Source organism: Mus caroli, unplaced genomic scaffold (assembly GCF_978045245.1).
Source record: "Mus caroli unplaced genomic scaffold, Mus_caroli_1 scaffold_13, whole genome shotgun sequence".
In the NCBI taxonomy this organism is placed as follows: Eukaryota; Metazoa; Chordata; class Mammalia; order Rodentia; family Muridae; genus Mus; species Mus caroli.
The window spans coordinates 13163094-13233530 of record NW_028227268.1 but is presented as its reverse complement, the minus strand read 5'-3'; the positions used below and the strand labels follow the sequence as shown (position 1 = coordinate 13233530).

Sequence of the window (70437 nt, the reverse complement as noted above, 5' to 3'; positions counted from 1 at the left end):
AGCCAAGGCCATGCATAATCTCTACTGAGCTCTGGCCATGCAACCACTACTCCGTGTCTCTCATTCGGATGTTAGCGCCTGCAGTGTGTGTCTGGGAGCTGCCTCCCACCCCCACCCCCACCCCAGGCTCTTTCTAGATGCTAAGGCTTTGCTCAGACTGTTCCACTTTCCAGAGGTTCCCTCAGGGTGGCCAAGGACTGTCCTTGACCCTTTGTCCCTTTATCCAGGGTGGACCTGGGTACCTTTCCATCCCCTGAGCCCATTGCTACATCAGCCTTCACTCCACTGCTACCAAGTTGTCTGTTTTCCTGGGCTCATCTCTTGCATGAGGAGGACTCCTGTAGGTCAAAGCCCACATCTGATCACTGCCCTCACCATCCATGAGCCCAGGTCAGTGCACCACATGAGGCAGACACCTACAGAGGGGAGTCAGGTGAAACATGGCATTATGGGTTGAATTCACATGGTGGCACCCAACCCTTCACATTTGGAGAGGAGGTCTTTCAGGAGTAGACGAGAACAGGGGGCCGGTGTGATGGGGCCAGTGCCCGAACAAGGAACAGTGTTAGAAGTAGCTCTCTCTATCCATCATGTCCACAGAGAGCCAGATTGGCCAACACCTTCATCTTAGACTTCCAGCTTCCAGACTATGAGAAATAAATTCCAGCTGTCTAACCCAGCTAGACTATGGCATTATGTTATAGTGCTGCAGGCTGAGTAATACACAGGGGCGCAGACAACCCAGATATGTCTCCTTATACAGCTGCTAAAATCCTTCATCTAGGATGTACCCAAGGCATTGCTGTTGTTTTGTGTGTTACCAATTTTATCTATATGTAATGACAATTCCACCATCCAACTGGTTTTTTCGGTGTTTTTGTTTTGTTTTGTTTTGTTTTGGTTAGGTTTGGTTTGGTTCGGTTTGGTTTTTCCAGACAGGGTTTCTCTGTGTAGCCCTGGCTATCCTGGAACTCACTTTGTAGATCAGGCTGACCTCGTACTCAGAAATCCACCTGCCTCTGCCTCCCGAGTGCTGAGATTAAAGGCGTGCGCCACCACTGTCTGGTCCAACTGTTTTAAGATAGCTCAGTCCAGGCTAGTCTAAACTCCCCTGGGCTAAGCAGCAACACAGACCTCTAAAACTGACCGGCTGAGCTTCAGCACCTCAGACCATGGACTTACTGAGAACTGCCCAAGGCCTCCAGGACCAGGTAGTAAGTGCCGCCCACACCAGATGCTCTCTCTCCACCAAGCCACACTATTCCTGTTTGGTGTCTGGATTTTATGCATCGTTTGCATGTGGTGTGTAGAGTCAGCAGGGAGGCAGAGTAGAGTGTGCTCAACAGAGATGAAAGCAGGAAGACTTTCCAGGCTGGCCATGCTAGCCTTACTTTTCTATGCCAGGGTCTCTGTTCTCCCTGTGTTTCCTTGCGGTCAGCTAGGGGGGCAGCAAGGAAACACGTGCACAGGCTCATACATACACACACACATGCACACACACACACACACACACACACACACACACACACACACACGCATGCACATCTACACCTTTTCTGTCCTGGGTAAAGAGCAGAAAAAGTGGGATGTCTTGGCCCCTAGCCTGCTCCATCTGCAGCTCCTGTAGCCAGCATCTCCTGGGGCCCACAGACTCCCTGGTGGCGCCACCCGCCCTCTCTAGCACCAGCACATTGGCCTTGCTTTTGTCACCCCTGCCAGCAGCTGGCACTGCCTTTGCCAGGAACTCTTAACTGTGGTCCCACAGCCAAGGCCTTGTAGCCTCTTCACAGAGAAGGGAGGCGGGGCTCTGCGACTTCTTCTGCAGAGAAGCCCAGGGGCTCTTCATTTCCCCCACCCCCCAGAACATTCATTGTCCCCTAAGGGACACAGGCTCAGGATCCTTGAAGGGAGCTCCCAGAGGCCCCCTTTCCCCTCCCCACCCCCAGGAAGGGCTAGAGGCAGAGACCTTGGTATGCATGCAGGAAGCTTCCTCCTGCTTCCACGCAGAAGATCTGGGGATGCCCAGGAGAAGAGCTAAGCTCTGGGCTGGGGCTGCAGTATTCAATTGCTGCATTTCCTGTTGATGACATTATTGCCTTCCTACAACCACTGACACATGTTGCTTTCATCTGTTTCACTTCAAGACATGAACACTCGCTGGAAACTATGCTTAATAGCTAAACTCAAAACATTTGGATTTCCTTCTGTGACTCTGGGCTGGTATGCCATATTCTCTAGTGAGGCTGTTGGATGGTGATGCATATTCCCCCTCCCACCCTGACCTCCAGAGCCACCATTTTCAACCAAGTTGAGAGAAGCCTGGGTGCCCTGGCTAACTGCTCCAGGCCTATCTGCTACAGTGGTACACGTCTCTTCCCTGGAGAAGGCTGATGGTCCACCAAGAAATGATGGCTGGGAAGTGCCTCCCAACTACCCTCTGCCCAGTTCCCTCCCCATCTCGCAGGGAAAGGATACCTGATCTGATGGGCAGGCCAGTTCTCCTGAAGGTTACTGGTTCACTGCACCCACACCTGTCCCTCTTCTCATGCCCAGTGGTGCTGGGCTCTTTTTATCCGTGGCTGAGCCTTCTGAATGGAGCCTCTGGGACAGAGAGACGACCTTTTCAGTCTAAGTCAAAGGGCCCTGGGCAGCAAACCAGCCTGGCTACTATGGAGAGGATGTGAGCCAAGTTGCTCTGGCCAGATTATGGATGCAAAGCCGGTTGATTACAGAGCTGGGCCCATCACCAGAACTTCCCCAGGGCCAGAACAGCACCACCGATTGGCATAGTCTACAAAATACACAGTAGGTCTGCTCACGGAGGGATCTGGAAGATGGCTACCTGCCCCACAGGACCATGGACCGTCTTCTCATAAAGAGGCCTTCCCATAAAGAGAGTTGAAGAGCTGCCACAGCTTAGTTCTACAGGATGAAAAGAAACACAGATTTACAAGATGTCTCCTGGACACTTACTGTACCCATCTTCTTAGTTCATCCTTTTTTATTTTTTTAAGCAGAGTAATTCATTCCCATTTAACATTTGGGAAAACTGAGGGTTCTGAAGGTTGAGGAAATTTGACAAAGCTCGTACAACAGTTTGGTGGCAACATTGGGACAAAAACTGGAGACTTGAGGTCTCTGATGCCAGTTTTCCCTGACTGTAGAAGAAAAGCCAGCCCTCTTCCCAGAAGCCAGGGCGGAGACCTGGGAGGAAGGACTAGGTGCACTAGGTCTGACTGACCTGCAGCTAGCACACACTCCCTCCCCCGCCTTCAGTCCCTTCCCTTATTTCCTTAGCTCTTGGCCTTTTCCACTCTGTGTGTGGGCAGCTAGGAAGAAAGCTCTCAGAAGCTAATGGGCCAGGACTGACAAGATGGTGCAGCAGGCAAAGACGTTCACCATCAACTGATCCCGTGACTCCCATCCCTAATAACTCATTTGGTGAACGGAGAAAGATGACGCCTGAAGGTTGATGACCTTTGACCTCTACTTCTAAACGCACACTGCACACAGATGCCACGGCAAAGGAATGCACACACACAAAAATGAATGAATAGTTTTAAAAATAGCTAACAGGCAGCCTGGTTCTATGTGCTCTGTCCAGGGCAGGAATGTTCAAGGCCATATTCTGTCTCTTTCAAATCCCTCAGTATGGCCAAGAATCTGAGATAGCAGGAAGTATGGAGAACACAGACGTCAAGGAAAGGCTGCCCAGGGGATAACAATTCTGAGATTCAGGATGCTTTTCACACTTATCTGTCCGGGCTGTGTCAGTCCTAGTTTAGCATGCGTGCATGCATGCATGCATGCATGTGTGCGTGTGTGTGTGTGTGTGCGTGTGTGAGCGCACGTGTGGAGTCTCAACTCTACCAGCTACAGTCTAAGAACACAGTCAGGGTGAGGCAAAGGACACCATTCTCCCTTTCAAAGACAATTCCAAAGCAAATGTGGGAGTGCACGCCTTTAATCCCAGCACTCAGAAAGCAGAGGCAGGTGGATCTTTGTGAGTTCGAAGCCTGCCTGGTCTATAAAGTGAGTTTCAGGACATCCAGAGCTGTTATACAGAAAAATCCTGTCTCCAAAAACCTAAAAGAGCAGAAAGAATGAGAGCAAGAGCGAACAATTCCAAGAGGGCCAGGGCCCTGTTGTGGAGAGGGCATTGACGGGAGTCTCTGATGCCACTCCCCTAAAGAGAGATTATGGGCTGCACAGTCTCTACGTGGGCCTTGAACTACTTCCTGAAGTCCTGGCTAAAAATACATAAACAAATAAAACGAGGTTGATTTTAAACGCAGACCACGCCAGATTCACAAGAGTGGATTTTCAGCTTTACCAAGGTATGAAAGTAAACCTGGGCTGCCAGCACTTTTCCCTGTGAGCACAGTGTTTAGTGGATCTTGTGAGGTACCCAGGACCTCACTACAGAGGCGCTTTGTGTCCCATGATGCTGAGCGAATCTAGGCAGATGGAATTTGTGAGCACACACAAGGGAGGTGAGCAAAGCTATGGTACAACCTGATATGTTGACACGTGCCTGTAATTCTACTCCCAGGGATGCTGAGGCAGGAGGATCCCAAGTTCACCCCCTGCCTGGGCTGTGTAACTGCAGTCATATGTATTGGATGCATTTTTTGATTTGGGATTTTTCAATTTAGGACAAGTGTGTAGTGCTGGAACTCCACTGAAAGTTAAGGAGCATTTGTATGAGGGTATAAGAAAACCTCCCAGAGCCTGGAGAGGGAGCTCAGTAGGTAAGAGTGCACACTGCTCTTCTAGAGGACTCAGGTTCGAGTCCCAGCATCCATATCAGGCAGCTCACAGTTGCCTATAACTCTGGTTCCAGTGAGGTCTAGCCTCTGGTCTCCATGGGCACCTTAGCTCACGTATATGACGCCTCCACACAAAAACACATAATTTTAAAAAGTATAGAAATAAATACATTTAATTTCTTTTTAATTCAAAAGGACATCCCCAAATGGTAGGGTCACCCAAAGGTTCTGTAGAGTCCCCTCTTTGGTGGTCTCTTATTAGAAATAATATAATGACATAGACATTTTGGAAAGTGTAAGGTGAAGAATATCCAGGACTCACTCTAGGTACAGCAAGGGAGGCTGAAGTGCGTTGTAAGAATAAGGACCCTTGATGGGAAATTGGAAACCCAGAAAGGCTGAGCCAGGCAGTCACCGAGGGGCATGGCTCTCCCTGCCCCCTCTCTGTTGACCTGTCTCTTCTTAGCTCCTGTTTCCTCCTAACCTCTCCAAGCTCCTCACTGGATGCATGCATCCCTCCATCCCCCTCACTCTGGTCCCCTTAGCAGCCTCACCCCCTTGGAGCAGAATGTCTTTCTTTGTTTTCAAATATTCACATTTCTGAACCCCAGAAAAAAAAAAAAAAGACCAACCCAGATCACCACCGTAGACTCAGCTGCTCAATGTAATAGTACTGGCCAGAGTTGGGTAGAGCGCTTGTGACTAACATGGCTAAATGCAGTCCAGTCAGTTGAGTCTGAACAGGGGTGGACCACAGACAAAGTGTAGCCGTTATCTCTCCAGAAGCATGCCAAGACGAATATAAAAACCAAGAAAAAACAAAGCACCACTGGTCCCTTATTTCTATCTATCTCACTTAGTTTGGTAGACAGCAGTTATAATCATTTGCATTCTGCAGGGTGGAGTACATCTCAGGGCATTTCCTCCATTACAACTCCACTATTTTTCTAATCCTTGTAACATCCCTCCACACTCCCGGGGAAGTTTGTGTGATTTGCTTGGGCAACCCCTTACAGACTATCCCTGAATTCCGACATAACCTGAACATTTGGAAACTTTTCAAGTACAAGATGATATCCTGGACTCACTGTTAACTCTGTGTTCTGAAAGCCGGATCCTTTTCATGGGTAGTAATTCGCTGGCTCCTTGGAATAGGTCATAGGGAGAGAGAAAGAGTGGGTGGTTAGCCCCTGCTTCTTAGTGTCAGAAAAAAATTTGCACCATACTTGGTTGTTTGGTTGAGGGTTTTTGTTTTTGTTTTTTTGATACAAGGTCTTACTTTGTAGCCCAGGTTAGCCTGGAACTCATGGCAATCCTACCTCAGCCTTCTTTTCTTTCAGAGCTGAGGACCGAACCCAGGGCCTTGTGCTTGCTAGGTGAGCGCTCTACCACTGAGCTAAATCCCCAACCCCCTACCCCAAGCCTTCTAAGTGCTTGTATTATAGGCACAAGCCTCCACTCATAAGCTCCAAAACTGCAAGCTAGTCCCGAGGCCACACAGACTAGCACCTCTCCCTTCCAGGGTCAGTCTCAGGAGACACCAAGGATAGTGCTGGCTACAAATACCATGCAGACATGGGCAGGTGCCTCCCATCCAGTGAGTCTGACCATCTTTGCTGAGGCCTACAAAGGAGGAGCAAGGGGAGACAGGAGCTGGTGAAATGACTGGCAAAGGCAAGCCCTTCTTCATGCTGAGGAAGACCTGGGCAGCCATAAGTGGCCTGAGTCACAAAGAAAGCAGGAGCCAAGACTGGAATACAGGCCTCTGAGCCCAACCTAGGTAGTCACCACGGTCTTCCTGATTATACACGCACATGAGTAGGAACACAGAGCCAACTGGAAAAACTAATAAAACACCTCCTTACTTTTGGGGCCCCGGTCCTTAAAAATAGCAGCTCAGGAGCTGGGTTTTGGAGCTCGTTTGGTGGAGGGATTGCCTGGCATGCACAAAGACCTGGGTTCTAGTCCAGGAATGATATAAACCGGGGAAGCAGGAAGATCAGAAGTTCAAGGTCATCCCGGGCTAGTTTGAGGACTATTCTGCAAGTTTCACAGACTTGCGTCTATGAAAACTCAGAGAAGAATGTATTTCATAGGTTTGTGTCTATGTCCCGTCACTCAGAGAAGACTGTAGGCTAAGGTTGCATCAGGGTCCTAATGAGTCTCTTGTCTATGAAAGAGGGTCCAAGATGGGCAGCCCTGAGCTCTAACCTTCAAGGCAGATAGTTCTGGATAGCAGAGCCCGTCCACCCATCCGGGAAGACATTTACGCAATGGGTCTTCCATCCTCGAATGCTTGCCCTGCCCAGGGCAGCCTCCGTTCTAATCCTCTGTCTTAGAGAGGCAGTTGGGGTACCTTGAACGGCTCACACTTCCTCTGATCCTTCACCTTTGGCCAGTGGCTGTTGTCCATCTTTTACAAGGACCGAGAGGAATTGAGAGACCAGCACAGGGTTCCTTGCTTTCCCTACCACTGTTTACACCCGTGGGACTCCACCCAGCACCTCAGCTCCCACAGTCAGAGCCTCCACATGGCATAGGATGGATGCGATCGCTTAAGGACCCCTTTGTGCTTCAGAGGGTCAATGCTGGGCCGAATACTCTGCAGCCTCCATCTTGGCATCCCTAATGTCCGCCAAGGCAGTCCACCCTGTACTCTCTGTACTACATAATGGACTGCGTCAGGCTGACTCTGTAGTATGGCCGAGGCTACAGCTCTAAGATGTTACTTGACAGTAATAGTGTCTACCCTGGGGAGTGGCTGAGAGGGGAAGGGAAAGAGGTGATTTGTTAGGCCAGCCCACAGGAAGTGGCTCCTCACCTTAGCTGTCCCTACTGGGCTATTACAGAAAACCTTCTGCAGCCTGTGTCTTGCCCTTGATCAGTGCACCCCTCTGCTGTCTCCCCCATCCCCCCTTGCTTCTCTTCCTTGATCCTCTTCCCCTGTGAACTCTGAAGCAAGGATTCAAATATCTTGTAGGGCAGGGCGGGGGAGGTGGGGGCTGACGGACCAGGCTGTCTGCAGGAAGCCCTTGAAGCTCTTATCAGAAAGGAACTGCTAATGACTCTGTCTCTGGTTTATGCAGGCTCTTCCCACTCCTTTATGGCCCTTTTACTGCTCCCTTGGCCCTGCAGGTTCAGACAGGGCTGCTGTTTGAGAGAGATGATGGCGCCAAGGGCAGAGCAAAGATGGCCTCAGGACCGAGGGGCTAGGCTGGTAGATGGGACTTATAAGACTCAGACACACCTCTCTGAGCAGACTGCAGAAAGGACAGCTTAGAAGACTTGGGCTATATTGGCTCTGCCCAGGACCGCCATGCCCAGGGCTCTTGGTAGCTTCCTAGCCAAGGGCTCTAGATAGCTTCCTAGATCGTCTTTAACATAGTCCATGGCTCCAGTCATTGTTTTCAGGGCCCCCGAAACTGAATGGCCCGATTCCTACTGTATTATCTCCATCCCCTGGTTTGCTTGGAGGCCAGAACTGGTGTGCAGGAAACATAAGAAGGCTAAAGAGGCTAAAGGTCATTTTATATAGGTAACCGTAGTCACAAATCGGTTATGGATCCTTATTGTTATTTTATGGGCTGAGAAAGGGATGCTTAAGAGGCCACACAAGAGGCTTGCGTTTAACTCAGTTGGTGTGTTGCTTGTTTGGCATGAGCACCAGAGAAAGTATGTGTGATTGGAAAGCAGGAGAATTAGAAGTTCAAGGGCATCCTCAGCTACATCATAAATCAAGACTATACTAGACTACGTGAGACCTATCTCAATAATAATAATAGTGATGGCAACAACATCAACAATAGTAAACAGACATACCACATACACAAAGGGCAGGCACGTGGTTGTAATGCTATGTTGTCTGTGGAGAAGGATAAAGACAAGAAATAACACCTTCACATTGAGCACAGACACAAACTTGTTTCCAACCTGGACTATTTCCCACCTGAGCCCAGTCGGCTCCATCTTGAATACAGATCCTAAGCACCCTGAAGACTGAAAGGTCTCCTCCAGGCTGACCTTTCATCATGGCTGCACACCGTGGGAATGGGAATGGTGCCACTCGAAGCCTGAGGCAGCTAAAGAGTCAGGTGGCTGCAGCAGCCTCCCTCTCCTAAGAAGACTGACACTATACCACAGAAAGACAAAATGGAAGCCAAGAGCTTCCCCACCTCCCTCAGGAAGCCATTCATTAGCAGGAAGCTGAAAATTGACTGCTTTCAACAAAAGAAAATCCCAGCCACGTATGGTGGCACATATGCCTTTGGTCCCAGTACTCGGGCAGATCTGAGTTCCAGGCCAGCCTGGTCTACTGAGCAGGTTCTAGGACAGCCAGGGATATGCAGAGTCCCTGTCTCATAAAGAGAGAGAGAGAGAGAGAGAGAGAGAGAGAGAGAGAGAGAGAGAGAGAGAGAGAGAGAGAGAGAGAGAGAGAGAGAGAGATCCCTGGGAACCTTACCCGTTTGGACACCACCCCCTCATCACTTCAAGCAGCCCTGATTTATTCTCACTTTAAAGTGAAGGGAAGGAGGTTTTAAGCAGCAACCCCCACCCCACCCCACCCCCACCCCCAAAACAAAACAAAAAACAGCCTGGAAGGGAGATCCCTAGCCGGGAAACAGGACCCAACCAGAGTGACACCCTTAGTTTTTGCTGGTTTCTTCCAAGATGCTAACCTAACCTAGCATGCCCAGAGCACCTGGCCTTGGCGCCTCACTCAGCCCTACGCTCCCGAGCGTTTTACATCCAGGGAAACTAAGGCATAGAGGAATGATGGCCTCTGCTCAGGGGCCAGGCTTTTCCTTCCAGAGCCTCCAAGCATAGACCTGAGCCCCACTCCTGGGCACAGAGTTAAATGTTAAGAAAGTACCTCCTGCCAGGTAAGGCGGTGCGATGTGGTAGCCTAGGCAGAGGATCCGTGAATTCCTTAATCTCAGCAGTGAAAGGGAGGGAAGGAAAGAGGGTGAGGAGGAGGGACCACCTCCTGGGCTCACATTCTCTAAACCAGCACCTTTCAGCTTCCTAATGGTGGGACCCTTCAAGTTCCTCAAGCTGTGGTGACACACCCCCTCCCCCAACCATAACATTATTTGGCTGCTTCTTCATAACTGTAATTCTGCTAGCATTACGACTCATAATTGAAATAGCTGATATTAAGGACATGTGATCACTTCGGGACCCACAGGTTGAGAACCTTCCTGGACTAGCCTTGCCCATTTCTATAGGGTTCTAGAAAAGGCAGCACTTCCTCTGATCTGAGCTTTCTGGCCTCTCCTCAGCTTCTAGGGGCCACATCTGGTGCCTTAGTCTGTCCCACCCCTTCTCTCTAACACATCACACACACACACACACACACACACACACACACACACAATTGGCCACGGGGTGATTGATGTTCTTCACACCCTCACTCGAGTGGCAGGCAGCAGAGGGCAAGGCTCTACCCTTCTGTACCACATGCAGGCCTGGCAACCATAGCATCAGACATCCACAGACTTCCTAGGAAATAGCCAGGCCTAAAAATGTGCAGGTCCCCCACCTGGAGTTTAAGGTGGGCATCTTTTCACCTTCGAATTCAGAGGACGCCCCTAGGGATGGTTTAGGGGAAGACAGGAATCCTGCTGTTGTTAGGATAGAGAAGCGCAGGACTCTAGGGTTAGGGAAGGTCGCGGCAGTGAAAGATGAGCCCCGTTTGGGTGAAACAGGTGCATGTCATGACCTTCACCAAGTGGGTGGCCGCCAGAGAAAGTGGAAATGGGCTAAGGACCTCCAAGGTCCTACCCAGCTCACACTCGCTCCCTGGGTGGTAGGGCTCTACTGTGGAGCATCTTCATCAGTCTTGACCTCGAAAGGCGATCCAGCAGTTGGGGGTGTCCCCGGGGTGCCCTCCAAGTATACAGCACCTGGTCGCCGCCCCTCCCCTCCCCAACCCCCTGGGCAGGGAGCCGTCTGACACCTGGGCCTCTCACCTCGGTGCCTCAGGAAAGTCCTGCAGACTCTGATCCCTCCCTGGAACGGGCACGCCCACAGGGAGGGAGCTTCCTCACCACACCTCCAGTGCCCCAGTGACTCTATTCTGGCTCCCAGATCCCTGACCGTCGTCTGTGTTGTGAACTAAGCGAAGGAGTCTTGGTTTTACCGAGGCAGGCAGAGCTAAGACACCAAACACATCGATTCCCAAGTCTGCAGAAAGAGGCCATCTATCCTGGGAAAGGGAGTCAGTCCCGCCGGCTAAGCTTCTCTCACCACCTCGCCAGTGAGGCTCCAGAATTCCTTTCCTGAAAAGCTGGGCGCATTTGTTTATGCCACTTAACCTCCCCCCACCCCAACATCCTTTTAACGCCGGGATGACTCGTTGAGCAGGGTTTTATAGTTTAAATAATTAGTCTACCTTTTTTTTAATGCTCTAAAGTTATCTGTGACATTATTATTATTATTTTGAGAAAGTACAAGAGACTGGGCTCAGCACACACATTTGATATTGTTTATGAAGCTAATGTTTTTGCTAAGAAAACCGTGAAGTTCACCCACTGGGGCCTTGGGACAATTTTTGATTTCTCCTTTCAGAGTACACAGTTTGAAGGAACTTTCTCTTCTAAAATCTAGTCAAATAACAAAGGCTTCCTCAAAGTCTTCCTGGGCCACGCCCCACCCCGTCGCCCGCATCTGGCTGGCACTCGGAAGTTGTTTTCCATAAGATCACCATTCCGAGCTGTAGCACTTCCACCTCTGTTTTTAACACTGCATTTAAATCAGAGATACCTCCTAAGCATCTTTTGTTCAGGTTCAGCATCCCTCCAACGAGATCACTTCTGGAGTAGCTGATTAACAATACCCACCTTCTAAAACAGTAAGTTCTACCCCTTCACGTAGCATGGTTCCAGTAGCCACTTAGACCGAGGTGGGGTTCGAATGTGATCCCGCCCGCTTTTGCAATCAGTACGATCTCAGAATGACTCGGTTTTCTTTTCATAATCTCCTTGGAGAGTTTTGCTGTACTTTATAAAGGTCGAGAAGAAGCCTTTGAAGAGCTTCAAACACACTCTAATTGTTGCCAGGTCACACTGCACCCCTCCCCTCCCCCACCCCCATCCCCAGTGTTCTCTTATCTAATACAGGAAGGTTCTCTTATCTAGTACAGGAAGGGTTCACGCCCCCAGCGTGCCTTGCAACCTGGTTCTTAGCTTTTCCAAGTTGAGCTGACAGGGCAAAAGTCTTATCTGAGAGATCTGAGCTTGCCGCGCCCCTCCCTAAGGGATGGGTCTCAATCTGTGGCTTCAGAGTCTGGGCGTGGCTTGCCTACTCCGGGTTTCCTGTGTGATTGCAGGTAAACCTGCAGGGCCTTCTTGAGCCTTGGCTGAGGACTGGCTTCCAGATCCCTCACTCAGCTGGTGTGAGGGTTGCCTCATAATCCCACTGAAAATATTATAGATAGAAATTACAGCTTTAAGCAAGACACAATGGTGGCGTGCCGTTAATCCCGGCACTCAAGAGTTAGGTAAAGTGAGATGAATCTCTGAGTTCAAGGCCCATTTTGTCTACACAACGATCTAGGCCAGCCAGGGCTGCACAGTGAGACTGTCTTTAAAACAAAAACAAAAACAAAGCCATCCACAATCTTTTAAAACCTAGAACATTCCATCATTCCTTCTACATTCTATTTATTAGAAAACAGCCAATAATTCCCATCTGTGGTCAAGGGATGGGAATTCCATAGGGGTTGGATGCTAAGAACTAGGGAGCATAGAAACAACCTGAGGAGCAGCCACTAAAGGCTCAGCTTTGGCACCCCCACGCCCCTCCAGTTCAGCACAGAGACCAGCATCAGTTCTCATCAGCCACTGCTGCACAGCATTCACTAGCGGCTCAATATTTCCCATAATGCTCTTGTCCACAATCTACTTCGTTCATGGCTTGAACCATATGCCAGGCACCCAACTAAGAATCCAAGCTCATTAAGCATGGTCCCTGATCTGAGACTGGCCCCGACTGAGGCGATAGGACAGAAGAGTAGGGGTCCAAGTGCCGCAGGAGTTATGAGGGTAGGCGTCACTCCACAACCAGCGGCACCCGTACAGGACAGAAGTGAAGAAGCCAGAGAGTGGCTGGCCACTCAGGGGATCTTGAAAAAGAGGGGGAGCGGAAGATAAGAGCCACCATGCGGGGCTGTACATGGTGAGGATGGAAAGGCAGGAATGAAGCTGGAGATCGCCCAGAATGGCTCTCTTAGGGCGGCGTTCAGGGTTGGGGCCATACATAAAGGTAAAGGCTACAGATAGTCAGGGAAGGCTTTGAAACCCAGGACGGACAAGGTCAGCTTCGGGTTGTGCTGTGATAGGGATATGAAGTGAGCGATGAAGCGCAGGCACGGAGACCAGTTAGGCATGCCGAAGCTAGGGATGTCGAAAGTTATGGGAGTGGCCGTGGATGTGGGAAGGAGAGTGACGAGAGATTTTTAGGGTGTGGATTCAACAGTGTTGGGAGGATTGAATGGAGTGTTGGGAGGAGAAAGGCCAGCCAACACCTGGACTGGGTTTGTAATGCAGACTGCTGGGGGTGGTGTGGTGCTTGCCTTCCACAAAGATGTCTGTGGAGCACGCCTTTAATCCCAGCACTCGGGAAGCAGAGGCAGGCGGATTTCTGGGTTCGAGGCCAGCCTGGTCTACAAAGTGAGTTCCAGGACAGCCAGGGCTATACAGAGAAACCAACAAAACAAACCAACCAAACAAACAAACAAAAAAAAAACCAACCAAAACCAAAGCAAACCAAAAATATCCTGCTCCAGTGAGGGGCACAGTGGCTTTGGGTCAGTTGTTCTCTGTTACTTCACACCCAGTTTTCGCGGTGTTAAGTATTGAACCCAGATCTCCTGCTTGCTGGGCAAACACTGAACTAACCAAAAATACACCCGACGCCTAGCTCTGTTCTAAGCTTGTTACATTGGACAGACCTATGGCTGCCTTAGCAAGATGGGAGTGGTGGTGAAACCATGAGAGATGCTAGAGTTACAACTTCCGGAGACCCTGGGCTTCGGGCTTCTGTCTGGAAAAGAAGCCCAGGGATAGAGACTCCAGTGAGAGGATGCCTTCAGCTAAGGGAGGGGGAACAGTGGAGAAAGCCATTGTCCAATAGACTTCATGGCTTCACAAGTAGGATTTTTTTTCTTTTCTTTTCCTTTTTTAAAAGACTGTCTCACTGTCTGGGACTGCTGTGTAGACTGGGGTGGGCTTTGAACTCACAGAGAAGCCCCTGCCCCTGCCTCCTGAGGCCTGTACCACCACGCTTGGAAATGGTTTGCTTGTGAGAGAGACTATAATGGGCTGACCAGACCAAGAGAGGGAAGGTAGGGTAAACCCATTGAAAGGAACTTGTCAAAGCCTTCTACTACCTGAGCGCATTGAACCCAGTCAGATGAGGGGTGAGGGCATAGCTCCAGCGTTGGCAGGTTAGATAAAAAGGCAAACACTGGTGATCGATGTAGAGACAATTCTGAGACATGGAACAACAGCTAGAAAGTTCTAGATTAGGCTGGAATTCTGTAGAGCAGTCTGCCCTTCCATGACGAATCCTTCAGTACCTCATGGGACACCACCAGCCAGTGTGCTAAACATACACAGTGAATCAAGAAACAATGAAGAACTAGGCGGTGGTGCACGCCTTTAACCACATCACTGGAGAGGCAGAGGCAGGCGGACCTCTTTGAGTTCAAGTCAAACCTAGTTTATAGAGTGAGTTCCAGGATAGTCAACGCTACACACTGAAACCATATCTCGAGTCAAACAAAGAAAGAAAGAAAGAAACAGCAACAAATTCAAGCTCATCTTATTTTTACTCTCCAGGAGTTGTTTAAAATTAGCCAATGGGGCCAGGCATGATGGTGCCCACTTTTAACCCCAGAACTCCGGAGGCAGAGACAAGCAGATCTCTGAGTTCAAGAATAGCCTCATTTACGAAAGAGTTCCCGGACAGCCAGGGCTACATAGAGAAAACCTGTCTTAGGGAGAGAAAAAAAAATAGCAAACAGGGACTAGAGAGGGGGTTCAGGTCCCCTGGGGTAGAAGTTAAAGCAGTTGTCTTTTGCAAGAGCAGCATCAGCTCTGAATTCTGAGCCATCATCTCTCCAACCCTCTCCCTCGTTGATTTTGATATTGTTGACATCTCCTGCTTACAAGTTCAGGCCAACTTTAAAGAGCAAGACTCTAAAACCATGAAGGGGAAGCTGCTGAAAACACTCAGTGCTTTGTTGACTTATAATGTCATTTTCTTTGGTTTTGTTTTTTTTTTTGTTGTTGTTTTTGTTTTTCAAGACAGGGTTTCTCTGTGTAGCCCTGGCTGTCCTGGCACTCACTTTGTAGACCAGGCTGGTCTTGAACTCAGAAATCCACCTGCCTCTGCCTCCCAAGTGCTGGGATTAAAGGCGTGCGCCACCATCGCCCTGCGATTTATAATGTCTTATCTAACTCATAGCATAGCCCCTTTCTGACCAACACAATTAGCATCTGGAAGCTTTAAGATACTATCTCTTGAGGTCTCTCAATCTCATGTATTGATGATAGATAAGCTTCCCTCACTTTCTCAGAAGAACCTTCCTTCCCCTCTGTAGCTTCAACACCCTCAGCATCCACACTGCTTCCTCTGCCAGGAGAAGAGAGAGGGAGGGAGAGCGAGCGGCAGGATGTTGGGTCCATGTTTTACTCCTCCTTCCTCTGAGGCTGGTGAGTCTACCTTCCTTAGGTGGTCCATCACACCCATGGAGATGCCCATGGAGATGACTGCTTCCATGAAAGACTGGGGTTATCCAGGGCAGGCTGAAAGAGCTAAGCTCTCAGGGGCAAGGAGTTGAATGAATTGCACACTGGAGGTATTTCAGGTTGTTGTTCTTTTAGGAAAACACCTCAGCCTCTGTCTTGAGCTTGCTGTGGAAGCCCTACTCTTAGTGCCCACCCCAGGACTCCTATCTGAGTTTTGGGAGGAACAGCACTGGACATCAAGACTGTCAAGGAACTAATATAGTTCTGGTGTGGAGATGACGATTGTCTTAGGGTTTCCATTGCAGTGAAGAGACACCATGACCAAGGCAACTCTTATAAGGACAACATTTAATTGGAGCTGGCTTACAGGTTCAGAGGTTTAGTCCATCATCAAGGCAAGAGCATGGCAGCGTCCAGGCAGACATGGGGCTGGAAGAGCTAAGAGTTCTACATCTTTAGCTGGGCGTGGTGGCACACGCCTTTAATCCCAGCACCCGGGAGGCAGAGGCAGGCGGATTTCTGAGTTCGAGGCCAGCCTGGTCTACAAAGTGAGTGCCAGGACAGCCAGGGCTACACAGAAAAACCCTGTCTCGAAAAACCAAAAAAAAAAAAAAAAAAAAAAAAAAAGAGGTCTACATCTTCATCCAAAAGCAGACAGGAGAAAACTAACTCCCAGGCAACTAGGACGAAGGTCTTAAAGCTCATGCCCACAGTGACACACTTCCTCCAACAAAGTCACACCTACTCCAACAAGGCCACATCTTATCTCCAATAAGTGGCACTCTCCGGGGTCAAGCATCTTCAAACCACCACAATCATCCTGGGTGAATCTCTCCACCTTCTGTTTGAGTAATTGGCCTCAGTTCTTAAAGTTGAGGGTTAAATTACATAATGTTTGAAAAGTTGCCTAAGCTGGAAAAGTGTTACTTTATGGTGTGTGTGTGTGTGTGTGTGTGTGTGTGTATCTGGATATACATGACAGAGACCAGAGGTTAGCAGTAGGCACCTTCCTTAGATGCTCTTCACCTCTTTTGAGGCAGGGGCTCTCTCAGTGAAGCTGGAGATCACCATTAGGCTAGAGTTGACTGGCCTAGTTGTTAGTTTTACAGGTGCATTGCCATAGCTAGCCCACCCCACCCCCCCTTTTTTGTTTGTTTTTTTCAAGACAGAGTTTCTCTGTGTATAGCCCCTGCTGTCTTGGAACTCACTTTGTAGACCAGGTTGGCCTCGAACTCAGAAATCCACCTGCCTCTGCCTCCCAAGTGCTGGGATTAAAGGCGTGCGCCACCACCACCGGGCTATAGCTAGCCCTCTTGTTCTTTTACATTTACACGATGTGTGTGTGTGATAAGACATGTGTGTGGAAAGGATCTTGCACAGGATCTCAATGGATCCAGACTTGGAGACAGCTCCCTTTACTCTCTGAGCTCGGATACCCATCCATCCACACAGGCTTTTAATGGGTGCCCATCCTTGTGTGACAAGCAGGTTACCAGCTAGGCCATCTCCTCAGCCATGTTGCTGTTTTTCTTAGTACTGGATAGGATAGGGTAGTCTCTGAAAGATGGCAGAAAGGCAAAAGCACCTATTTTAGAGTTGCTTTTCCATCTGTCTCTGTGGAATGCAGTCTATCCCAGCAGGGACGGGATGGCAGCAGAGGCACCAGGTGGCTGGCTGGTCACACCGCTTCTACAGTCAGGAAGTAGAAGGTGATGACTGTTAAAAGGGGGACTCTTTTTTTGGCCGTCTTTATTCACTCTGGGATTCCTGTTCATAGGAAGGTACCACCCACATTCGAGGTGGGTCTTTCCTTCTTAGTGAACCCTCACAGACTCACCCAAAGGTGTGTTTGGTTAAGACTATGAAGACTAACAGTCACTGTCTCTTGCGGCTTGTCTTCTACAAGACCTTCTGTGGTCGGCTTCTGGGGTCATTATTGACCCGTGACTGGATAATATCTTTGTCCTGAGGTTGGGCAGTGTTAGAGTTTAAATGTCTCCAAGTGTTTTTGAACACTTTGTGCACCAGCTGGTCCCCCATTTGGGGCAGCTGTGGAACCTTTAAGAGTGGGTCACAAGTAACAGCCCTTTGAAGGTCAAACTTCGTCTTGGATCTTAGCTCTCCCCTTCCTGGCCTGCTGTGGTGTGAACAACCACTACACACTCCCACCACTGTATATTCAGCGACTTCCTAGCCATGATGACCTGAAGCCCTCTGAAACTGTGAGCAGAGATAAATCTTCTATCTCTCAGGTTCCTTTTGTCATGCGCTGTGCTGCAGAGACACAAAGAACACCCAGGAGTGCTAGGGAGTAGGGTAGGGTAACTGCAAAAATAACCATTATGGCGCTGGTGAGATGGCCCAGTGGTTAAGTGCACTGGCTGCTCTTTTAGAGGACTGGAGTTCAATTCCCAGCACCCACATGGTAGCTAACAACCATCTGCAACTCCAGTTCCAGAGGATCTGATGCCTTCTTCAGATCTCCACTAGCACCAGAAATGCACGCAGGCACACGACCCTCATGGATAAAGTTAGAGGAAAATCTTGAAGATTGAGGAAAAAAAAAAGTTTTGAATACATACTATCTGCCAACCTGTGTATGTAGCACGTGCTTATTGCTGGCGTTCCCTACAACCCTCCCATGGAACACCATCTGCCTCCTAGATGTGTAAATAAATGGCGTCTAGAGTTGTCAGGTAAGCTACGATTGTTAACCGCGTCTCCCTCTTCTCCCTCTCAACAAAGGAACATTGTGTAAGGTGGCACTTTTCCCGAGGAGGAAAAGTCAGAGTTCCTGAATCTCAGAGCAATATCCCGGGTCTCAGCAACTCCAGTCCCAGCTGGCCTGACTTCCCCTGCACAATGGTTTTTGTGAAAGCTGACAAGGGTCAGAGATCTGGCCGGATGCCTCCCGTGGAGCGAGCCTTTAGCCTTGTTTTCTGGTATTCTAGGATTTCAGCCCAGGACAGAATTCCAGAAAAGGACCCCTCTCTGCTCTATTAAACTTGCCTACACTTAAGCCAAGTGGACTGTCTTATCCTCTGTAAGGTTTTACTTTAAAGGGGGGGTTGGGGGGGCATTGAGTGAGCATGTGCAGAAATCCATCCCCTTGCTTTCCAGTTTCTAGGCAACCATGCAGGATTACAACAAGTCACATGATAATGCTGCTGCCAGGGAGAAGAGGAAAATGGCAAGCTGCTATCTTGAGAAAGGGGTTGGGAATGATGGACGGACAGCCTTTGGATGTTCCTCTAATAATATTAGCAACAAGTGAGTTAAAGACCCGGGTACCAGAGAGGGCTTCCAGCCTCTCAGGGCTCACCCAGCCTCTCTGGCTAGATGCAAAATGTTCCTGTATACATGAAGTTGGGTGAGATGCTAGAGACAGTAGAGGGAGTTGTTGGCCTGAGGTGACCCTAACACCTGCTCTGGAAGCCCAGCTCCCAGAGGGGTTGTTATGGAGAAGATCCCAACCACAAGGGACTCCCCGGGCTGCACTTCCTCCACTGCCCCAGCCCTGGGATAATGAAGGAGCAGCCAAGCTCTCTGGTTTAAAGGCAGCCTGTGATGGCCGTGGGTGGCTCAGGGGCAGTGGGGGGTCAGTGGGGACAACTCAAAGGGAGAAAACCACCCATGAAGGTCCAGGTTTCAGTTCCTTTCTGAAAACCTCCTCTTTTCTGAACCTTGTTTATTTTGATTTGGGATGGTTTGATGATTCTATGTCCCCTCCCCGCCAGAGAGAGAGAGAGAGAGAGAGAGAGAGAGAGAGAGAGAGAGAGAACCAAGAATCAGGGGTGGGGTGTGACACATATGTGTACACCCTTGGGTTTTTGCACTGTACTTGCTTCTATGGCAGTTCATGCCTCTCTCTGCACTCCTGCTTCTGTAACAATACCTCTGTGGCCCAAGGACCCCCAGGAAACAGTTTTGCTGGGGTTGATGGAGGAGGTGGGCCGGTATGCCTTTGGTCTAGGATTCCATATACCATGTCAGAGCTGGAAGGCAGAGAGAATGGAGAGCCACCTAGTATCCTCACACCTGGTAGTTGTCTCAAGATACAGATGCATCATGGGAACACACTTCCTCTGGTCTTCCCCGGAAGGACCACATTTCACAGCCGGGACTGCTGGCTTTAGAGAGGTCAGCTCTGGTTGTAAGTAACCCAGGTACATTGACCATGGAGGAAGAGCAGGAGGATGAGACCCGCCGGGGGCTCCTTTCTAGGCTGTGGAATTTGAGGCTTAAGGTATGTGAGCTCTCTGGCCCTTTGCTGCAGCCCGAGTTCTTTCTCCAGTAGAACATGGGGGACAGTTTTCCCTCTTTGGACAGCCATGTTTCTTACCTGAATGTTCGCCCTCCCTTCAGAAGGTCAGGCCCTTGCTTCTCTCGGCTTTCCTCTCTTTGGATTACTTTGCTGTGGGCTCCGCTGTTGATATTTTGTTGCTGCTGTTCTGTTACTACTTTGGCTTTGAGACGAATGAGCCTTAGGTAGCCCAGGCTGGCTTCCATTTTACTACCTTGGTCTTGGAATTCTCATTCTATTGATTGGCTCTACCTTGGGGTGGCAGCCATGTGTCACCAACTCTGGCTTATGTGGTGCAGGGGTTGGGGCGGAAGAACTCTATCAGGCTACCTACTCACTTCCATTCCCTCCCCCCTCCCCAAATTTATCAGCTCATCCACGGGGAAATGCTCTACAACAACAGATGAATGAATAAATGTTCTGAACTTATGGCATATTTTTAAGGCCCGTGCTTTATAAATATTTTGGGGAGAATGTGGAAAGGAATTCGAAGGTGACAGTGGGGTGAATTTTTAATACTTTAACACCGCGTGTGTGTGGGAGACATTCCACGGCTGTTTAATAAGTAACATATGGGATTGTGGCAGCCCTTTGGGAGAGTGTGGTGGGCACGAATTTGTTGGGGAAAGAGGTCCATGAGTGTGCAAGGAAGGTGCTGACTGATGTGTAAGGTTGCAATATTGGGGAACTGAGGGGCGCACCTTGATTCCACTATGGAGACAAATTCACAACCGCCCATCTTCATCCAAACACAACTGTCCACAAACTATTTCTATATTAGTGCAAATAGATACTGGAGCACAAGTGCACACACACACAATCATGCCTTCCGAGTCAGAGTACGCCCTAAGAATTGGCCAGCGGATCTAGCTCCTACCAGAAGGCCCTCCAAATTCCCAGGGAAATTTGAAAAAAAAAAAAAAAAGGTAGGAACGTGTTTGATTTGATGGAGGAGGGGGGGTGCTTTATTGCAGCTCTTGCAATGGCCAGAGAGAAACTGGCATTCTAGAGGTGGAGAGCGCTAGGTAGGCAGGGGGAGGAGACAAGAGCAGAGGCCGGAGAACTTGAAAGATGAAATCAGAACTCCGGCCGAGAACACCCTGGGGCCGCCAGCAGCCGGCGGGGGGCAGACGAGGGCCAAGGAAGGGTTAACGCGGGAGCTGAGTGTGCCATGGGGGCCGGGCCGGGGCGGGGCAGAGCGGGCGCGCGCTGTCCCTTTAAGGCGGGCGGCGCGGGCCGGCCGAGCGCCTCTGTGATTGGCGCGGCGGGATCACTGGCTCCCCGAGCCCGGCCCGGGGGAGTCGGCTGGAGCCGGCTGCGCTTTGATAAGGTCCTGGCAACTCAGTAACAGCCCAAGAACCGGGAAATAAAAATAAGCCGCCGATCGCGATGGATTTCGGGGCCACCCGGAGGCCGAGGCGTCCGCCTCCCCAAAGGAGAGCTTTGCTGTAAAAGGTGGGGTCGGAGGCTCGGTCCCGTCGCAGCCGCTTCCAAGAAAGCTCTGTGCGGCCGGGGGCGGTTGGCAGCGGGGCGCGGGGCCGCGGGAGGGGGCGACCGGGAGCAGGCCGGGGTAGTAGAGGGGTGCGGATTGCACGGCCCCCCAAAAGGGGCGCTGGAGCGCGCTGGGCTGGCCCGGGTGCGGCTCGCATACCTCCCTTCCAGGACCGTGCGCTCGGCTCGCGCCTTTGAAGTGCACAGTTAAATCCACAGCGCAGTTTTTGTTGGAAGCGCCCGGAGGACATTTGGTGCGCCTAGTGACTGCTGGAAACAGGACCTGGGTTGAAAGCCGGCCGGGCGGGGGCCGGGGGCGGCCGCGGTGGGGGCGGAGGCCCACTCGGATCTTTTGCATAAAAGGGGCAGCGGGGCGCACGGTACCCCCCCACCCCCCCCCCGGCGCAGAGCTCGCTCTCGCCTCGGGATCGTTGTTTTCCGTGCACCCCCTCCTCCGCCTCCGCGAGACTCCTCATGTTCCCCACGCCCGGGCGGGCCCGGGGGGGCCCCGGGGCAGCCTCTGCGAGTCCAGCGGGGGACCGGGGCAGGGGCCCTGCCCGCGGCGCCTGCGAGGTCTCCGCAAGGAGTGCGCCAGCGGATCAATGGTGAGTGCCGAGGCCGCGGCGGTCCGGCGGCCGGCGCGCTTTGATGTGCGGGGCGGCGCTTTGAAGTTGGCAGGCCGGCTATTTCGGGGCGCGCTCCGGGCCCGCGCGGAGGGGAAGCGGCGGGCTCGGCGCCCAGCGCTCCGGGGGGTTTGGCCGGGCGGCCCTGCGCGCGGTGAGCTGGAGTCCCCTCCCCTGCGCCGGGTCCGGGGTGGCGGGGGGCCGGTCAGGGAGACTTCTCCAAGTGGCGTCGGGGACGGAGGCGGAGACGGGTAGCTCGCCCTCGGGGGTCGAGTCGCCGTGGGTGTGGATGAGTTGGGGTGTGCGTGTTCATGCGAGTGCTTTTGGAAGGTGGGATGAAAGGGTGGCGGCGCCCCCCGCTTGCCCTCCCCGCCCCTCCACCGCCCCCTCCCACTTCTCTCCCCACTAGTCTCCCCCTCCCATCCGCGGGTCCGCGCTTAGGTGCCGGGAGCGCTGGTGAAGGCTCAGTCTGAGGGTAGAACCGGCCAGAGCCCAGGGCGCTCGCGTCCCCCCGTTCCTCCTCGCCGCCCCATTTGCGGAGAGGCCGAGACTCCGCGCGTCGCCATTTCTGGACTAGGCGGTTGCTTTCCGTGCCTTTTTCTGCGGGAACCTCTGCGAGGCTTGACACCAGGGAGTTACCCCCTTCCGGGCTCCGGGGTCTCCGGCCTCGCTCCTGGTGGACGGCGTACCGGGACTCTGGAGGCTTTCGTTTGCAGTTGGGCCGGGGAGGGACGGGACAGGAGGGGCTCAGAGGAGATGAGAGCCTGGCGGCCTTCATCTTCCAGGTAACGGCGCCTCGCCACCTTCTCTGCGCCCGGGTGCGCGGCACTGCCCGGCCCCACCACTTCGGGTTTGTGCCCAGCCTGGCGGCCTGAGCTGCGGGACTGGGGCGGGGTGCATCGACCCAGACCCGGGGTCTCGGGCAGCTGGCCTGGCGTTTCTCCCTGTCCCCCGGCCCGCCCCTCCTTAGTTTGATCCTTCCCTGGCTAGGGAGAGAAGCTTGTTTATTGGTTAGATAAGACTTCTTTTCTTTTGGAGAAAGGACTGGCTTGGGATCAGTGTAGTTTGGGATTCTTGGCACAGGCAGTAGTAGCGTGAGAAGCCTTCTGATCCGGTTTTGTTGGGTTCGTGGCTCTAGGAGGTGGACTGGGGAGCCGGGGGCGGCGGGTCTCGAGGTTTCTTTTCTCTCTTTAAAAGTTTGAAGATCAAAGCCTCTTACTTAGTGAACTGGTTTCTGCTTTGGGGAGGCGAAGACGACAAGAGGTGTAGACTGAGCCACGTTTTTGGTGGAGTCTTGAGTATAGGCAACATCATCGGGGGTGGGGGTGCATGCCGAATCCGCGAGTCGCTGACCCCCTTCCCGCCGATGCTGGGCGGGCTTTTTTTTTTTTTTTTTCCAGGCGGGGATCTTCTGTAAGAAGTGGGACGAGGGAGCGCAGAAGGAGGGGTGGGTGGGGGGAATGGGAACCAGATGCCGGGGAAGGGCACTTTGAGAGCTCGAGTTATCTGTGCAGAGCAGAGTGGGGAAGTTTACCGAAATTGGTTTCACCTGCACGCAGCCGGGCGGCTGGCTTGCGTGTTCTGGTTGTCGAGGGAGGGGGTACGGCTAGGCTACCTACCCCGCGTGTCCCTGGGCCCCGTGAATGTGGGGAAGGTTGTGTCTTACACCTCCCGTGTCACTGTTTCTGCCTCACCTTCCTCCTTCCACCCCCCCAACACCCCCCCCCCCGCGCGCGCGCGGAAAAAGTGTGTGGGGAGCTCAGATTTCAGATTTCGCCTTTGAAAAAGCTGCGTCGGATACTTGAGATGAGCACCTCGCGGATAGCTGGGTTGCTTGATTTGAATTTGAGGAGTTGAAAAGCCTGTTTACTTTCTTGCTTTGATGTTGGGTAGATCTGGTTTTGATTAGATCAATACCCTTTTCTCTCTCCCACCTCCCCCCCCCTCCTTTTCTTTCCAGAGAGGAGGCTCACATGAGCCCCTGCTGACTTAAGAGAGACCAAGCGGTTTGCTGAGAGGAACTGGAAGAAGAAAAAGCAGGAGGAAAAAAAAAAAAAGCAAAACAAAACCCAAACTCAGTGAGACGCTCTCCCTCACCATGAGTAGCGCCGTGTTAGTGACTCTCCTTCCAGATCCCAGCAGCAGCTTCCGCGAGGATGCTCCGCGGCCCCCGGTTCCGGGAGAAGAAGGGGAGACCCCACCGTGTCAGCCTAGTGTGGGCAAGGTCCAGTCCACCAAACCTATGCCCGTCTCCTCTAATGCTAGGCGGAATGAAGATGGACTGGGGGAGCCCGAGGGGCGGGCCTCCCCCGATTCCCCTTTGACCAGGTGGACCAAGTCTTTGCACTCATTGTTGGGTGACCAGGATGGTGCATACCTCTTCCGGACTTTCCTGGAGAGGGAGAAATGTGTGGATACTCTGGACTTCTGGTTTGCTTGTAATGGGTTCAGGCAGATGAACCTGAAGGATACCAAAACTTTGCGAGTGGCCAAAGCAATCTATAAGAGGTACATTGAGAACAACAGCGTTGTGTCCAAGCAGCTGAAGCCCGCCACCAAGACCTACATACGAGATGGCATCAAGAAGCAACAGATTGGCTCGGTCATGTTTGACCAGGCACAGACCGAGATCCAGGCGGTGATGGAGGAAAATGCCTACCAGGTGTTCTTGACTTCTGACATTTACCTGGAATATGTGAGGAGTGGGGGGGAAAACACAGCTTACATGAGTAACGGGGGGCTGGGGAGCCTAAAGGTCTTATGTGGCTACCTCCCCACCTTGAATGAAGAAGAGGAGTGGACATGTGCCGACCTCAAGTGCAAACTCTCACCCACCGTGGTTGGCTTGTCCAGCAAAACTCTTCGGGCCACCGCGAGTGTGAGATCCACGGAAACAGCTGAAAACGGATTCAGGTGAGGCTTGGACTGGGCTGGGGTGGGCTGGGAATGGGAATGGGGTTGAGCATCGGGGACAGGGCCTGGAAGATGAGCTAGCTTTGCAGATGTCTTCTGTAAGGGTGGGTAGGAGGTGGCTGGCTAGGCTGGGGGAGGCTGAAAAGGGTTGATTGAGAGCTAGGGCTTCTGGCTAGGAGCCCTTTGATCTCATGTTTTGTTGTTTGTGTGTGTGTGTGGGGGGGGGGGGGCGTTGCAATGCAGACATAGCTGAGTACCTGCAGCCTTCCAGTGCTAACTTCAAACGGTGGCAAGCAGTGTTTATTAATATAGTTACTTATTATCCTGGGCTGTGGGGAGAGAGGAAAAGAGGAAGAGAGGATATGAATACAGCAGCTTTTGATGCCTCTGAGTCACTAGACCTACTAAGCGCCAGTTTGGGAAGGGGTCATTCCACTGCTAATCATCAAAGTAGAATGACTCTGGCTTGGGGGGAGGGGCAGCTGGGTTATGGTGTGCACTGGGGCTGGGGGCGGGGGGGGGGGAGGATATGAGTGGAATCTTTTGGACTTTTCTTGTTAAGAGCCAGCAAGCGGCTGCAACAACTGAGTTTGCAGTTCCCTTTGTAGAATTCGGTATTTCCCAGGAAGGAAGGAAGGTTTCTGACTAACTTGGGGAAGGCCCTGAGACTTTCTCCTATGAAGGAGCCCTCACTTTGGAGTCTGCTGGGCTAATAATCCAGCTTTCAAATGCATTTGAGCCCCCAGGGTGAGACGTCAGTTGATGGTTTGTTGCTTAGTGCTGATAGAGAAGTGTGTGTGTGTGTGTGTGTGTGTGTGTGTGTGTGTGTGTAGGGGAGGGGAACTTAGCCGTCCAGATCACTTTCTCTTTTTAAAGATTCTAAAACAAACAGCCCATTATAGATTGGCTAAGTCTCAAGATACTTGGTCCTTGCAGGCAACTTCAGACCTGTTAGAATGCATTTCTCTGCCCTTCGCTTCTGGCGATCCCAGAAAAGGATGCACCTATTATAATTTTAGTCTGTTGCCTGTGACATGCAGGACGGGAGGTGTGTGTGTGTGTGGGGGGGGGTCGGTCACACTGGATTGCTATCTGCATGGCTTTATTCTTCTGTCCCTGTGCATTTCTCCATGTCAGGGACTCAGGATATGATCTGCACAGGGTCTCTGGAGATCTCCCCGGCTTTGCGGGGCGTGGCCTCCAGTGTCCCGCAGCAGCTGGAGGGGTACGCCCCTGACTGCTGATCTGGAGCCTCTCGGGTTTCCACCATCAGGTCCTGCATGATGTAGGCACGAGATCTCCAGTTTTGACTGCTGCTGGCAAGTAGGGGAAGGGCTTGCTCTCCAGTCACCAGAGGGCGCTCTTGCAGCTTTGGGAGTGAACTTAACCAATTTTCAGACATCTGGTCTACACCTAAATGGAACTGGCTTGACTTTCTGAAGGCAAGTGTAGGATCACAGGAAGGGGAGTGGTTAGTGGCTCTTGGCTTGCAGAGCTAGGCTGTTTGCTTGAGGCTGTTGGGGCTGCTGTAGCTGGGTGCACACAGGCACCTGCATCCCTTGTCCCTCTCCATTGCAAGACTTGTAGGTAAACTTGGCCGTTGGCTTCCTTCCCTTGCAGCCTGGCAGCCAGTGATGAGACTCCTTAAGGCCTGTGGTAAGGCTGCTTCCCCAGCAGCCTTCGGACAGAGAGTCTTCTGTGCCTTCAGTGTCAGGCCCAGAGTGTCACCGATGTAAATAGCACACAGTGCGGGTTTCCCAGGGTCAGCAGTAAGAAAGCGCTTTCCAGGCAAGGCGCTGGGAACTGTGGAGGCCATTGATGAATGAATGGAGGACAGCTCTTGAGTGACCCCGTTAGCTTCCACACTAGGTCAAGCATGTGTTCTCCTACAGTTACGTTGGAATGACATATTTACCTGGACACGCCCAGGTGGCCCTTACTTCTTTCTAACATGAAGGCCAGTTCCAGCCTTGCCATAGCATTGCTTGGGTAGAAAACTTTCTCAGCTTCACGGTCCCATCTGTGAGGTGGGTGGGCACCGTCCTCTCCTGTCTGTGTCCTAAGGTTGTTCTTAGGGTCAGAGTCATAAACATGAAAGGCTTTTGTAAAGGGAAACACTTTGAAAAGATGTTAAGTGTTATAATTAGTATAATTAACAATAATAATTGGGTCTCAAAAAGGGCAACAAGGTTAGCACATGGCTGTTTTAAATGGCAACTCTGAAGGTTTTAGCCCATTCCTCATTATAATATTTTAGATCCCCCCTCCCCCGCTTTCTCTACTTTTTGAACTTTTAAAAGTCTGCCTTTCAGCATTATTGGAACACAGGGACCAGCCCCCTCCCCCCCTCTTAGAGTTGAGTCCCCCACCCCCATCTGCTCACAGCTCACTCATCCCACTGGAGCCAAGTTGAGGAGGTTACCCAGTGAAGTGAATGAAGGAAGCAGCTTGAACCTGCTGAGGGGCAGTCCACCTCAGCTACACACAGTCATCTTGGCCACTGGGTGCCCAAGGCACCGGCCAGCCTTCCAAGCCCTGTGTTTATGTGGGCACTCAAAGGAGCCTAAGATTTTAACGACTTGTTTGTACCCTTACCGATTTGGTGTCGGGTTTAATATAAATAGTTGGGACGGAAGAGCAGAAATTACCCTTGGAGGGAAGGGCTCTGGTTTGTGCCTGGTTGAGTGGGATGCCTGGGCCCTTGATGGTCTTTATAAATAGCTAAGGGCGTAAGTGACCTGCTGGTTGGAGCCTGTGCCCTAACCCCTCACACAAACAACGCCCCTTCCCCCGCCAGCGTTGAGGTGTGTTAGAGCCATGTGGAGCCAGGGCTGTGAGCTAAGGCACTAGGCCCACACTTATTTTAAGAGGGAGGATACAGAAATGAGCATTCAGAGTGTGCGTCCCTTTCTGCCCCGGCCCTGGGCAGGGTTCATCTACCTCCCCTTGGGCCTTCTGCTCTGGCCTGGCTTAAAATCCCAGGGGCCCAGCAGACTGTCCTGTGCCTGGCCACAAGGGCTTCCTGTTCTCTGAAAGAACTCTGCTGATGAGGCCCGTTTGTGTGTGCGTGTGAGGAGCCATTGGAATCAAGTTTGGCTTCAATTATCAAAGAAAATGATGCCACAGGATAGCTATGCGGAGAGCAGTGGCCAGTAATGAGAGGACGAAACGCCAAGGAGCGCAGCTGGCTAAGACACACTCCGCAAGCCAGCCGTGCTTGGTTACAGAAGACACTGTCCACCCATCCGTCCCTCCATCCTGCCTCCCAGAATGCTAGTCCAAGAGGGTATTGACCTGACCGTAAAGTGTCAGAGGCTCTCACAGAGAGCCCCTAAGCTCAGCCTCAGAAGTGGGTCCTCTTGTTCTCTTGGGAGAGGGTCCTCAGAGGGAGGCCCTTTGATGGGTTCTTTTGGCTCCCCATAGCCGGGGTGGGTGGTTGGGGAGGAAGTAGGCCCAGCATTTCCTAAAGAGGCCCTGGACTGGCTGGGCATACACACTTCCTTCCCTCAGGAGCCATGATGTCCTATTAACGAGTCAGCTCAGTGGCAGAGTGGCTGGTGGGTGCATGGCCCACACTGTGTCAAGCCTCTAGGCTCTGCAGGAAGGCAGAGAGACCCTGCACATTTGGGAGTACGACCCTCTTGAAATCATCAAAGCATCCGGGCACACTTAAGGTAGCATGCTCCAGTCTCCCACCGTGCCCTTTTTTAAGTAATCACGAGAAAAGAGCTCTAATCTAGTTTCTTAAAGTTACAAGGCACTTTGGAGAAAGTTTGAAGCGCTTACAAGCTGAGTATCTGCTGTGTATTCCCCCCACCCCCACCCTGCCCCTCTCTCTGCCTGTCTTGTTATGGTTGTAGGAAAATCCAAGCACTTTCTTGCAGTCAGCTGAGTTAAGAGCAGTGTATTCCATTTTTAATGACTGATCACACAGTAGCCCTCTATTTTGGAAGTGGAGGGAGACAAGTTTATTTTGGGAGCCATGTGCGAAAGGGGTGTGTGTGTGTGTGTGTGTGCGTGTGCACACACACACACACACACAGACCCTCAGGGTTTGACTTGGGCATCTTTTTTGTTGCAATGGTGAGGAAGGAATTTCTATTGAGTCATTTTCTCCTTTAAGAGGCTGGAGTTTAAGTCTTAGATCTGAGACGCTGCTGATGTGTTAATACCACCAAGATAGCAAGACCAAGGGGAGGGAAGGTGTTTGAAGGCTATTTAAGGCCGCTTTCGCTGTTTTGATCTTGTACCGCTGCTGTGCCTCTTGAAGACCTTTTCAGCAGCCCATTTGATGGATGTAGGTCTTTGAAGGAGGCTCAGCCAAGTTTGGAGCTCCTGCCATGGGGCCACCCCTGCTTTTGGTGTTGGGGATGCACGTGTGAAGACAGGTTGTCTCCCCCACAGAGCACACGGTCTTTCAGCTGTGATACATGCTAAATACTACAGCTTTGAAAGGAGGAGAGGTTTGGGGACACACCATCTCTCCATTTTTGCTAGCATTTGGGTACTGGGAGCACGACTGGGGTACTTGCCCCACCCCACCCCCCCATTTCAATGCTCTTGCCTTTAGAAACTGCAAGGCATGTTTGAACTGTCCGGTTTTTTTTTCTTTTTCAGCCCATCCTGGAGCTGTGTCCTGCCCCCATTAGCTAAGCCAACACCAGCTCTAGGCCCCTGACTTCTACACCACATCATAAGTGTGCAGACTGTATGTAACACTGGATTCCCAAGGAGGGGACCCTGTAGTAGTTACTGAGACAGGCCCATCCCAGCAGGGGACTCCAGACTGCTTTCAATAAAGACTTGGCCTGTCTCTGTCCTCTCTCACCCCATGTGGTGCCTGTCGCTGCCCATTCAGCCTCTAGAGGCGAGAGTGAGCAAGGACTCACCATCTTCCTGTGAGTCCCTTGCTAGCTGGGAGCCTACTGCCACTGGTCACCCCCTCAGTTGCCTCTGCCCCCTGTGCTCTCCATCCTTGCTATCTTGGTTGCCTGGGAACTCCAGAGTGAGGACTTGCTGGCGAGGAACAGGCAGGGATAGTCTTAGCAGTCTTAAATTCTCATTAAAAAGTATGAGGAGGTGACAAGTCTCCCTGTCCTCAGCAGTAGGGCAGCACCGTGGCCTAGGGGCAATTTAGAGCCACGTGTTAAAAGAGTACAGACAGTTTACATGTAGTACCCCTGGTTTGCACTTCTAGGCATTTCTGTTTCTGAGCCACAAGTCTAGACTGGTGACATGGGACAGAAACAGGGCCCCAGCTAATGTCCAGCTGCACTCAGTTGCTCTCTCATTGGTTGGTCTTGATGGTTAGCCTTATTGGGCCCCTTGTAGGAGATTTCCAGATGCTGGGCAGGCACTGTCATGTGACTATGGTATAGCCTTGTTCTGGTTGACAGGACAGCAAGGAGGTCCCCCCATCTCAGGTCACTCGGTGAGAGAGACTCGGGGATCCAGGTAGAGCAGAAGCTCTTATGCTGGGGCTTCATCCCCACATTCTTTTCTAGTTCCCCCTGCCCCCCCCCCCCCCCCCGAGAGCCTCGCCAGCTTAGGGCAGCAGTTCACCCCTGGGCTTCTGTTTATACTTGCTCTCCCTTCCAGACCAGCCACGGCGCCCTCTTGGGTCCCATGTGCTGCTAGTAGCTATGATACTATTCCCCCCCCCCCCCCCGACTCCTGGCCCCTCTCTGTCCTGTTAGGATAGACTCTGGCCTTACCAAGATGGCCTGCTTGGCCCTTGTACCAGTCATAACTAGTATAACTAGCTTTAGCCTAGCTGGTTAGAGCCCACCCACCCCCTCTCTTCTTAGTCTGGAGAGGACTCTGCAGTCAGTCTTCCCTACCCGCCATGTTCTGAGTGTCCCAAGTCATCTCAAATTCCTGCTGGTCTGACACCATGCATGCACCTGGTTCATTTCCAGCTAGCCTTGCTAGGAACCCCTCCATCATACCCTGCCTTGGATTCTAAACTCTTAGAACTTTCTAAAGCATCTTGTGATCAGCAGAGAGAGAGAGAGAGACCGAGTGAGAACACACAGTCCATTTGTGCCCAACCAGTTCCCACTCTGCAGAGTGGCTGCTGTGTGCCTGGCACCACTAAGGGCCTTATCTGGAAAATGGGCACTGTACCCTGTGCCTTCTGCCTGAGAGAATGCTTGCGATCTGATAGGCTTTCAGCAACACCCAAATACCTGCCTTATGACAAGTCCTTTTATTATGGTGACGTTTCCCAGCCAGAACCTGGGGGCCTGGAGACCAAAGCCCAGCATAGTGCTGATCATGACCTTTCCCAGGTCCCTCTGCTCTGCCAGCCCCACAGCTATCTTTATGGAGCAGCTGCTGAGGGCTGATGGAGCGTGTCTCCTTTTGGAGCTTTTTCCTCTTCTGTTCATGGCTGTCAGCCGAGCCCCAGGAGGACTATGCCAGGCGCTAGGTAAAGGAAGCCTCCTCCAACTTCAGGCCGACTGACCCCTGAAAGGGATCCTTCCTGCAGCCCGCTGCCCCCCCCCCCCCCCAAACAGAAGTCTTTAGCCTTGATACAAGTGAAGTGCAGCCCAGCAGGAGACAGGCACACTGGTTGTTCTGGGAGGAGATCAAGAGAGTGAAATGGGAACCCACAGGCCACTAAGACAAAGGGGCTGGAGACCCCTGGAGGAGGGGCTGGGGCCTGCCTTTGACTAACTGCTCATTTCAGCCTTGGCTCCTTAACCAGCCCCAGGGAAGGAAGGCCACGGTGGGGGGAAGGGCACTGCAGGCACAGGAATAGCTGCCACTGGGCTCCTGAGCATCTGTGCCATCTTTCTCTCTCTCTGGCTGACTGTAGACCTAGGTCAAAGGGGGAAGAGTCACCCAGGCCCAGATCTGGGCTTGAGCATCTCTGGACCAGGCTGGCAGATCTCAGATGTGGGAGTTAGGATGCCTCAGGTGCTCCTGAGCCAGAGAACTGGCTCGGATGCAGTGACCAGGAGAAGAAAGACAGCTGTCTCCTGGCTTCTTTCAGCTTACCCTGGTTCTCAGTCCTAGAACATTGTCCTAGCCTCCAGGCCTATAGCAGTCAGTTCCCGCCCCTCTGTGTGTGAGTATTTAGGAGCTGGTAGCATTTCCTGGCAGCCTCTGCGACACTTGTCTCTTGAGGGCTGGGGAACCCAACCACCTCCTCTCCAAGGGGAGACAATTTCCTTACTGTGGCCATCTGCCCAGGCCTGCAGCTAGGCCTGGGTAGCACGTTGGCATAGGCCAGATGTGGGATCATGCACTACATCATTCTGGGGTCACCCAATGGCCTGGGTTTCCAGTGGGGAATCAGTGACCACAGTCCTCTTGTCCTTTTCCCATAGGTCCTTCAAGAGAAGCGACCCGGTTAATCCTTATCACGTAGGTTCCGGCTATGTCTTTGCACCAGCCACCAGCGCCAACGACAGCGAGTTATCCAGCGACGCACTGACCGATGATTCCATGTCCATGACAGACAGTAGCGTGTAAGTATCCCGGTGTCCCTTCCACATGGGGTGGGGGGGGATACCCCGGGGAGAGGGGGCGGGGGGCGGGTGTCATCCATCCTCACCCGCTTAGCAGAGCCCGTCTCTGAGTGGCCATCGGTTCCCTGGGCAGGATGTGTGCTGGGTAGGATGCAGGTGAAGAGTATCGTGCGTGGAGCATGGTGGTCTGGGTGGGTTCAGTAGGAGCTTTGAAGGGACAGCTAGGGTGGTGTCTTCACGGAAGGAAACCAGAGTATATAGTGGAAGGCTAAGTGGATTTTCTGGTTGTGCTGCAGAATGAACAGGCAGAACACAGGACATTATTACAAGGGTTTTGTTTTGTTTTGGTCTTTTGAGAGAAGGCCATTAAAGGCAGGGAGCAGAAAGCCAGACCTCTCCAAAGGGCCAGAGTGCCCACTCTGCCTATGTGCGTGTGTTCCAGTGAGCATCCCTCAGGTCTCTGTTAATGAAGGCCCAAGCCTGTGCCAGAGACTGGGGCCCGAGGAAGGGGCCTCCTTCATAGGACTGTCTGATCTCAGACCCTTGGCCAACAGATGGCTTTGATAGATATTTCTAAAGCACTCCAAGCCATTGAAGTGGTCCGATGAGGTCAGCGGACTGTCAGGCAAGGTCATGCTTTGAGTCTGTGGGTCATTTGAAGTGAAGTCAGATCTATGGATAGACAGCATCAGCTTTCCGTGAGTCTCATAGTGAGTGGAGTTTGGGGTGTAGTCGTGGTCTGGCCACCCTCTTTCTGGCCACCCTCCTGGTGTTTGATTCAGGAAAGTCAGGGTAGAATTTGGCATGGCCAAAACTCCCCAAAGGCTTTCCTCACCCAGCACCCAATTGAGAACCGGCATTTTGGAAAGCCCTTTGAAGGCCTTCTTCCAGCAAGGGTCAGATCAGGATTTCTCCTGCTGAGCGAATGACCTTGAAAGACAGACGGCCCATAAGCTTGCACTGTGAAGTTCTGGGACACTTTTTTAGTCTTTGCTCCTTTTAGCTTCTTAAAATTGAACTAACTGGCTTCTGTTGGCTGGCGTCCTGTAGCCTGGCTGGCTGCATAGGTCCAGTTGGAAAGTGGGGGAGGCTAGTTTGGGGCTCTTGACCCCAATGTTTTAACCCCCATCTGCTCTTATTGAGTTATTTCAGTTTTCCCTGTCAGTAAAGTGACAGATACTTTTTAGGGGAAAAGTTGAAGTTACTTATTTAAAATAACTTACTGTCTTATATGTGTGCATTTGGTGTTTTGCCTGCACGTGTGTCTGTGTGAAGGCATCAGGTCCCCTGGGACTAGAGTTACAGATGGTTGTGAGATGCCATGTGGGTGCTGGGAATTGAACCTGGGTCCTCCGTAAGAGCATCCAGTGCTCTTAACTGCTACGCCCTCTCTCCAGCCCCAGTAGAAGTTTAAAGAATGTCATTTTGGCATTAGTGAGAGTAAGGGGCACATTGTTTATCCACCAGGAGCGAAAGGTCTCAGAGAACTGGTTCCATTTTCATAATTGGCTGAGCTCTTTAACTGTCCACACAGGGTAGGGGGAATCCTTCTTTATTTATCTTATGTCTGAGTGTTTTACCTGTGTGTATGTATGCATGAATGTATGTATGTATGTATGTATGTATGTATGCATGTATACTGTATGTGTGCCCCATGCTCATAGATGTCAGAAGAGAGCACCAGATCCCCAGGAACAGGAGTTAGGGGTGATTGTGGGTGCTGAGAACCTAACCCAGGTCCTCTGCAAGAGCAACAAGCGCTGAGCCATCTCTCCAGTGTCCCCCCCACCTCACTACCCTCAAAGAACATCTCACTACCCTCAAAGAACTTCCAAAGACTCACATTATTCTTTAATAGAATAATTTTGTTTAGTTTGTTGTTTTGTTTTGTTGAGACCGGATCTCACTCTGTAGCCCTAGCTGGTCTGGAACTCACTGTGTAGACCAGGCTAGCCTTGAACTCACAGCATTCTGCCTCCCAAGTGCTGAGAATAGAGGCATGCAAAGGCTACCATATCTGACCCTAGTTTGCTTCCTGGTGGTCCAACAAGTTAGTATCGGGGCTTTCATGATGTTTTGTAGGTCTTTGGCTGTGAGGTTTGTAGGGCCTGGGTCCCCATGTCTACTGCTCTCCTCTCTCTCTCTGTCTGTCTGTCTGTCTGTCTGTCTGTCTGTCTGCTGAGCCCTTGGCTCTCATGTCTGGGCTCGGCCTCCCTTAGGACACAGTAGTTACAGAGTGTGTGGTAGCCTCGCTGCTACATGTAAAATAAGAGCAGGCTGGGACTGAATGAAGGCATTGAGTGAATCTCCAAAGTCCGGTGCCCTTTACGTAAGCCCGTGGGGCTTCTGTTTAGATTTCTTAGAGACTATTTTTGGCTCGCTTCCTGGTCCTTGGCTGAGTCTCAGTCCTCATCACTGAGGTGTTATTCTGGGTTCATGATGAGATAACTTGGGTGTGGTCCCATGCTTGTTTCTATTTGACCTCACAGGACCCAGTCAGCAAGGTAGGCAGTGACCACTGCCGACAGCCGCAAGCAAGCAGGAAGTAGCATCGGGAGTCCCTAGCCATGGCAGAGGCAGAACTCAGACCCAGGCTGGATGTGGCGCCTGCCCAGCCGCGCCTTCCATGGTCACCATGAGACGTTAGTGGAACCAGTTGTCTTTGAGGCCTTTAAACCTCTTTCCGTTTTTCTTCTTGTTGATAACTGATCGTCATGCTTTGTTTTCTCAGTTGGGGGAAGATCCCCCCCCTCAAATCTTCCTCATTTATTATTATTATTCTTTTAATCCTTTCCCAGGACGAAAAGGCCTCACATAGCCCTGGCTGGTTTTGAATTCATTGTGTAGCCAGAGATGTCCATGAATATCTGATCCATCTGCCCCCATCTCCTAAGTGCCTGGCGTTATAGTTATGTGCTGGAGTTCACACCCAGGGACTTGACGTCCTGCAATGCTGGGCAGTAACCCTCAATCTCATGTAAACATGACTGCTTCCCGCCTCACTTACAGCACTTGTGGATCGACTTAAATATGGGGAACCTACTTTGAGACCCTGAAGAGTTGCCAGGCACAGACAGACTCTAGGGAGCATGGGGCCAAAAGGGGCCGGTTGAACAAAGGGGATAACAACTTGTCACTTGGCAGCCTTTTTTTTTTCAGGCCCCTGGTGGCCTGTTCTCTGGCCTTGTAACAGGGTGCCATGTCATGGTGGGCAGATGTTGAATAAACCAGAAACTTAGGGAAAGGTATTGTGAGATGTAGAGTTTGTGGGTCCGGGGTATCTTAGCCCAGACAAGTGGGCATTCCTGCAGATTCCTCTTCACAGATGTATCCACTTGTGTGTGGTTAGACTAAGAGGGCAGTTGGGTTCCTCCAAGGGCTTCTGGGAATTATCTGGAGCTGCCTCTGGGAGTGTGGCGAAGGGTCTTCATGAACAAGAGCCCACTTATGGGACTTGCTTGTACTTTGAGGCTCCTATGAGTATCCAGAGATCGTCAGCTGCCAGGAATAGGGTGGTCCTCCCTCCCCTCCCCCCCAGGGTGATCCCCAGTCTCAGGCTAAACAGACTTGGCTTGGGGTGGTGTGAAGCACTTTTTGGCCAGCCAGCCCTTGGTATGTGTGATCTACCCTGTGTTGGGCGGTCACCCGGGATTCCCAGGGCTGGGATTAGACACCCCCCCACCCCCCACCTCTTCAGAGCTCTGCCAATTGTGGGCCTTGTGCAGATGAGAGCGCCAAGTGAGAAATAAAGTGTGTGTGTTGGGGCGGGATGAAAAGCAAAGCTGAATCGCTTTCACTGCATTGTTCATCTAGGGAGGCTTAGAGGGGGTGAGAGGGTAGCAGGCCCCTTTGAAATGGGCTTGAACAAGTGAATAGGAGCGCCCCATCAAGCATGCCAAGAGGCCTGGCTGCTTCTCCCCCTCACAATGGCCAGCGTGGGCTGCTGGGGGCCGAGGGGCTGGGGAGCAGGGCCGGCTGCCCCGCTGCGAGCTGGGAGGGGACAGGGACGAGGGGTGTGTGTATGTGGGGAGGGGGGCGGTCAGAGGCAGCTCTCAATAGACTCCAGAAGGTTGGAGTTCATTAGACACAAGTCCAGGGGAGCAATCATCTCATTTGCGACAGAACCAATTAAGTCCCCCACCCCGGGGCCTTTGCAAGAGGCCTGGGTAGGAGATGGGCGGGGCCGGCCAGGTCTTGGGGCTTCCCTGGGACCTGCGTGCCTTAGCCTGGGTGTGCGGGGGCAGAAGGGCCACCTCCCAGATTCCAGTGTTGTGTCGACTTCTCTTTTGCCACTAAGTAAAAATCCCTCTTAAAGATGGCTGGGGGTCGGGGTTGGGGTGGAGTCACGTCCCCATTTTAGCCCCCCCCACCCCCAGAAGACTGTTTTATGAGCTTGTTACTCTGAAACCTGCATTCTCAGAAGAAATGGCTCTAATTTCTAGTCCCCTCCTTTGAAAGTTAACTGCCAGACTTCCAGCACAATCCAGGTTCTGAGAGGGTTAGGAGCAAGAGGCTCATGGGAAAAGGGTACAGAGTGCCAGGTTTAGGAGGGAGGAGTCTGGAAGCAGCTGCAGTTTGCTGCCCAAGTTCAAGGACGCTCAGAGGAGGGTACTAGGCTTCTCCCGCTTGCCTTTTTGTGGGGAGATGTTCCTATCATCAGGATTGGCTGCGTCTGACTGTAGCTTGCTTCTGGTCTGTGTGTCCCATACATAAACCCAAGATGACTTTTCTCCACTCCACAGGGTGGGTGGCGGTTGTTGTTTTACTCACTGTTTTTATTTCCTCATACCTTCCGTGGGGAATTTGGTCTGACGCTGGGGAGTGCGTCCCAGAGAACTTCAAATATTACCTTATCTTACAGACCAGGCTTTTGATGTTGGCTGTGATCAGAGGCCGCTTCAGAGTGGCTGCCAAATGCGGGTGCACACGTGCACTCACGCCTGCTATTTCAAAGCCACCGGAAGAAGTGACATTCAGGTTAGGCTGGGCACAGTGGAGTCAAAGGGCTGAGCTAATTGGCTCAGCTTAAATGGCAGCTAAGTGGAGTCTACACTTCAAAATCCGTGCGTCCCAGAAACAGCTGGGCCCGGCAGCAGGCTTGTTAGCCAAAACGTTTGTAATTAAAGGAGACTGTACAGGGACCAGAACTCTGGCGCTCTTCAGCCCAGGGTTAGGAGCAGCCAGGACACTGGTCATAAACTTCTGGAGCCCGAACAGAAGAAAGGAGAGGCCCCTTTTGGAATGAGGGGCTGTTTTGGAAGAAGATTCCCGGCTAGGGGGAATTAAAGACATATTTCCAGGAAGGCGCCTCTAAGCCTCTGGCTTCTCCAAGCTAAAATTCCCCCTTTGGGCTCTGGGCACCAGCTGCCTTTCCTATGGCTGGGTCCTTCACCTTCGCTGGATGTTGTGAGAGGGTACTTAGGAAATAACTTACTCCTCCCGCCGGTTGCTCTGGCTGTCACCTGCCTCCCACCTCCACTCCACGCGTGGACACACACAGGTGCACACGCACACTCTTTTTTTTTTTCTCTCTACATTATATGGAGAAAGCGTACAAGATAGAAAAGCGTCGACATTGATTTCTATCTGAGAGGAAAGGAAGATGTCTAAGGAAGGATTGCCTGGCAGATGAAGGGCAGAGTTGAAGGGCGTGGCTAGGGAGACTCTCCTCAGACTATTGTGTGTACATGTGTGTGGGTGTGTGTGCCACAGTGCATGTGTAGAGGTCAGGGTTCAACCTTCCCCCCAACCTCTGGCCCCCTTAGGACTCTAGAACTCTGATGTAACCTGTTCCAAGGTAGGGGTATATGGGTAGCCACCTCCCACCATTAAGACCCCAGAGGAAGAGCTGGTCATAAGAGAGGTATGGTCATTTATGCAGACCTGGGATAGGGACATGACAGACTGCGGGTGACAACGGCCGCGCCCCCCCCCGCCCCCCCACTCCCACAGCCAGTGAGTGCTAACGGTAGAAGAAGTTGTCCCGTCCGTCCTTTCATAGTGTCACATGGCTTCCTGGGGCTTAGGAGAGGGTCCCCGTGTTCAGCCCATCAGGGTACATTGGTACTGGAAACAGGCTGCTGAGTTACCAGTACCTGTTCTAGAGGTCAGCAGTGGCTGGCTTGGCTCGGGAGCCTGAGGTACCATTTCTGGTCACCTATAAAATGTGGTTCCTGTGAGAACACAATCTGATGGCGTGTCAGGTGTGTCCAGTAGCAGCACCTGAACTTGATCCACAGGAGTTAGCAGCTCCAGGCTGTCTATAGTCGGGTGCAATTCATATGCCAGTGAGGAACCCCAGGTCACTGCTGGCGTCTAGACAGTTGTTCCAAGGCGAGTAAGTGGAGTCCTCAGAAAGTTAGCTTTAGATGCACTGTGTAGCTGGACTTAAAACCCGCTTAACCCTCTTCACCTTCAGGAGCCTTGGAGAGTCAGGAACTTACTTTCTGCCAGCTTCTACCTCCTCTGGGGCAGGGCATGCAACTTGAGTTCCTGTCCCCCATTCTGAACTTTCTTCTTCCCCCCTCCCAGTGTGCCTTGATGTAGTTACCCGTCCTGCGTCCTCTCAGCGTTGGAATTAGTCGTACTGTTGGCTTAGCAGGGTCTTCACCATCCCCTCAGGGACCCTGTTCTGTGGTCCAGGCCAGCCACCTTCCAGAAAACAGACAAGGTACCACAGGTCAGCCATTCCTCCTGGCCGCTGCTCAGACACTTGAGTGGCACCTTCTGCTGGCTAGACGAGGGTTCTTTCCTTCCTGCGATGAACAAAACACCAGAGGAAAGGGAAGCAATCAGGTTTTTAGTAATTAGTTAGTATTTAGCCTAATTTTAGTATCATAGCCTCTGAGTGTGGAAGTTTGTGACCCCTGGGGTCTCCGGAGGAGACATCCGTGGGGAAAGTCACACCTTTGCAGTCAGGCTGCTAAGTCTGAGACACATTTTTTGTTTTGTTTAAAAATGGTATCAGCTCTTCACTCTTCCTTCCGCTTGCTAAGTAAGGATTGTGGTTGTTTTTGATTTTGGATTTTTTTAATGTTGTTTTGTTTTGTGAGTCAGGGTCTCACTAAAGAGTAGGTCTGGAACTCACAGAGATCCAGCTGGGATTAAAGGCTTGTGTCTCCATACCTGGCCCCTGGTTTGTTTTTAAAATAGATTGAAAGACATGGTCCTAGGAAGCTCACCCAGAGTTCATTAGCCACACCCCAACTTTAGATTGCACGCCCCCTACCCCTGCAGACCCCCCCTTTCTTCTTTGTCCATTGTCATGGTAGTTACCACTTTGGACCCATTTGTCTTTGCACACTGCCCTGCGACACTCTTAGGGTACCAACTTCCTAAGAGGAGTGGAACCTTCTGTCCTCCTGCCTGCTGACCTCTTGCAGAGGGGCGGTGAGGTCTGACATGTTGCAGGTTCTTGGGTGTTTGTTTGTAGTGCCTTGTAGGAGGGGCTTTGCTCTTAGATCTTTATGTTCCTGCATCTGGGAGAGACAAGTTGCCTCGGATGACAGCAGGCAGGGTTTGGAGTTTGGTCTTGGATGGGTCTTTCCCTATGTGACTGCACTTGGAGGTGCACGGCTCATCCCCAGGGAAGCGCGTGGCCTTTCCCGTTGGCAGAATCTCAGGGAGGGTCATGCAAGAGATGTCAGGTGCCGAGGTCGCCTTGGTGTGAGCCTGTGGACTTTGTCTTTTCCCTTAGAGATGGAATCCCTCCTTACCGCATGGGGAGTAAGAAACAGCTCCAGAGAGAGATGCATCGCAGTGTGAAGGCCAATGGCCAAGTGTCTCTACCTCATTTTCCGGTGAGTATAGATGACAGGACACCAGGACACGGGTAGTGAGGCCCTAAATTATTACAGGAGCTGGGAGGTGTAGGGGTGGGGGTGGGGGTGGGCAATGCCTGAGATTTGGAGTGAAGGAACAGAAAGGAGTGGCCGGACTGGGGAAATTAAATGGTTCTTTTGGATGTGGTGGTAATGGAGTGATGGTTTGATATAGTTCCTGAATCAAAGAATGGAAAAATTCTGTGGGGGAAAACAAGCAAACAAAATTTATCACTAGATGATGACATGGTAGTCTCACTGCATTCCTGCTAGACTAGAAGCCCCCCGAAGGCAGGGAGCCCCAAAAGAATCATCCTCATTCATTCATTCATGCCTGGTATATACACTAGCTCTTTGCCTGCATGTATTCCATGTGAATGCAGTACTCATAGAGGGCAGAAGAGGGCGTCAGGTCCCCTGGATTGGGAGCTACAGATGGTTGTGAGCTGTCATGTGGGTGCTGGGAATTGAGACTGGGTCCTCTGAAAGAGCAACCAATGCTCTTAACCTCTGACCCCCTCTCCACAGCCCCAGAGTTTTATCTGTTAGCTTCCGTGTATCCTGGACCTGCTACAGGTCCCATCACGGACAGGCGCTCACTAAGCCTGAAGTGAATGAGGTGGGAGGATCTCTGTGCGTTATGTCCTTGTGCCCTGCTCACCCCGGAAAGAAAATCACCTCCCATATACAGTCTTAGCTGTCCCATGCTCCAGAGCTTGGCTCTCTAGAGTCTGTGTCTGATGACTGTGGATGGGCGGGGGTGGGGTGGGGGGGTGTCTAGAAGTGAGCCTCCTTGGAGGAACCTCCTCCCATGCCTGAGGGAGGGTAACAAGTTCCTCTGGGGGCCTTCCCTCATATGTAACACATCCCTGAGGGCAGCCGGCACAGTCCACTGGGCTCAGGAGCCAGCCCAGAGGGCCTTGCCCAGGCTGGACTCTTTCTACGGTAGCCTGCTACCCAGGGTGCAGGGGGGAAAAAAGAGCATCCTATTGAGAGATGTCAGCTTCAGAGAATCCAGCCGGTTCATATGGCCGTGTTCTATTAAAAAAACTTAACACGTCAGACTTCTAGTCCCAGGTCACCTGAGTAGCATTACAAGATGGTGGCTCTCCTTGGAAACTCCTGGCACAGACAATGGCAGACTTACCTTGTCTAAAACTAGCATATTAGGATGACTTTGGGGAGTGATTTTATGATCTCTACCCCCACCCCCCATATACTGTAGATGACAAAGATATTTGAGTGTGGGGGTGGGTGGGTATGTGTTCATCAAAATTCTATTCCCCAAGACTATAAATGGGCTGATATTTGTCCTGGCCTGTGCCGATCAACTTTGGGGGATGTGTGGTTCCTGAAAGCAGCCTTCCTAAGAACAGCCATCCATCCACACAGGGGCTTTCCCTTCCCCCGTTCACTTGGTGCAGCTAAACGGTTTCTGTACTGAGTGAGACTGATTCTTCAGCTGGGAGAGCAAGTTGGCCTTCTGCTGTTCCCCACCCCAAAAGAAAAGAGGCAAAGCAAGAAGGAGATGGGGGTGGGGGGCGAAGGAGGAGGAGGAAGAAGAGGAGGAGGAAAGAGGAACAAATGGAGAGGTGGGGAGGGCAGAGTGGGGGGCGAGATGACAGAGAAAGGACAGAAAGCCGGGCGGTGGGGGTTCTCGCCGCTTGCAGTTCTTGGCAGGCTTTCTCGACGCCTTTTTATATTCCGTACTTGGTTTGGAGATGTTCCGTTTTCCCTTGATAGATCGGCTTCAGGCAGCCGAGCTCAGCAGTGTTCTGCTACTAGCCCGCAGCAGCTTTCTTCATTTTCTGTACAAAGAGAGGAGGAGGAGGGGAGGAGGGGAAAAATGAGAGAGATGGAGCAGTGTTGAGACAACACTACCTCAAAGGTGCCCAGTGTGAGGCCAGGAAATAAATTACCACTTCTTCTCTGATCTGGGGCCGGTGACTCTCCCCTCCCCCCTGCCTCTCTTCCAATCTTATTTATTATTATTTTTTTTTAATTTTCAACTCCCTTTCTGTTTAGACTCTACTTTTTTATTCCTTGAGTTGGTTTCTCTCCCCTCCCCATCTCAGAGGGCTGCCTTTTTTTTTGATGTTTGACAACAGTCTTTGAAGATTTTCTACTTCAGAGTAGCTACTGATGGGCTGGTTGTACTACAGAGAGAACAAGCAGGGCCTCTCGGAGTGCGACCAACTGCTCCTGCCCAAGGCAAACGCTGGTGGGGACCATGGCTCTCCATGAGGCCACAGAGCCGATGCATAAAAGTCCTGAGCAGCGCAGGCCGGCTCTCCACCCGCTCTCCACTCAAACACGGGGACCCGGCCCACATCAATGGGCCCCGCAAGCTCGGTCCAAGCTGGTATGGCCAGTGCCTGCCTGGCCTGCTAATGGTGCTTGGTTTCTGCCTTCTTCCCACACCCTCAGAGAACCCACCGCCTGCCCAAGGAGATGACGCCTGTGGAACCTGCTGCCTTCGCCGCCGAGCTCATCTCCAGGCTGGAGAAACTGAAACTGGAGCTGGAGAGCCGCCATAGTCTGGAGGAGCGGCTGCAGCAGATCCGGGAGGTAGGACAGGCTTGGGCATCCTCTCCACCCTGTGCATGCAGAAACGCGCATGGGTCTATGGGTGCGCCAACCCACGGGTGCATGAACCGGGGGGAGCGCGGAGACGTTGCTTTCTTGTTCACCACCCCTCTGGGTCCTCCCATTTCAGGATGAAGAAAAGGAGGGGTCTGAGCAGGCCCTGAGCTCACGGGATGGAGCACCGGTCCAGCACCCCCTGGCCCTCCTACCCTCCGGCAGCTATGAAGAGGACCCACAAACCATTTTGGACGACCACCTCTCCAGGGTCCTCAAGACCCCCGGCTGTCAATCCCCTGGTGTGGGTCGCTACAGCCCGCGGTCCCGCTCCCCCGACCACCACCACCAGCACCACCACCATCAGCAGTGTCACACCCTTCTTCCGACTGGGGGCAAGTTGCCCCCCGTGTCTGCTTGCCCCCTCCTTGGAGGCAAGAGCTTCCTGACCAAACAGACGACGAAGCACGTTCACCACCACTACATCCACCACCACGCCGTCCCCAAGACCAAGGAGGAGATCGAGGCAGAAGCCACACAGAGAGTCCGCTGCCTCTGTCCTGGAGGAACCGATTATTACTGCTACTCCAAATGCAAAAGCCACCTGAAGGCTCCAGAGCCCCTGCCTGGGGAGCAGTTTTGGTAAGTGACCAGCACACCCCAAAGGTGGGGCTTTTCTTCCAGCCTGAGTCCCGAGCAGGTGTGACGAGGGCCCACAGGGTCTGCTTTCACTTCCCGGAGGGGCTCTGGCGGAGGTTGCAGTACAGGCTGTGCTAGGTGCCATGGAACAGCCCTCAGTCTACCCTTGTGGGACTGCCCGATTCCAGGAGCCCTGGAGTTTTAATGAGATGTCTGGATTGGGTGTTCTCGTTCCCTACAGTGGCAGCAGAGGTGGTACCTTGCCAAAACGGAATGCAAAGGGCACAGAACCGGGTCTTGCACTATCGGCCAGGGATGGAGGGATGTCCAGTGCAGCGGGGGCCCCCCAGCTTCCTGGGGAAGAAGGAGACCGGTCACAGGATGTCTGGCAGTGGATGTTGGAGAGTGAGCGGCAGAGCAAGTCCAAGCCCCATAGGTAAATACCACTCCCCAGGGCTCTGACACAGAGGTGGTGTGGAGACGGCTATTTCTGCCGTCTGTGGAAAGCCACTGCCACTGCCCCTGCCATCTCAGTATTAGACACTGGGCTGAGGAGACCACAAAAATGTCAGGTTTTGGCAGTGCCTCCTGTTCGTGTTATGGTAGAGTTATTATTTTCTTCTTCTTCTTCTTCTTCTTCTTCTTCTTCTTCTTCTTCTTCTTCTTCTTCTTCTTCTTCTTCTTCTTCTTCTTCTTCTTCTTCTTCTCCTTCTCCTTCTCCTTCTCCTTCTTCTTCTTCTTCTTCTTCTTCTTCTTCTTCTCCTTCTCCTTCTCCTTCTTCTTCCTTCTTCCTTCTTCCTTCTTCCTTCTTCTTCTTCCTTCTTCCTTCTTCCTTCTTCCTTCCTTCTCCCTCCTCCTCCTCTCCTTCCTCCTCCTCCTCCTTCCTCCTCCTCCTCCTCCTCCTTCCTCCTCCTCCTCCTCCTTCTTCTTCTTCTTCTTCTCTCTCTCTCTCTCTCTCTCTCTCTCTCTCTCTCTCAGTAGAATAGACAAGTTTCTATTGAAGTCACATTTTTAGTTTTTCTAACTCAGTTTTTCTTCTGCGCTCCCTCTCCTGTTCTAGTGCCCAAAGCATAAGAAAGAGCTACCCATTGGAGTCTGCCCGTGCGGCCCCAGGAGAACGAGTCAGCCGGCACCATCTGTTGGGGGCCAGCGGACACTCCCGCTCGGTGGCCCGGGCTCACCCATTTACCCAGGACCCTGCAATGCCTCCCCTTACCCCACCCAATACTTTGGCACAGCTGGAGGAAGCCTGCCGCAGGCTGGCAGAGGTGTCAAAGCCCCAGAAGCAGAGGTGAGTGGAAGGGTGGGAGGAGCTCAGAAGGGGGCAGGGTTTGGAGAGTGGAAGGGTGGGAGGAGCTCAGAAGGGGCGGGGTTTGGAGAGTAGAAGGGTGGGAGGAGCTCAGAAGTGGGTGGGGTTTGGAGAGTAGAAGGGTGGGAGGAGCTCAGAAGTGGGTGGGGTTTGGAGATGGAGAGAGGAAGGCTGGGTGGGGTCTCTCAGACTCTCCCTGGGAGGAATGGCTTCTAGCTGAGTAGATCTCCTACTCAGCCTCTGGAAGTTGTTCTCTTTGGTCCTGTTCGTTCCTTAAAGTTCAGGCAGGGTCTTCCAGGCAAGGTGTTCCAACAAGTAGGGTGATTTCACGAGTCCATTGTAAATCCCATTCCTTAAGTGTCTGCACTACACATGAGACATGTGTTAGTGAGCCAATGTGTAGCCATTGCCAACACTAAGATAGCCCCTTTGTGGGATGTTCCAGAATGTCCACGAACACAGGGTCTTGTTGGGTCTCTGCGGGGAGGGAGGTTGGGTTGGGTCTACATCTGTTGAGGAGGCCAGAGTGGTTTTTCTCTGCTTCCCAGTTGGCATGAGTATGAGAGCTTACCTCTTAAATTCTTCACCCTCCTCTGCCCTCAGGTGCTGTGTGGCCAGTCAGCAGAGGGACAGGAACCACTCGGCCGCTGGTCAGGCAGGAGCCTCATCCTTCACCAACCCAAGCCTGGCTCCAGAGGAGTGAGTGTCTTTCTGGCGTTACTGGGATCCTTACTCTGTGTGGTTGTACGGTTCAGGAAGTGTCACCATCTGGAGCGATGTGTGTATGGAACTCCATATCTGAACCTACCTTTGTGTCCACACTTAGTGATGGGCAACGCTGAAGTTGCCAGCAGTGAGGGTCACGGGACATCAGCTCCCAAGAATTCAGAGTCATGACACCGGGTTTCTGGGGGGCTCAGTCGTCAAAAGTTGGGCACGAAGCCATTGTCAGAAAGGTAGAGAGCCTGAATCTGGACGCACGAGCTACTTTGTAGGTTTTGGGAGCTAGCAAGGCTGGACAGGTGTTTGCTGTGTCATCCCCTGAGCAGGAAAATGATTCTCGGATTGCCCGGAAGTCTGCTCCACGATCTGCGTGGAGAAACGTAAAACCTTGTCCCGAACTGGCTCACCCATTTACTCAGGACTCTGAACCCTGTCTTATCTACAGGATTTTAAATCTGCCTGAGTTATAGAATGCGATCTAGATAAAGTTTTCTTAGCATCGTCACCCCGAGCCGTGACTAATGTTTGAGGTCCTGCGTAAACACCTTCCTAGACCCTTGTTTTAATTGGTGAACCTCAAGTCTACCAACTCTCAACACTGGTGGCACCATTAAAATGACAGGAGTGCGGGGTTGTAAGAGAGTTTGGTAGAGTGCTTGCCTGCCATCTACTGTGCAGCGAGCCTTGGGCTAGCTCCCTGGCACCACAGAAATGGAGGTGGAGGCCGTGTGAGTGAACATCTGTAATCCCTATCTCTCTGAGGTACAGGAAGATGGTCATCTCTGACTGCACAGCAAGTTTGGGGCCAGGGATATGTGAGAAGAGACAGGCTGTTCACCTGTAATGTGGGTCTGTGGGAATGATGGATAGGCCTCCGAGGGCATGATGGGTAGACCTCCAAGGGCATTTGAGCGCTCACTGCTCATGAGGAACCCTGGCCTGGGATTGCCTCCATGGCATTCTCTGGTCTTTACCGATGGGCACTTGGTTATGCTTGCGATGGAAGGCATTGGGGAATATAGTATCAGCTTACCAGAAGACAACCTCTGCTTCCCTCATGCTCTGCAGCTCTTTTTGGAGGTTGCTCCCTTGGTAATGCGAGGCCCCAGGCCTCCTTTGTAGACCTCATGCTGCGTAGGTGTCGGTGTGTATCTGCTTTGTGAGGCTGAGTCTGTGGCATCCTGATGTGTTTTTCAGTCACAAAGAGCCAAAGAAACTGGCAAGTGTCCACGCGCTCCAGGCCAGTGAGCTGGTTGTCACCTACTTTTTCTGTGGCGAAGAAATTCCATACAGGAGGATGCTGAAGGCTCAGAGCTTGACCCTGGGCCACTTCAAGGAGCAGCTCAGCAAAAAGGGAAATTACAGGTGAGGGTCCTGCCCGCCCTGCCGCCTCGTCTGCTCTGGAGTTTGCTCAGAATTCAGAGGATCCAGGCCCCTGAGCACCTTGCTCTCTGCAGGCCTCGGATGGATTGGAGACACACTGTCCAGAAGCTGCCTGAGTGGGCTGCTGGGTGGCTTGGGTGTCTGTCTGTTAGTCATCCCCCCCCCCCCCCCCCCCCGATGCTCTTTTCACCTCTAATATGAATAGTCATGAGGGAAAGCTGATGAGAGGGTATGGTTCTCTGGAGATCTAGCCAGGTCCAAGTGAACAAGACTGAGGACCAAAGACACAGCCCTTCATTTATTTAACCATGAGAGCAGGGCTGGACTATGTGGTAGGGGCTCTGCCAGAAATTGGAGACTCCTTCCCTGATAAGGGAGGGCAGAGTCAGCCGGGCGTGGTGGCACACGCCTTTAATCCCAGCACTTGGGAGGCAGAGGCAGGCGGATTTCTGAGTTCAAGGCCAGCCTGGTCTACAAAGTGAGTTCCAGGACAGCCAGGGCTATACAGAGAAACCCTGTCTCTAAAACAAAAAAAAAAAAAAGGGAGGGCAGAGTCAGAGGCCATGCTGGAAGCTCAGAAAAGCAGAGACCAGGGCCAGTGAGTCACTAAAGTTACCTATAGCAGCAATGTTTGTCAGTACCTAATAAGGGGCTATGCCTGTGGCCAGTCAGGAGGGCCTGTGGCCAGTCAGGAGGGTGGATAGGGCTGAGCCCCATGTCCATCCGTCCCTCCCCCCCATGCTGGTCCTGGGCCTCACCATCTCTCCCTGCCAGCCGGCCTCCCTGGCAGAGTGCAAGGACCCTTAAAAAAGACCCACATTGACCTTGTGAGGTCCTGGAGAACCCAGAGCTGAGGATGGAGGCCATCTCAGACGCGTTTGTCACCCTCCCTTCTTGCCCTTCTTGCCAAGGCAGGGGATGGCTTTGTCACTTCCCTTAGGACTTGACCCCGCCTGGAAATGTAGTATGTGTTCTGCCTATCTGTCCCAGGCATAGAGCACAAGGCTGGGACAGTGAGGCAAACAAGACGCTCAGGGCACCCTGCGGAGGTTCCCACCCAAGAAGTGTCCTCTCCCCAGTCGAGTGTCCCGGGCTCTATGTAGAGGCGCACCCCACACGTATCCCCAGAACCCAGATGTGTGAGGAGAGCGTCTGAAGGACGCTCAACCTCCAGGGTAGGCCCTGTGTGACTGCACCAGCCATTCTGTCGTGGAGTTCTTTTGGTGGCACCAACAGTGACCTTTCGCAGGGAGAAAGACCAAGGAAGACCCTGCAGGCGACAGCTTTCTGGGGTGGCAGGTGTATGTCTGGGCATAAGTCATTTTCTGTTGAAGAGGCCATTCCAAAAGTTATCAAAGGGTCTGGGGACCAGGCTGGGCTGCCGCCTTTAATCTTGACAGGGACCCAGGTGAAGCTAATTACACAAGTAGGCTCCTCCAGGGATTCATTTTGATCTTGGCTTTGACTCGGCCCAACTTTGAGGAGAACCGCAGGTGACCTTCAGGGGGCGAAACTGTCACAGCGCACTATGTAGCGGCCTACAGGGAAGGGCTTTGCTCAGCCACTCTGGCCACATCTGGCTCTGATTTTTTTTTTCCCCTAAGGCACATTTAATAAGCCTGGCTTTGAAGCTCTGGCCTCCCCTTTAATGCACAAAGACTTGCACAAATGGTCCCCTCTCAAATTCTTTCCTGATTGGATCAGGCTGTGGGGGCCCTCCCACCCTCCTTATCTCTGCAGTTGGGCTTGGTGTCCTCCTAGAGATGGGGGTCGGGGCACTAGAGTTCTGTGTCTTCTCCCCACCCTCACACCAGGGCCCTGACTCCCCCAGGGTTGCAGTTGGTACCCCCCCCCCCAGACCCCACCCTAATGAAAAATACCACAGTGAGGCCGGAGCCGTGGAGTTGGGGCCTGAGTCGTGTTGAGTAATCTCACTGTGGCAGGAGTTCAGAAAGCAAACAGTCTCTCCAGACATGCCAGACGCCGTCGGTGCCAGATGTCGGAAGGAGGCAGAGTTTGCCACATGAAGCCTGGTGCTGTGGAAAACCCAGTTCTCCGACAAAATGAGATGGAGGCAGTGTGTTTGAAGTCCTGGGGGGCAGGGAGGGGGTGTCTTGGGAATGCAGCCTCTGTCCGTGCTGGAAGAGGTTGCAGTTATGGAGAAGGACAATGTTTGCCCAGAGGTGCCCTGAAAACCCAGCTTGGAAGCCACCACTGGTGTTGGAGCTAGGGACCTCGGTATCAGTGCCCCCATCCTTTTATTTGGAAAAGAGAGCTCCCTTGCTTTCTTGGCTCCCCCTCCCTCCCCACTTTCTCTCCCTTCGGGCTTCGCTAAGCATTTTGGCCTCTTTCCTATGCAGTGCTTTCCCCTTCTGTCCAGTTCACCTGCTCTAAAAGGGACCGATGCAGCCTTCAACCGGGGAGGGTTCATTTTTCTTGTCTCCAAGAGAAAGTGCAGAAATGAATCCTCAGCCCTAAACATGGAACAGGGTTTTATGTTTTAGTGGCTCCATGGTCCCATAGGGTGGTGACCTTCTTTCTCCCTGGGGGTGGCCCTGATAGGCTGGAAGGGACAGTGCACAGGGAAAACTTAATCTACTCAAGGGGGTTCTTCTCCTTGCTAGGGACAAGCAAAGGTGAGGCTTTGTCCTCCGAGGAGAGGAACACTGGAGAGGGAGGGGAGGAGCTTTCAGTTAAAGGCAGGAGGGGAAGGCCTGGGTGTTGGACCCTAGCAAGGTAGGGGGGAGGGGGCAGGGATCCAGGGACAGAAAGGGAGGGTTCCATGCCTGCTCCACACAGGGGGGCCCCTGGAGCTGGCTCCACCCTGCCTGCCTCCTGTTGGGAGAGAGACTATTAGCACTTGGAGTGAGTGGTCTCTGGACTGACCAGTCCAGAGCCAGTCAGCCTTCCACTTCTATGGGCTGCGCAGAGTCCCAGGTCCCTGAAGGATTCCCCCTGCCCTGCCTTGCCATCAGAAATGAAGTCTGGGCCCTTGGTCCTCCTGGTCCCCTCCCTCAGAAAGAGGGGGGAAAGAGTGTGCTGGTGGGCAGGGGGCTGGCAACAATTCTGACTAGAGGGAAGCACTGGCTGGAGAGAGAGAGAGAGAGAGAGAGAGAGAGAGAGAGAGAGAGAGAGAGAGAGAGAGAGAGAGAGAGAGAGAGAGCAAGCCAGCCAGCCAGCCTGACCTCCCCACCCCACCCTGAGTGCATCTGCCTGGTCCATCTGGAGTGGAACATGGTTTGAGGGACTTCGGGAAGCACAGATGCCCAGCTTGGTTCTCCATTGGCGAGAAGATGTCTCAACGAGCTTTCCTGTCTTCTCTTAAGGTATTACTTCAAGAAGGCGAGTGATGAATTTGCCTGCGGAGCAGTTTTTGAGGAGATCTGGGACGACGAGACAGTGCTCCCCATGTACGAAGGCAGGATCCTGGGCAAAGTGGAGAAGATCGACTGAGCCTTGGCCTCCTCGGCATGCAACCTAGGCAAGCACCTCAGAGTGCACCATGGAGCCGAAGCCCAGAGACCCTGTCTCAGGCCTACGCAACAACCACGAAATATTTTGAAGGAAAATGAAACCAATTAAGAAGACAAAGCCTAGGGAGGGACTGGCGCCTGGGCCTTCAGGAGGGCGGGGGCGGTTGATTTTTTTCAGTCTCCATGAGCCTGGGTACCCAGATGAGAAAAGCCTGAACTATTTATTCAAAACATGACCACTCTGGGCTATAGAAGATGCTGAGTGTGTTTGAGAGACTGACATACATAATAGATGACTTCCTAGGGTTCTGAAATTCATAGACTAAGAGAAAACTGTGTATAGCTTGCCCGAACAGGAGTCCTTACTGATATTTATTGAACAGTTGATTCCCCTACCCGCCCTCCCTACCCCCCAGCCCCCAGTTTATGCTGCTTTAAACTTGGAAGTGGGAGAGAGAAGTTTGGATTGCTGTCCACGCTTAGGAGCCAAGCCGGGAATGCATTAATCATTTCTTCGTTAACAGAGGAATCTGCTCTGCATGGCATTTCTCCAAGTGAAGACAGGCTTCTATTTTTTTTTTTAAATGGTGCCCACCCCACCCATCATCGACACATGCAAAAATGGGTCACCCCTACCCCACCCCACCCCCACCATGCTGCTCTGCTTGTCACAGACGTCCTGTGGGTTGGTTGTGACAGCATCTTCACCACTTTGGGGACCATCCAGAGTGGGGGAGTGGGGGAGACTTCACCCTGGAGCCAGAGGCTACACCATCCGTGTAGTCCCAGAGCCCGTCACGGCCCTTGTTCAAGCTTCTTTTGCCTCTTTAGGAAGTGAGGGCTCCTTTAAAAATCAGTCTCTAGACTACAGCCATCAGGAATCTATCCTCGCCCACCTGACCCTGCGAGGACAAGGGCACCCAGCAGCACCTCTCCTCTGTTACCTTCCCCTTGGCGATCGCTCGGGTTTGTGTTAAGTTAATCTGTATGTCCTGTCTGCCAGCGTTCCCTGTACTATAGGCCTGTGTATAGTGTAGGGCAGAGCGTTGACCCACTGGCTAGTGCTTGACTTGGGAATCAGGACAGTACCTGTACAGGCACGGGGACCCGCTCCGTCCGTGCGCCGCCCTATATTGAGGGCTCCAGCTCTCCCTTGGTTTTTGAAAGGGGTTTATGTATAAATATATTTTATGCCTTTTTATTACAAGTCTTGTTACTCAATGACTTTTGTCATGGCAGTTTGTTCTACTTAGACTGTAAATTATGCATTATAAAGAGTTCATTTAAAGAAAACTACTTGGTACAATAATTATTGTAATTAAGAGATGTAGCCTTTATTAAAATTTTATATTTTTCAAAATGTCAGCCTCATCTTTGGATTCCCGCAGGGTGGGAGTGGGACCAGGGGGACCCATTTTGTACATGAATGTCTGGGCATGGCTTTCCCTTGCTTAAGCTTGGCTCTGAGGGGTCTGGCCTGCATTGAGGCACGGTAAAGTTACACTTGGTCCTGGCTGGAGTCGCCTTCCCATGGGGCAACTGTGTTGGAGACTTTGCCTCGATCCCTGCACATTTGGCAGCGTGATCCTCTCAGTCTTGGGTGAAAAGCCTCTGGAAGTGGGCTTGTAGTCAAGGGATGTCCATCCCAGGCCATCTACCCTCTCCGTCCTGGGGTCTGATGACCTCAGATCATCTAGGTTCTGGGCAGGTCAAGTGTTGACAACACATCTTAGGTCCTCGGCAGGAGGGAGACGAGAAAAGCAGCTTGCCATTTGGTGGAAGGTGTATGTTACACACGAGCTAGCCTCTGCTAAGTCATGTGTTCCCCACATGCACAGCTCAGAAAGCCAGGCTGAGGCATTGGACAGAGTCCACTTGAAGTCCTACAAGGTGAACTTTTAAGAGGTCTAATGATGGGCTGGGGTCTAACTTGCTGGTAAAGCTCTGTTAGGCACGAATAGGCCCCGGGTTCCATGCTCAGCACCAGATGGGGCCTGGGTCTCCTGGTGCTTGGTCTTTCTTGGCTTCCTGTTGCTTTTTCATCCCATTAGATTTATCAGTGGGTCACATTAGACTTTGGTCTTTCTTGACAATTCCCGTTGGGACAAATGGATGAAGATGGATGCTTCCTGTGCAGGTGTAGATGGGACAGGTGTGATGCGCCCAGTGGAGGGGTAAGGACCCTTCTGCATCTTTCTAAGGAGGTGAGGGAGGCACTGTATTCCAGAGTCAGGGAAATCCACTGTGCTCGGTAGGCATGGAGATTTATGGGTGATTATTTCTCTTCATCTTCAAGCCTTTGGTTCAGCCATTGAAGAGAAGGAGGCAGGAAGAGCTTAAGACCCAGGTTTGAGTCCCAACACCACTGCCTTTTAGGAGAGTACCTCACCTGGCTCCCACTGCATGCAAGGAAGGTAGCTGAGGTACTTGGTTGGCCAGTCAGGTTTCTTCTGCTTTGTGCTTAAGTTTTATTTATTGTGGTAAGAACATTAACATTACACAGAGCATTACATTTCCAGGTGCACAGGTTACTAAGCATATTAGTGACAGTATCGTCCAATCTGAACTTCTGTGTGTGTTACTTACTAAACTTGGGGCTCTGTTGGCAACCAGAAAGTCCCAGCAATCCTCCTGCCTCCATCCCTCACAGTGTTAGGGTTACAGCCACGTGTGCGCATACTTGGCTTTCTACCTGGTTGCTGAGATCTGAGTTCAAGTTTTCATGTTTTGCAGCAAGAGCCACTGAGCCACTGAGCCATCCCCCAGTCCTGGAATTCTTCACCCTGCATAGTTAAGGCTTTGTGATTACTGGATGCCAATCATCTTCCCTCCTCTCACCACAACTACCGTGTTACTCTGACTATTCTTCACTTCATGTGTGTGAGGATGCATGTGCACCACAGGCATGCCTAGTGCCCAGAGGTCAGAAGAGGGGATCAAATCTCCTGGGATTGGAGTTGTGAACCACTATGTAGATGCTGGGTAGCATTCCTGGGTCCTTTGTAAGAGCAACATATGCCCTTAGCCACTGAGCTGCTGTCTCTCCAGCTTCTCTATGACGGTTACAAACACTTCTAAGCGGAGTTACATAAACCGTATTTATCTCGTGACTAAAATTCTTGGCATGTGGTCCCTGGGACTTCCCCATGTCACACTGACATCTCATTTTCCACTGCTGAGCAGTGTTCCATTGTATGCACATATCACATTTTCTCTAGTTTGTCATGCAACAGTGGGCATTTAGGCTAATCCCACATCCTGGCTCTTGTAATCAGTGCAGTAAACACTGGTGTGCAGATAACTTACTGAGATCTCAATTTTAATACCTTTTGATAAATCTCTAGAGGTAAATATTGCTTTTTTTTTTTTTGTCTTGTTTTCCAAAGTGGTTGCACAATTTATTTTTCTGTGAAAAGTATACTGAACTTCCAAATTCCCTGTGTGCTCACCGACGGTTGCCCTTTTTATTTTATGCGTGTGTGTGTGTGTGTGTGTGTGTGTGTGTGTGTGATATGTACCACGATGAGGGAGAGGTCAACTTTTGGAAGTCAAGCCTCCTCTTCCAGCCGTTATGAGGAGGCAGGGTCTCCCTTGTTGCTTCCATGTGGCCCACTTCAGGCTGACTGGCCTTCAAGCTTCCAGATAACTCTTTTGAGACCACCTCCCATCTCTCCTTAGGAGAGTTGCCACTACAGAGACAGTGCACTAAGCCCAGCCTTGTCACCTTGTTTGTTTATTGAGAGAGGGCTTCACTGTATAGCCTCGGCTGTCCCGGAATTCACCATGTAGACAAGGCTGGCTTCAAACTCACAGAGGTATACCTGCCTCTGTGTCCCCAGTGCTGAGATTCACTGTATGTGCCATTGCACCTGGTACACCCAACTTTTTAATGCAAGTTCTGGGGACCAAACCCAGGTCATCGTGCTTACCCACTGAGCATCTCACTAGCTCTTTCTGTTTTCTTAGCATCCTCATTTGCATTTCCCTGAAGGTTGGTGGTATCAATCTATCCTATACCTATTGACTGCTTTTACATCTTTGGAGAAATCTCCTTTAAGTCTTTAGAACAATCTTATTTTAAAATTTATGTACGTGTGTGTGTGTGTGTTTTGCCTGCATGTATGTATGTGTATCATGTATGTATCTTTGCTGGTGGAAGAAGGCATTGCATGCCCTGGAATTACTTACACACAGCTATGAACCACCATGTCCTATGGGAGCTTCAGGGAGTGGGCTTCCAGGTCAGTTCTAGCTGGACTCCTCCAAGGCTTATGTTCAGAGTATGTGATATCTTCAGCAATGGTTACATCTTCACATTATGGGAGGCAGCCAAGGGCAATGGCAATGGCCTGTATTGGCTTTGGACCATCCCACCCCAACCAACTACTCAAAGGGAGGCTTACCATGACTGCCATGGGAGGGTCTAGTTTTCTGTGGCTCTGGTGGGAAGTTTCATCACTCCATGATACAACTCTACTCATTCTGTGCGTGTGAGTATTTATAAACACATGCATTGTTAGGAATAAGCATATAAAAGGCTGTTTCCTTATAGCTTCCGTGAACATCTATAATGGTATCTCTCCCCCAAATTCCATCAGAAAACTTCTAGAAATAACCACACTTTTAGCTACATTGCAAGAGACAAAACTTTAAAGCAAACAAACAAGCATTTCTGAGTACCGATGACAAGCAGGCTGAGGAAGAGGTCATGGGAGCACTTCCATTCACAATAGCCTAGTATATATCATATATAATAAATATTATTCTATTATAAATATAATATTACATATAAATTATATAATATTAGATTGTATTAATCACATGTTATTTATTACATGATAATTATATTATTAATTATATAAGATATAAGATATACTGTTATATCTTATATAATATAAATACTATATATGTATAATATATATGAATAAACCTCACTAAGAAGGCAAAAGAGCTCTACAATGAAAATGTAAATCTTTGAAGAAAGAGACCGAGGAGACTTGTAAGTGGAAAGACCTCCCACTAATTGGTAAAACTAATAGTGTAGAAATGACCATTATACCAAAAGCAATTTACAGGCTTCATGCAGTCCCAAATCAAAATCCTTATGACATTCTTCACAGAAGTAGAAAAAGCATCCTAAAGTCCATATGGAAGTGCAAAAGACCTCAGACAGCCAAAACAACTCTGAGCAAAAAGCACAGTCCCGGAGAGATTACCACACCAGATTTTAAGCTATATCCCCGAGCTACACTAACTAAAACAGCATGGTGCTAGTACAAAAACAGACATATCGATCAATGGGAGAAAACAGAGGCATCATGAATGCATGATATTACAGCTCTCAGATGGTTGACAACGATACCAAACCACACAATGGAGGACAGACAGCGAGCGTCCTCAACAATTGGTGCAGGGAAACCTGGGTATAGACGTGTAGAAGGATGAAATTAGAACCAGATCTATCATCTTGCACAAAACCCTATCTTCAAAGGCCTCATTCTGAAACCGGCAACAAGGAGAGTACTAGAAGAAACATCCACAGCATGCCCACGTGCTTCAGGCAGAAGGTGACTTTCTGAATAGGACTCCATTTATTTAGGAACTCAGGCTAACAGTTGACAAACGGGTTGCACAAAACTAAAAAGCTTTTGTACAGCCCAGAATGCAATCAGTTGAATGAAGAGGAAGCCCACAGAATGGGAGGGAATTTTTTTCCCATCTAATAGAAGCTTAATATCCAGAATAAGCAAAGACCTAAACTAACTAAACAAATAAGATCAAGGAAAAGAAGGGACTCAACTTGAAGAATGGGCTACAGATCTGAACAGAGAAGTCCCAAAGAAGCAGCAAACATGGCTGAGTATCACCGTTATCGTGCCCAAGTCCTTAGCGATTAGGGAAAGGCAGATCGGAAGAACTGAGTTTTTATCTTCCCAGACAAGAGCTGGAAGGGATGGAGGAGCAGTGGGTATATCTCTCACTGGCGGGGCTGCAAACCTGTGTGGCCAGTTTGAAACTCAGTGTGGAGAAGGCTTGAAAAGTTAAAACAGACCTGCCCGCCCTGTGATTCAGCTATACCATTCCTTGTCATATGTCCAAAGGACAGGACAGCCTGCTCAACACACACTGGCTTAGCCACACCCATTGATGCTCCATTCATAATAACTAGAAAATGGAAACTACCTACATGTCCTTTAACCCATGAATGACTAGTACAGTTGTGGTATATAGACCCTATAGAATGCAGAGACAGAATATAGAAAACTTTGCAGATGAACGGATGCAACTAGAAAGGATTGTAGTGAGTGAGCTGACCCAGACACTAAAAGACAAACTCCACAAGTCCTCTCTTGTTTGTAGACCCTGGTTCTGAACCGTTACCTATAATTTTATGGCCTGTAGTAACCATGAAAGCTAGGAAAAAAGAAAGGGACCATGACGGGCAGAGAGAAGGGACTGGGCTGTGTGTGTGTGTGTGTGTGTGTGTGTGTGTGTGTGTAGAATTGTCAAACTGAAGGTCTTTTGAGGACTTTGGCCACATCCTGCCAGGCTGTCTGAGGTGGTGACTTTTTGAATCTCCTGTCTTGCACAAAGTCGACCCTTGACCTGAATTATGCCATTGGTTGGAGTCTCCAGTCTTTGCAGTCTGGGCCAAGCTCCTCTCTGTGGTCATAGACTGACATTGACTTTCTATCCAAGGACCCTCTCATACCCTTAAGATGCTGTCAGTCAAGAATGACTTTAAGGTGCCTCATCTACTGGGCAGGTGCTCCGCAGGCGTCCAGTGCTCCCTCTGTGCTTGTACAGGCAAATAGGAGCACCTTCTAGTTGAGAATTGTCAGTCTATGTCATCAGCCCAGAAAAACCCAAGTCAGAAATGTGAAGCAATTTTCACTGATTGGGGACATGTCCACACCCTTAAAAAGTGAATCACAAAAGAAAAAAAAAATTGTATAATCAGGAGGAGGCTGAGGCAGGAAGATCAACACACTCAAGGCTGGCTTGGGTTATATAATAAGACCTCCTCAGAAAAAGAGGGGTGGGGGAGGGGAAAGGAGAAGCAGAAGCAGAGGGAGAGAGGGAAAGACTGAGGGAGGGAAGAAAAACTAAGTTGAACCAAAGTCAAGGTATAAACAGGATCATGTTCTCAGAAATGTGCGGAGGGAGGACCTTCTGGGAGGACCCTCTGCTTCTTCCAGCTTCTCTCAGCGCCTTGGTCTGTGGTAATGACGCTTACCCTCACATGACCTCTCCATGTTTCTTCACATCTTGTCATCTTCCCTCTGGACATTCTGTCTCTGTGTCCAGCTTCCCTCGTATTGAAATATTTACTTTATGTGTGAGTGTGTACGTGCAGGAGCCCTCAGAGGTGAAAGACAGTCAGGCGCTCTTAGAGCTGAGGTTCCAGGTGTTTCTGAGCCTCCATGTGGGCACTGGGAACTGAACCTAGGTCCTCTGTAAGAGCAGCCAGTGCTCTTAGCTGCTGTGCCATCTCTCCATCCCACACAAGTCTTAAAATCTCCTGTAAGAGCCGGGCGTGGTGGCATATGCCTTTAATCCCAGCACTCGGGAGGCAGAGGCAGGCGGATTTCTGAGTTCGAGGCCAGCCTGGTCTACAAAGTGAGTTCCAGGACAGCCAGGACTATACAGAGAAACCCTGTCTCAAAAAACCAAAAACCAAACAACCAAACAACAAAAAACAAAACAAATCTCCTGTAAGAACACAAGCCATTGAACTACAGCCTGCATCCATCCTGATGGTCCATCTAGACTCTATAAAGACTCTACTTTCAAACGAGGTGTATTTCTTAGGAGGGAGTTAAATCTCATTGTATATTTTTGGTACACAGTTCCGCAGTGGTGAGAAGCCACCGTGTTGTCTGTCCCCTTGTTATCTTGTTCCGGGGATATATGTATATGTATATGTATATGTATATGTATATGTATATGTATATGTATATGTATATGTATATATACACACATAACATATATATACATATACACACATATATACATATACACTCATATATATACATATACACACATATACATATATATATATACACATGCATATATATGTATATTTCAGCCTGATCCCGAATACTGAATGCCAGTTATTGACAATAGCACTCATCAGGCTGAGGCAGAAGGATTGCTGTGAGTTCAGAGTCAGTATGGGATACTCAGTCAATTCTGGGATACCCATGCCTTGCACACAGCATCACTCCTAGGAGAAAGACTCCCCTCCTACCCATCCATCCTGTCCGTCCATCTTCCTCACTTCTCAATACCCATCTCTGTGACCAGGACAGACAATTCTGGAATTCTTGAAGAAGCACAGAATCCCGTATTTCTGTCTCTGAGGATGTCTAGGGAGAGCATTTGAAGTGGAAGGTCTCCATTGTCACCTAGAACTTTCCTCGCCCAGGGTTACGTCTTCTAAGGCTAAGCTGTCTCTTCCTTAAGGGATTCTGAGTATGGCCCAGGCCTGGAAGTATGAACCCATCCTGTCTTACTGAGGGAAGGGATCCAGTGCCTGACACCCCCAAGGCGCCTTTGTGTCAGGAGCGAGGGGATTTCTATTGGAATCGTTGTCTGTCAATAGAGTTTCAAGTCTCTGCTCCCTCCAGTCAGGCAATGGGTGTGTGGCGCTGTTTCTACCAATGTCAAATCTTTTGTGGAAGTCCCTCGTGGAAATGGTTTGTGAATCCTTGCTGAGCACTTGGCCAACCGTAGACAGTGAGAAGCAATTAGTCTTCCTGTCAACTTGGTTTGTCAACATGAAAGGTTGGGTGGGGGGTGGGGGTGGATGGTGCTGGCGTAGCCTCCAGATGACACCCATTTCTTGGCACGGCTGAGATGGCCACAAGGCCTTTGTTGTTCATTCATCCAGCCTGAAAATGCCCCGGAGGTGAGGGAAGGGGAGGGGGGCTGGGCTGGGGGAGAGCCCCAGCTGCTATCCATCTGAGTCCCGCTTCTGAGCCCTGGCCAGACCCAGTGGGATGCAAAGCTGTAGCTTCCAGACCCAGCCTCTGCCTCACCCAACCTTCCTGTAGCAGCAGGGCTGTATCAGCCACCTGCCTCCAGCCAGCCCAGAGGCAATTGTCTGAACTGAGGGGCAGCCGGTCATGTGTTCCCCCTCAAAACACCCCTAAAAGTGAGACAGCAAAATAAATGGACAACCAGGTTGTATTAGAATGTTTGTTTTAGTGTGTTTTTACACGGGTCATTTGGGGATTTTGATCTGGTAGTTTTATTTTTCTTTGACTCCCCCCAAATAAGTGGTCATGGTAGAGAACTTGAAAAGCACACAGAATTAATTTCTTTAAAGGCCAAAAAAAAAAAAAAATCTTATTACTCATAGACACTAAATGGTGACACCATTCACATCTCTTCCCCTTGTGTGGCTTAATCGATGGCTCAGAACAGTCATCTAAGATGCTCAACAGTTTCCACGACGACTCCGTCTCGTGCAGATTCTGCTTAGAATTAGGTGGGCATTGTGGGATTCCCATCAACAGTGACTCCAGAGCTGGGACAAAGCACTGAGCCTCGTGCAACTTATTAAGTTCCCAACCCTCTTTTTGGCCATCTCTGGGCATAGTCTCTATCGCAGTCCAGACCTGCCTGGATTCCTCCATCCTCTCAGAGGCAGAAAGCAGACTCAGGCCACAGTGAGCTCTAGGTTCTGTAGAGGCTGTGTTCCAATCCCTGGGAGGGGAGGGAATTGGCTTGGTGTCCTGTCTGCCTTGCCCAGCCCACTCTAGGTGGGATGCCCCACTCCCTTTTGGCTCATCCACTACTTTCCTGATGTTCTAGTTCCCTTTGTGTTGCTGTGACAAACACCACAACCAGAAGCAATTTGGGGAGGAAAGGGTCCATCCTTGAGGGAAGTCAGGGCAGGAGCTCAAGGAGAAATGTAAGGTAAAATCCGAGGAGGAATAGTGTTTGCTGGCTCAGTCCTAGGCTTATGCTCCACCAGCTTACTTGAGCATCCCTGGACCACCTGCCCAGAGAATAATGTCTCTCCTCCATAACATAGGTTGCCCCCCCCCACCCCTCCACCCCCCCGTTCAAGACAATCCCCCACAGATGTGCCCACTGGCCAATCTGATTCCTTCCCAGATGACTCTAGGCTGTGTCAGCGTTGACACTTAATACTAGTGCTCTGCTAAGCCACGCCTCCGCTGTGTATAAGACTGGACAAGGTCTTGTTCCCAGTTTATATCCACCCCATCACTAGCAGCAGGGCAGTCTTCCCAGTCCTCTTCTGAGAGACTCTATGCATGACACCACAGTCGCACGGTGTTTTAGAACGCCAACATGCATGTTCTCATTTTGGGATAAGAGCTCCCGTGTTTTTATTCAGGGAACACGTCTCAGCTACAAAGATGTGCGCATGATCAGTTAGTATAGTCCATCGTTTTTGTTTGCCGTGATTGGCTCATAGATGGACACGTGACTAGAAGCTGGTCCAATGAGACTCAGACCTGGGACTTTTGTAGGAATTCCAAGAATGAAGTCATGTATATTTATTATATTTGAATTATATGAATTTAAATATATGACTTATATTTATTCATCTGTGCGAGTGGAGGTAGGTGGGTGCGTGTGAGCATGCCTGTGGGTGGCTGTGCCCTGTGGAGACCGGAAGGACAATCTATAGAACTATTTTCCCTCATTCTGCAACGTGAGTCTCAGGGATCAGATTTGAGACCTCAGGCTTGGCAGCAAATGTCTTTACACATGAGCTAGCTCCCTGTTCTTCTTGTTTGAGACAGAGTCTTACTCTGTAGCCCAGGCTGGCCTCAAATTCATTATGTAACCTAGGTCTGGCTCAAAGTCACGACAATCCTCCAGCCTCAGCCTCCTAAATGCTGGTTTACAGCACCTGGTTCCTGGAGTGACCTTTTTTCTCCTGGGCTTCTCAACCTGTAGAATAGTCTGGAGTTCCCTGGGTGTGATGTAAAGAACAGCCCCTTGAGGTTGACAGGAATAGTGGCCCACAAGAGGGTAGATGGGGCTGAGGGGCAGGGGGGAAACGACCCTTTCCTATACATCTGAATCCTTGGTTTCAACTGTTCTGAAAGACAATAAAGCTTATTTTAAGTCAATTTGGTGTGGGCTTAGTTGTTTGTCTCAGTCACTGTTCTATTACTGAAGAAACATTTTTTTTTTTTTTTTTTTTTTTTTTTTTTTTTTTGGTTTTTCGAGACAGGGTTTCTCTGAGCCCTGGCTGTCCTGGAACTCACTTTGTAGACCAGGCTGGCCTCGAACTCGGAAATCCGCCTGCCTCTGCCTCCCGAGTGCTGGGATTAAAGGCGTGCGCCACCACGCCCGGCTCTGAAGAAACATTTAATTGTAGTTTACTTAAAGTTTCACAGGTTTAGTCCATTAGCATCATGGCGGAGAGCATGGCAGCACACAGGCAGACATGGTGCTAGAGAAGGTGCTGGGAGTTCTACCTACAGATCCACAGGCAGCAGTAAGAGAGAGACACTGGGCCTGCAGTGGGCTTTTGAAACCTCAAAGCCCACCCCTCAGTGACACACTTCCTCCCAACAAGGCCACACCCATTGCAACAAGGCCACACCTCCTAATCCCTCTCAAGTAGTGCCATCTCCTGATGACTAAGCATTCAGATATATGAGCCTATCTGGGCCATTCCTGTTCAAACCACCACATCATTTTATCATGCCCAACCCAAAGAATTCTGTCAATATGGCTCCAGTCCTAAAGTGGGATCTGTTTTCAAGATCACTTTGGTTGTTACAGAGTCCTTGTCCCTGGGTGTTCAGTATGTTTATTGGCTGGTCTGAAAGTGGAGAGGTGACTTAAGAGGGGAAAAGCGGCCACTTTGAAAATCGGTAAAGTTTGAGTCACAGAGGGTACCCCAATGCTCATCACTCACTCAGAGGTGGATAACAAAAGCCTAGGACGGATCATAGACTTTATTTAAAGAATCCAGGGAGTCATGGTTACTGCACCCAGGCCAGCATCAACCTCATCTGAGAGATACTGTGTGCCTGAATACTAGAGGGGAACATAGATGTTAAAAATACAGTCCCTGACTAGTGGGGGGTTCTGAATGAGTGGGCAAAGCTATGTGTCTGGAGCCTGTTGGAGACTCCAAGGCCTGTGCCTGCCTGATTCCCCGGGGAAAGGGACTTTAGAGACTTGAAGCATTCTGGGAATGATCAGGAGAAGACACCCTGGACAAAGTTAAGAGAACAGAAAAGACTGAGGCTCTAATTCCTGGGCTCTCTGCCATGGAAATGTTCCTCACCGTTGTTCTTTTTTGTTTGTTTGTTTGTTTGCTTGCTTGTTTTTCGAGACAGGGTTTCTCTGTATAGCCCTGGCTGTCCTGGAACTCACTTTGTAGACCAGGCTGGCCTCGAACTCAGAAATCCGCCTGCCTCTGCCTCCCAAGTGCTGGGATTAAAGGCGTGTGCCACCACGTCCGGCTCTCACCGTTGTTCTTGAGATGCTGGGTCCTGGAGGCCTACAAGGCTTGGCAGAGGGAGAGATGAGAAACCCATGGCTGCCAGCTGCCTCTTCAGTCTTTCCCTCTACCCAACTCCTGGTTCTTTCTCTTCCTTCCCTACATTTCTGCCCTCCCCCTCCCTCTCCCCCTCCTCCTCCTACTTTCCCTATTTTCTTTCCTCTTCATCTCTCTGGCCACTCCCTTCTGGTCTCTGCTGCCTTCTCTCCATTTCCCCTCCCCTCCCCCACCCTTCCTCCAACCATTCTTCCTATCCTTTCCTCTTTCCTTTCTCCCACTCCTCCCCCATTCCTTCCTTCATTTCTCTTTCTACTTTGTCTTCTGCCTTGCTAGGGGTGGGTGCATAGGGAGACCACGTAGCCCTGGCCTCTGCCCTCTAGTTTGTTTTGGCCAAGAGGTGACTGGACCACACAACCCCCTTCACCTCAGGGCCCCAGAAGGAACATCACGGTGGAGAGGCCTCCACGGCCGCCCAAGGACCCTGAGACCCGAAAGCTCAGAAAGAAGGGAACGCCGCACATGCATCAGAACTCCAGTGCGGGTCTAGCTGACTTTTCTGTTATTATTTTTCTCCCTTGGGGGCCACAAGCAAAGACTTCTGGGCTTGGAGCCTTGCTTCCCACTCCCCTGGCGACCCAGCACTCCCGTCCAACCTGGAGTGATTAATTACCAAGGAAAAGAATGATTTTTTTTTCCCTGAGAATCCATTTAATTATTTGATTGCACAGTAACCAGAGAGTGTGAGAGGCCTGTAGCCAGAAGGGACTTCAAAGCAATACCTTGATGTTGCTGAGTGGGGCATTAATGGGTTCTGAAGGCAGGAGGCTGCTAAAAAGCCGGGAAGTATTCAAAGCCTAGTATCCTGCCAGCAATCGCGAAAAATGCATAAACACAGGAATGCTGTGCCGGAGAGGGAAGGAGAGTTCAAAGGGACTGCGAGAGTTTTCATGTAAAGTTTAGAGTTTAAGGCGTGACTGTTGGCTACGGAGACTCAGCGTTTGAACTCTTGTTTATTAAAAACAGTTTCCCAGCCATTCAGCGGCTTCCCAGAGACAGCGAGCCGAGCAGAGCCTTTCAGCGGGGAAGGTTTAAAGGCAGCATTGATTTCTACCTGGGGTTTGCCCCTCCTGTTCTTTTGTGTCTTCTTCTTCTTTCTTTCTTTTTTTTTCCTTTTCCCTTTTCTTTTTCTTTTTGGATCAAGTTTTTAGAAATCCCACTAGCAGAGGAAGGCAGCAGACGAAGAGAAAGAGAGGGAGGGAGGGAGGGAGGGAGGGAGGGAGAGAGAGAGAGAGAGAGAGAGAGAGAGAGAGAGAGAGAGAGAGAGAGAGAGAGAGATCGGACCATCTTTTCTGGGGTGCTCAGGCTATGCTAATGGAGATCCTCCCCCCCCCCACCTCCCATAGGAGTTCTAGGGGCCCAGAGGTTCTTTGAAGGGCCAGAGCCTGGCATCTGGATCCCAGCCTTGTTCAGGCTGGCCCAGTGGGGCTGCTGGCTGTGGGCCTCTGGAGCTGTCTGTTTTTCCTTGCTTCCTAGGGTTCTAGGAGAAGGCCTGTTATTTATTTATTTATTTATTTATTTATTTATTTATTTATTTATTTTTGTGGGTTCAGAATGTCTCGTTCACCTACCCAGGTGTACTTTCAAAGTTCAAGGTCATGGGGCAGCCGTTTGTGGTGATCCAGTGCTCGAGCTCTCTCTCTCTCTCTCTCTCTCTCTCTCTCTCTCCTGTTTCCCAGGCTAGCTTTGAACTACTCTCTAGCCCAGGCTGGAATCCTCTTGTGCTAAGATCAAGCACTAGTTCCCAGGAACTAGGACTAGAGAGTCACACAGCATCACACTCAAGTCAACACTGTCTTGATGAAGAAAAAAGAAAGAAAGAAAGAAAGAAAGAAAGAAAGAAAGAAAGAAAGAAAGAAAGAAAGAAAGAAAGAGAGAAAGAGAGAAAGAAAGAAAAAGAAAAGGAAAAATAAAAGGGGAAAAAAATCACATTTTAAAGATGAGTTAAATCATTCTGCACAATCCCTCTAAGCTCTTAGAAAGCTCGATGGCTCCCATCTCTAAAGCTCCCATTTTGCTGGTCTTGATTGAGCCACCCTTGGCCCTTGGCATATCTAGTCTTAGTCTCATGGTAGGAAGTACAGTTTGCCCCATGAGTTAAGCTAGCCCCCAGAAAACAGGAGATTGCCCAGAGTAGAGCCAGCACCCACAGTGAGCCCCGAGTTCTTGCCTTGGTGCTGCAATAAGCCACACTGGGGAGTTGAACCTTGATGGGGCTGCCAGAGACTCCATGTGTCAGACAGAAGCTGTGCCGGGCTGACCTTACACTAGGCCCTTCCCTCTTTCCTTTGAGAAGATGGCTAAGATCAAATCTACTTCTCTCCTAATGGATTTCACTGACAACAAAGAACAGGTTTGTATGTCTGGGTGACAGTGTTGGTTGTCTGGAGTTACAGGAGTTCAAGGTTATCCTTAGCTACATTGCAAGTTCGGGCCAGCATGAGACCCTGTCAGGGAAGGGAGGGGGTGGGATATGCAAAAAGAGGTCTGGAGAGATGGCTCAGCAGTTAAGAGTACTGGCTGCTCTTTTCAAAGACCCAGGTTCAATTCCCAGCACCCACATGGCAGCTCACAACTCTCTGTGACTCCAGGGAATGCAACACTGTCACCCAGACATACAAACCTATTCTTTGTCTTCAATGGAATCCAGTGGAAGGAGAGTAGTGTTGGAGAACCAACCCAGGGCTGTCTGTGTGTGAGCACTTTACCAGCTGAGCGACATCACCAATCAGACTACACGATATTACATTAATTAACAAGTCGGTTAAATGCAGTGACAGTGCACAGGTACCATCTCTTGTGTGGTCAGAGGACAGCTTTTGAGAGCCGATTCTGGCTGAGGCAGGGTCTCTCTCTCTCTCTCTCTCTCTCTCTCTCTCTCTCTCTCTCTCTCTCTCTCTCTCTCTCTCTCTCCTCTACGCTGTATACTCCAGGATGGCTAACCTCCAGGTTTCTGGGTGGCTGCCCAGTCTCCTGTCTCACATTGGGAGTGCTGAGATTTCAAATGCACACCACTGCCTCGGGCTTTCTACATGACTTCGGGGGGATCAAACTCAGATCTTCCAGCCTGCATGACTCTCTCCTTCAAACACTTCTCCCTCGCTCCAAAAGCAGGTTTCTAAAATAAACAGTTTGTTTTATTTAAACTGAAGGCCCAGTATTACTAACTACTATTTTCTTTCAAACTACCCCCACGGAGTCCCGCCAGGCTACCCTCCTTCCCCTGCCTCACCCCTGCCCCCATCCCGTTTCTTTTTTCAATAGGAAGATGGATCTTCAGGGTAGTGGCAACTGTCTTTTATGACCTAAGAGGAGAACTCATAAATTCCAAACCACACTGTCTCTGTTCACACCCATGGTTGTTCTCTTTGCGGGTATGAGTTTCACTTCCCTCTGAGTCAGAGAGGCTGTGTGCTAGCGACCTTGACCAAGCTGGTCTCCAGAGGAGCTCTCCTGTCTTGGAGCATCTACTGATTTCCATGGTGTAAACATTCCCACCGTCATCAATTTCAGGCTACCAACCTCGGGCGGCTTAGATGAGATGTTCACCAAGACCTTCCCGAGGGGGTGGCTTGTTCTAGCACAGGCCAGAACAGGATTATAAAACTCTCATTTCTAAGTCCCGTCTTCTCTTCAATCTCTCTCTCCCAAAACTTTGCTGTGTTCTCGGAAGGGCGGACCAGTGAATGTAAGCACACAGGCAGAGGGGCAAGCAGGGCTGGACAATGGTTATTACGCACACCTAAGTGGCATCAAAGCGCTGTGAGTCCACGCATGCGCATTTGTGGGATAGCGGGATACTGAAGCGCTATTGCTCCACCAGGAGTGTTTGCTTCTTACTTCTGATTCCACCCTCCTCTGATTCTAATTAGGAAACATGGATTCAATTTTATGTGACGTGCGGGCTTTCCCCACTATAACTAAGTTCCCACCCTGTGAAAGACTCAGCTTTACCACTTAGAAGTCCACTTAAAGGGACTCAAGGACATGCATGCCTCGGTTGGTAGAATGTCTGCCTTGCGTGCACAAAGCCCTGAGTTCAATCCCCACCATCGTGCAAAACAGCTATGGTAGCAATACTAACATTGTCATCATTGTAGCATTGGAGGGGTAGAGGCAGGAGGGTCAGAGGTTCAACGTTAACCTGGACTATATAACCTGGGATCCCTGTTTAAAAATAAACTCTGCCTTAAGGTAATTTATAACGTGACCTTTTCATTACGAGCTGCGTGGGAGGGAGAAGAATATGTTTTTTTTATTTTTAATATTTTTTATTACGTATTTTCCTCAATTACATTTCCAATGCTATCCCAAAAGTCCCCCATAACCCCCCTCCCAGAATATGTTTTAAAGAGGCATCTAGACCTATTTTTCTAAACATTAGTTTTACTGAGATACGATTCACATGAAATATGATTCTCTCTTTAAGGGAAATGGCTCGACAGGTAAAAGTTCTAGTCCTGTGCAAACCCGGCAGTCTAGGTTCTGTCCTGGCTGTGTGTCTGGGGGACTTGGTGAGGAAGCTCAAGGGGCAGCAGCCATAGAAATAAGAGAGACCCTGCCACAATCATACGAGGACTAACCAAGTCCTGAAATTTACCTTCAACCTCCACATCCACTGTGGCCATGGCACGTGGGCACCTGTGAGCACACAGAGACTCAAAATATTAAACACATTTTAAAATGGTGTTTCCTTTGACCACAGTCCAGACATAAAACTGGCCTTTCACTCAAGGTCTGTTGCAATCAACCCTCACTTTTCCCTCTGAAGCCAGAAACCATCACTAAGCTGCTTTCTGTCGCTAGGGTCTTTTATCACAGGGTTTCTAGTCTTACTGACTCCTTGCTGTGGAGTCTGCTTTGTGTATCGATGGACGGTTAGCATCCTCGCTGGCCTCTACGTAGCCTATCCCTGTTTGTGTTCATGGAAAACTGTTCCAGACATTTCCACATACTATCCCCGAGGAGGGACAAAACCATCCGCCGATGAGAACTGTAGAATTTCCTATAAATGAATCACACAGTCCATACCCTCTTGCAGCCAGTTTGTTTTGTTCCGTGTCCTTTGTAGGGGCTCATCTAGGTCCTTCCATATACATATTTTCCCACTTGATTACTGCTTATTAACCCACGGTATGGATACACCATGATTATTTACTTGTTCCTTTGGGCTTGCCTCCAGTTAAGAGATGTTATAAACAGAGCTGTTATTTTTAGCCAGTCGTCTTCATTCATTGAGTTGCAAGCCTGGATGGCCACATGATTTCACTTAAGAGTGAAGTCATGGGGTTCTGCGTTTGTCTCCAACACGACATGAACTTGCCAAACTGTTTTCCTAAGCTGCAACACCAGTGCTCACTGACACTGCTAGGTGTGGAAACCTTTGGGCTCCGGTTGTGCTAGGACTTATTACTCCCTGTGATTAATTATAATTTCAAACACCGGGTTGTCTGTGGTGAGCATCGAGTTGTAAGGTTCAGACAAGGAGCTGTCTCTCCACTGCCCCCAGCTTCACTCACTAAACATCTTTTCTGTATGTGGCCAGTTCTGGTCCTTTATGTTTCTATACACATTATGTCATCACTTTGTTAATTTCTACCTCAGTTTCTCCCAATTAACCGTGGGATGTTAAACTGCGACTCACTTGAATGTGTAGATCAATTTGGACAAAACCACCCTGGGGTGTGTGTGTGTGTGTGTGTGTGTGTGTGTGCTTGGACCCAAACTCAAGTTCTTATGAATTCTAAATAATCATTCAACCACTGAGCTACACCCCCCACCCCAAGTCTATCCTTAAGTCTTTTAACCTTGAACTACCTCTAAATTCTTTCAGTAACATTTTCTCTTTAAACATTTTTATTCATTCATTTTATGTGCGTGGATGGGTGTTTTGTCTATGTGAATGTCTGCATACCACATGCATGCAGTGCCTGAGGAAAGCAGAAGAGAACACCAGATCTCCTGGGACTGGAGTTGCCAATGGTTGAGAGCTGCCGTGTGGGTGAATTCCTACTATGCTGAATTCCCTTCTTTTAACTTCTGAGCTACCTCTCCAGCCTCATTTTAAAAAATTATTTATCATATATATCTGAGTACACTGTAGCTGTCTTCAAACACACTAGAAGATGGCATCAGATCCTATTACAGATGGTTGTGAGCCACCATGTGATTTCTGGGAATTGAACTCAGGACCTCTGGAAGAGCAATCAGTGCTCTTAACCACTGAGCCATCTCTCCTTAAAAATAACAGCTCTGTTTATAACAAAATATGTGCATTAAAAATGTATGGTATGTTTTAATTTGTCCATAAGTACATTGTGTTTTTTAAAAATGAGACCAAGGATCATATTTCCCAATTATATGCTAGCATATAGATAGAAGATTGATTTAAAACAAAACTATGCTGAATTCCTTTATTATTTCTGTACAAATAAAAAACTAACCAGCCATAATGGTGTATGCCTTTGATCCCAGAAGTTGGGAAGCAGAGGTAAATGGATCTCTTAGAGTTTAAGACCAGCCTGGTGTACATACTTAGTTCCAGGCAAGCCAAGGCTACATAGTCAGACCTTTTCTCAAAAAAAAAAATTTAATTAAAAAAATAATTTTTTGTGTGTGTGTGTGTTGTGTATATGAAGGTAAGAGACAATTTTTTGGAGTTAGTACCTTCCTTCTACTTTGGATTCTGGAGTTTCAATTCAGGTCATTAGACCCAATTTGGCAAGAGCTTTGATCCACTGAGCCATCTTACTGACCCTTGTGAAAATTTCCTTTGAGTAAAATCATTATTTGCATTTTCATTGACTGGTAAGGTGCTACAGGATGCTAAACAATAGCTGCAAGTCATAAAGTTTATTGCTTCAGGTAAGAAGACATAGACACCCTTCATCTGGTTAAGGATACCCCTGGCGATTTCTAACTTCCTGGGAAGTTTTACCACGAGTGAAAATTGTACACCATCATATCCTTTTAATACAGCTATCAAGTTGAACACATGTTTAAAAATCTCTTTTTATTGGTAATATGGTATACATCATTGATTGATTTATTTTTACAATTACTTTATTGTATTTACTTTTCTTTTGCTTCTTTTTTATTCCTGGCGGGCCTGAAGCTATCTTCTTAGATCAAATGGGCCTTGAACTCAGAGATCAGCCTGCCGCTGGCTCTGCCTCCAAAGTGCTGCTATTAAAGCTGTATTCCGCTCTGTCTGGCCTTTGGTTGATTAAGGGTTAATTGCCTTAGAGGTCCTTCCGGTGGTGATGCATTAGGTATTTAAATCAGGAGGTTTAATTGCTAAGATTTTTATGTGGAATTCTTCCCCCCGCCCCCCATTTTGGCCTGTGAAACAAGTAGAGAAGTGGATTTTTGTTTTTCTTTTTCCCCTGAACAAAATCATGGAAGATTGGCATTATCACTGCTGCACAGAACTTGGTGGTGTAGCCAACATCAACACCTGGTCTGGAGTAAAATGTGGGTGAAAATTTAGCTTTCAAACTATGCCTCGTTTTTATTACATTTATTTATTTATGAACACACACATGCACATGTGCTCGCACGCGCGCGCGCGCGCGCGCGCGCATGTGCACACACACACACACACACACACACACACACACACGTATG

General features: G+C 50.4%; 1 protein-coding gene across 2 annotated transcripts; it reads left to right on the top strand.

Annotated features, from left to right (window-relative positions):
- The first annotated feature begins 21131 nt into the window (after positions 1-21131).
- Axin2 (axin 2) lies at positions 21132-51578 on the top strand. 2 transcript variants are annotated; one of them, XM_021176142.2, is made up of 11 exons: positions 21132-21278; positions 23898-24850; positions 32185-32325; positions 40022-40124; positions 42573-42713; positions 42862-43367; positions 43606-43800; positions 44425-44655; positions 45277-45372; positions 46594-46761; positions 50106-51578. In XM_021176142.2, exons 2-11 carry the CDS (start codon positions 24036-24038, stop codon positions 50230-50232), a joined length of 2523 nt encoding a protein of 840 aa, XP_021031801.1. In that variant the 5' UTR covers positions 21132-21278; positions 23898-24035; the 3' UTR covers positions 50233-51578. The 2 variants fall into 2 exon arrangements, with proteins under 2 accessions (XP_021031801.1, XP_021031802.1); XM_021176143.3 differs by lacking the exon at positions 21132-21278 and adding an exon at positions 21569-21919.
- The last annotated feature ends 18859 nt before the right edge of the window (positions 51579-70437 follow it).

Bases quoted from the DNA above. Each gene is read 5' to 3' on its own strand.
- Axin2 (XM_021176142.2), top strand. From the start codon at position 24,036: ATGAGTAGCGCCGTGTTAGTGACTCTCCTTCCAGATCCCAGCAGCAGC. The intron at 24,851-32,184 runs GTGAGGCTTGGA...CTTTTCCCATAG, and splicing joins ACAGCTGAAAACGGATTCAG to GTCCTTCAAGAGAAGCGACC. The intron at 42,714-42,861 runs GTAGGACAGGCT...CTCCCATTTCAG, and splicing joins GGCTGCAGCAGATCCGGGAG to GATGAAGAAAAGGAGGGGTC.